Source organism: Gobio gobio (assembly GCF_949357685.1).
Source record: "Gobio gobio genome assembly, chromosome: 1".
In the NCBI taxonomy this organism is placed as follows: Eukaryota; Metazoa; Chordata; class Actinopteri; order Cypriniformes; family Gobionidae; genus Gobio; species Gobio gobio.
The window spans coordinates 78,336,650-78,400,214 of record NC_137097.1 but is presented as its reverse complement, the minus strand read 5'-3'; the positions used below and the strand labels follow the sequence as shown (position 1 = coordinate 78,400,214).

Genomic DNA, 63,565 nt, shown 5'->3' with positions numbered 1-63,565 from the left:
GGCCGGGGTCTCAGGATCACCTGAGAATCACCCGGCCCGAATTCCAGGCACGATTCGTCGACCGAAAATGCCTGCAGGTCCCCTACCCTCTTAACTGAGGCCAATGCAATCAGGAGTATTGTCTTTAGAGACAAGATCTTAAGCTCTACTGACTGTAAAGGCTCGAAGGGCGCCCTCTGAAGTGCGGTCAGCACCAGAGTCAAGTCCCAAGAGGGTATAGAGAAAGGGCGAGGAGGATTTAGTCTCCTCGCTCCCCTCAGGAACCTGACGATCAGATCATGCTTGCCTAAGGACTCACCATTAATGAGGTCATGGCTTGCGGCGATAGCGGCAACATATACCTTGAGGGTGGAGGGAGACAGCCCTCGCTCCAACCCGTCTTGAAGAAAAGATAGCACAGATCCGATCGAACACTTCCGGGGGTCTTCTCGGCGAGAAGAGCACCAGTCGACGAACAGGTTCCACTTCAACGCATATAGCCGTCTCGTAGAGGGGGCTCTGGCGGAAGCGATGGTGTCGACTACCGCTTGCGGTAGGTCACCTAGAACCTCCGCGTCCCGTCCAGGGACCAGACATGGAGTTTCCAGAGGTCTGGACGCGGGTGCCATAGGGTGCCCCGTCTCTGAGACAGAAGGTCCTGCCTCAGAGGAATGGGCCAAGGAGGTGCTGTCGCGAGGAGCACTAGTTCCGGGAACCAAGTCCTGTTGGGCCAGTACGGAGCTACCAAGAGGAGCTGCTCCTCGTCCTCCCTGACCTTGCACTGTGTCTGTGCAAGAAGGCTCACTGGGGGGAACGCATATTTGCGTAGGCCCCGGGGCCAGCTGTGTGCCAGGGCATCCGGGCCGAGGGTTCCCCCGGGCAGGGAATAGTACCACTGGCAGTGGGTCGTGTCGGGGCGGCAAACAGATCGATCTGTGCGGCCCCAAGCGACTCCAAATCAGCTGGACCACCTGGGGGTGGAGTCTCCACTCCCCGGGCAGCACGGGCAACCGTGACAGCTCGTCGGCCGCACGATTGAGCGGGCCCGGAATGTGGATGGCACGAAGGGATCTCAGATGCTTCGGACTCCACAGAAGGAGATGGCGGGCGAGTTGGGACATGCGGCGGGAGCGTAGACCACCCTGTTTGATGATGTACGCAACGGCCGCAGTGCTGTCCGTCCGGATCAGAACGTGCTTGTCTTTGAGCGACCCCTTGAGGTGGCTGAGAGCAAGACGAACCGCCAGCAACTCCAGGCAATTGATATGCCATTGCAGTTGGGGCCCCGTCCACAGACCCGATACTGCAAGCCCGTTGTATGTGGCACCCCAGCCCGTGGATGAGGCATCCGTGGAGACAACAGAATGCCTGGACACTTGTTCTAGAGGCACTCCTGCCCGTAGAAATGAAGGGTCCGACCACGGGCTGAAGGTTTGGCGGCATCTCGGCGTCACTTGGACACGGAGGGACCCGCTGTGCCACGCCCATCTCGGGACTCGGTCGTGTAGCCAGTGTTGAAGCGGTCTCATATGGAGCAGCCCTAGCGGCGTTACTGCGGCTGCTGCTGCCATATGCCCCAGGAGCCTCTGAAATGATTTCAGTGGAACCGCTGTACTGCGTTTGAACGTATTCAAGCAGCTCAACACCGACTGGACGCGCTCCTCGGTGAGGCGCGCTGTCATGGCGACCGAGTCGATCTCCATCCCGAGAAAAGAGATCCTCTGTACGGGACAGAGTTTGCTCTTCTCACAGTTGACCCGAAGACCCAACCGGCTGAGGTGCCGAAGCACCATGTCCCTGTGTTCGCACAACTGTTCCCGCGACTGGGCAAGAATCAGCCAGTCGGCGAGATAGTTGAGAAGACGAACACCACGCTCTCTCATGGGAGCAATGGCCGCCTCCGCGACTTTCGCGAAGTCACGGGGCGACAGGGACAGCCCGAAGGGCAGGACTTTGTACCGACATGCCCGTCCGTTGAAAGCAAAGCGTAGAAACGGTCTGTGTCGAGGGAGAATCGAGACATGAAAGTACACGTCCTTCAGGTCGATCGCTGCAAACGAATCCTGGGGACGGACGCACCTGAAGATGCGTTTCTGCGTTAACATTCTGAACGGCATCCTGTGGAGGGAACGGTTCAAGTAAGGCAGGTCCAAGATTGGCCGTAACCCGCCGCCTTTCTTGGGTACAATGAAGTACGGGCTGTAGAACCCGGACTTCATATCGGCTGGAGGGACCGGCTTTATCGCGTCCCTCGCCAGTAGGACAGCGATCTCCGCCTGAAGCACGGGGGCATCCACCCATGCAACAGACGTGAAGTGAACGCCCCCGAACTTGGGCGGACGCCGGGCGAACTGAATCGCAAGCCGAGTCTGATGGTACAGATGACCCAGCGAGACAGACTGGGGAGCGCTAGCCAGGCCCCCAGAGACCGAACAAGCGGGGCCATCGGTACCACAGACGTACCCGCAGCAGGGCAGCGAGGCGGAATGCAGGGACCCCAGGACAACATGGGAGTGGTCCGTGTAGGGGTCTGGGTCTGACACACGACCTGCATCCGCTGAGGGGGTGCGCGAGTGTGGGAAGGCCGCTTGAGTGCGTTCCCACAGCCGGCACCCCCTGCTGGCGATTTGGAGAGGCACCAGAGGCTGACAAGGCATGGGAGCGTTGTACACCGCCCAGCGCGCTCTCCAAATGAAGGAGGGGCTGAGCGTGGCAAGGCTTTGTGGCGTTGCACACGGTCTGCCTCACCTCCTTCCTCAGCGGGGAACAAGAGCGGCGAGGCATAGCGTCGCGCACTGTCGTCCACACACCGCTGAGAAGAGGGGAATGAGAGTGGCGAGGCTTGTAGCGTCACACACTGCCATTCTCGCCCTCTTGTGGGGAGGGGAATGAGGGCGGCGAGGCTTGTAGCGTCACACGCTGCCATTCCTGAACTCCCGAGACCCAGAGATATTGGAACTGTTCTTCTCTTTTTTTTTTTTTTTATATATATATATTTGGGTACCACTGGCTGTTTTTAACCCCAGTGGCGGAACAGAATTACTAATGGTTTCTACCCGGCCCTCCTCCGGGGGAAGAACAGTCCCGAACCAAATCCGGGTCAATGGTGTTTCTGGACATCGTCTAGCCAAGGGCCAGCGCTGTGCGCAGCTCAACCTCGGCTGAGAACTACCCTCATGCCCTAAGCAGGGCGGAGGTGGCCTGCCAGTGGCACTGCCACCCCACCGATGAGGGTAGTGAGAGAGAGGAAAACTTTATACAGATTATGGCCCTATTGGTGTTCCATATTTTGCCACCAATAGTTCCATAATGCAAAAGCCTTCCAACGCACATCCGGGAAAGGCAAGAGGCAGGCAAGGCGATTTATGCGTTGCACTATGCCTCAGCCACCCGGGAAAGCATGGTTGTCGAGCATGAATCGGATTCAGCACGAGCGCCCACTATTATAGTGGGAATCTCAGCATCATCTTCATTTTCAACACATAACAGCCCTCTCTCCGATGCAGCGATTGACATCTGTCCTCTGCTAGAGCCCCAAACGAAACGCTAGGTCCCCTTTTTTTTAAAATTATTTATTTATTTATTTTTTAGGACCAGCAATCCCATCTGTAAGCTACCGGCAGACATGTGAGACAGTGGGCGTGGCCGTGAGACGGCACACGGCGCGCTGAACACTCAAGCCCTTATGAAAAAAGGCAAGATGAACAGCGCGCCGACGTGGCCATGCTCTCATTAGAGAGCATAGACCACCCACAAACACAGTCTCAACATGCGTAGCCGCCGAGTGACGCGCGCTGAGCTGCCGTGGCAACCCGCGCTGTCACTCGGCAGCTAGACGGCACACGGCGCGCTGAACACTCAAACCCTCACGCGGAAGGCGAGATGACCAGCGCGTCGACGTGGTCCCGTTCCCCTGAGAGAACACGGATCACCCACAAACACAGTCTCAACATGCGTAGCCGCCGAGTGACGCGCGCTGAGCTGCCGTGGCAACCCGCGCTGTCACTCGGCAGCTAGACGGCACACGGCGCGCTGAACACTCAAACCCTCACGCGGAAGGCGAGATGACCAGCGCGTCGACGTGGTCCCGTTCCCCTGAGAGAACACAGATCACCCACGAACACAGTCTCAACATGTTTATGCGAGAGGGATCGTGGCCGTCAGGACAGGAAACAACCGCATCCAGAAACGCACGAGTGGAATGACGTCTTGAAAAAGACGCAGTGTCACACCCGTGTTGCTCTTTTTGTGAGGAAACGCTCTTTTAAGAGAGTGCTGAAGCACCCAGGGAAACCGCGGCAACACACAGGGGATAGTGCAGCCTGTGTTTGCACTCAAAGAATGGAACGCCCACCGATACCAACAGATTGCTGTGATAACAGCAGTTTGTTCCTTCTAGCAGCTTGAGTTCGCGGTCCCGCTGGAAAGCGCCGTCACACCAGCACACGATCCTCTTCTCTGTTCTGATGAATTCTCTTTCGCTGAAAAGACAGGAAAGCAGTCTCTGCAACTTCAAACGCCGGTTCGGCTCCGAAGTGAATGACGTCAGTGCGGTGCTCTCGCTTCCTGTTTATACCCGCGGCGCGGGGCGGAGCGCGAGATGCAAATCTCGCACGCCAATTGTTCATTGGCCTGTTCTTAAGTTCTCGAAGCTGATAGGGGCTCTCTGAAGTGATCCCAATTCGTCGGTTATTACCGACGTACGTCGTAGTGACCGACTGAAAGGGAACTAGAATTCCCATTATATTTAACAAAAATGCCTTATATGGTTTGATATAGTTTATGTTCAAAATTTCCCTTACATGCACAAGTTTTATTAACTGAATCACAAACACAACTAATCTAAACAAAATTGCATACACACAATCACACATACATGGGTAAAATAGAAAGTGACCGAATGAAACCGGAAACGGAAAGTAAGCTATGGAATTCTACGGAGTCATTAACCATGAAAAGAACCATCAGCTTGTTATTTTCAAAGCACTGCATTATGATGATTATATTGCTTATCCTAACCCTCTGATTAGTTACACATCCACATCCACCAGAAGAAAAAGCAGTAGAAGGAAGAGGAGAGAGGTGGAATTTGTGCGAGGACCTTTTAACCTCTGAGGATAGCCTCTCCTCCTAGGGATCAGTGAGCCAATCGTACTCTTTCGGAGGGAAAGTTCTACAATCCTTTGTCTCAAGCAGATCATTTGCATATGTAACTGGATTGGCAAATGAAATGCCTTAATTACTTAGAAAACCCAAGAAAACATTACTTGACCGCTTGAGTACCATTTTGGCAAAAAACAAACAAAAAAACAGGTAGGCAAATAGACTTTTCACTCATTTCCTCCGCCATTATTGTGATTAGTGTTCCCTTTGGTTGGGCATTTCGAACTTTATTGTAATTATCTTTCTTTTGATGCAGCGATGCAACAAGAAATCACAGTTATATGATTTCAAAGGAAGGGAAGTAATAGTGTGTGTGTGTGTGTGTGTGTGTGTGTGTGTGTGTGTGTGTGTGTGTGTGTGTGTGTGTGTGTGTGTGTGTGTGTGTGTGTGTGTGTGTGTGTGTGTGTATATATATATATACACATACACACACACACAATTTGTGAATTAATGATATAACATAACTATATATCATGTCAAATAATGATCTTTTAACTTTTATTTGCTAACACTTATGGCATAAACCTTTAATTGTGTTGATATAATCCCTCTATATTTGTGATAATATCTTGCAATTGACCATGCTTGAGTCACACACACGCACTTCAGCATTCAGCATCAAAACACAAAAATGGTAACAAGGTTTTTTTCTTATCATTTATTTTTATTTTTCTTATTAATAAGACCTTTAATATTTTATTTGCTGTCGTTATACTGACAAAAGACACATGGTAAAATAAAGCCAAAAATAGTAAAACAAAGCAATTCATTTATTCATGCCGCAATGCACTCTGGGAGTACACTTCCTCAGATCACAGAATTAAGTTGACACAACTTAAACGGTTTAAGTAATAACAACTTTAGGCAATGAGTTTGCACAATGGAAAGAAGTAAACTGAACAAATTTGTTTTTACGGTGTATATGTTTTGGAATTGAATTGAACTAAAACAGAAAATTGTATGAATGTACCTTTTATTTGCTTTTCTCCCTTAATTTTCTGGTTTAACAAATTAAAAAATAAATCAATTGATATAAACTTAACTTAGTACATTGTAGTTATTACACATAGTATATATAAGTTCAACATAATTGATATTACAAATTATTTTAAGTTAAATTAACTCAAATATTTAAGTTCACATTACTTTTATATATATATATATATCTCATTGGAGCAGAAACTCTCTCCGTTTACTGCCACCATAGTCAATCTTATCCAGAAGCTCAGAAACCTGTGTCTGATCTTCAGTCTCATTGTTATTGAACACATGGTATCTGTGTCCAAACTGCTGAACAAGGCTCTTTAAACTTTCGTCATCTTCAATGAAATCTTTAATTGTTGTTTCTCCAAGTTCATCCCCTCTGGTGAACAGCACTATGGTGTACATTCTGGATTTCTCTCCAAAAGTCTTTTTATGGGATCCCATATAAAATATACCTTTTTTTTCATAAACACAAACTGCCCTCCACCCAGTGCTGTTCTATCCAGAGTTACATTTGAACACACATTGTTTTTTGAATCTACACAACGTGTCAAAATACCATCAACACACTCTCTTTTTAGAATGTGTTTTGCAATACATTATGAACACAATAAGCACATTGTACTTATTTTTTTATGTAAGTACATAGTAGTTAAGGCCACCTAATATAAAGTGGGACCAGTTCATTTAAAAGGGAGATTTCAGTCCACAAAATGAATGCAAAATCCATGTCCAAAGGCATGCATGACAAAAGAGGGAAACCAAGTAGGCTAATAAAATCAATACTATATGTGTGTGGAAGTTTACCAAAGAGGAATCTCCAAAACTATTATGATAACTCACCCTTCAGTTTTATTCTGAGCTTGACTTTCCAAAGGTGATTTGATAATCCAAAGCACAATGTCTTCAACACAACCAACAAAAATTGCAGCAGCTGCTCCAAAAGATCCTCCACACTGCCTCCAGTCACGAGCTCGCTTTGCACTGTATGGTCGTTTTGTTTCAACTTTTTGTAAAGCTTCTCTTTTGTGTTTTTCTTCAGATTCTTTTAAAGCTTCTTCCATTTCTGTCTTGTGTTTTTCTTCAGCTTCTTCTAAAGCCTTAGCCACTTCTTTCTCAAGCTTATCAAGAAATTCACGCTCTGCTTGTTCTCTTGTTTCTTGCTGAATTTTCTCCTGCAGTTTTTGTTTTTCTTTCTCGTGCTTTTCCTCCAGGTACTGTATGAAGTTCTGTTGCTGTTCTCCTAAAGCCTTTTCTTTTATTTCATTCTCTTCTTCAAACTGTTTCTGCTTCTTCTCCAGTTGTCTCTGAAGCTCTTCTCGTAGATGCTAATCTGTTTCTTTCTTGATCTCTTCTTCTATTTTTCTCAGTTCATTCTGCATTTCTTGTCTTTCTCTCTCAATTGTTTCCTTCATTTGTTCTAGCTCTGCTTGATTTTTGGCTCTCAGCTCTTCTTCTTTCTCGTTCATTATTCTCTCTTGTCTCTCTTTGATGTTCTTCTCCACCAGCTGGAACATCTCATTGGTGTAGAAACTCCCTCCATTTGCTGTCACCATACAGTCAATCTTATCCAGCAGCTCAGAAACCTGCGTCTGATCTTTAGTCTTGTAATCATTATGAGGACAAAACACAGCCGTCAGACCTTACAAGGTTTTTTTATAAAAAAAATTGTAAAAATACCATTGTCGCCACATACCCCCAACGCCCTTCGCAGGCCGGGGGGCACTCCCGAGACTGCGCTCTACAACCCCCCCCCCCCCCCCCTTTCCGTCCCACCAACATTCATCCGCTCCAGCACCACCGCTTCGTCTTCTCTCATCCGCGCTGCCAACGAATTCCTCGGCACCGCGATCCCCCGCAGCAGCGAGGGCTCTTCGACAGCATGTCCCTCCTTCCTCCCGGGCTTCGGCACCACTGTAGTACAGTTTGTTTGTATGGGAAGAAGGAGGCAGGAACCGGCGAACATTCAACACACTTCAATAAAACAAATGAACACAAAATGAAAGTAAAAGCGGCAGCCCCTCACAGACGACTGCAGCGCACACACATAACAAAACGTAAATAAAACGCAAAATCCAGGCCTGGTCCTCTCTCGTCCTTCACTGTCGTCGCTCCTCCTTTATACTCCTGTCACTCCTCACTGAGCCACGAGACCGCTACAGCACGCAGCTGGCGCCCATCTCCCCTGATGAGCGTGGCCTCGTCCCGTTCTCATGGTCCCTCAGCCTCGCTGCCCGCCACAACCAAAAAATATGCATTAAATAAAAACTTGAGTGAAACTCATTTCATTTGAAAAAACCGACTTCCTTAAATTGGCCAACTGCCATTTAAATGTATAAACTAATATTATAACGTGCTAGTAATGTGAGCATAATATTAATAGTGTGCGGACTCATCCGCCAATATTTTCCTTACAAATTCGCTACGAAGGCATCATTTATGTCTTATATATAGAAATATGAAACTCACTGACAGAAGCTGCTTTCAACTTCAAATGCTCACGCGTGTTTGGTGAAGAGCGCTCGCACATGCGGCTGTGCACGAGTCCGACTCCGTGTAGTTTTTTAACGTACTCTAATCTCATAATGCTTTTATGACACGAAATTAATGTAAATAGTCAGTTGTGTCTTAAGGGATTAAACAGACAGAACAACCCACAGACTGCTCTACTCTTCATCACAATGGTGACACACAAAACTCAATTTTACGGTAAACTGCTGGCAACAGTGTTTTGAAAGTGAAAAAGTGAAGTGTTGTGTGGCCAAGTATGGTGACCCATACTTGGAATTTGTGCTCTGCATTTAACCCATCCAAGTGCAAACACACCCGGAGCAGTTGGCAGCCATATTGTTGCGGCAGCCGGGGAGCAGTTGGGGGTTTGGTGCCTTGCTCAAGGGTCTCACCTCAGTCGTGGTATTGAGGGTGGAGGAGAGCACTGGTTATTCACTCCCCCCATCAACAATTCCTGCCGCACCTGAGACTCAAACCCGCAACCTTCGGGTTACAAGTCCGACTCTCTAACCATTAGGCCACGACTGTTTTCATTATATAACTGTTTTTTAACTTAGAGTTTATTACTGTTAAGCTCAATACTCTGGCTCACTTTGTCAAGATGGGCTACACGTCTGCCCCCCAATTTCTTGCAAGACGTTATTGCCTCAAGCCTGGCACATTCCATCAAGGGCCCTGGGTGTCAGTCACATTCTTTTTCACCCACTTTCTGCCTGCTGTGTGTAACAAAATCATGTAAAATCACTGATAATCTGTTCTTTTGTTAAAAGTTTTTTAATTGTTTGTTCCTAATGTAATCTCTAATGTTCTGGGGGGTATTCCAGAAAGCAAAGTTAACTTATCGTCACATATACCTTGAGCTCTCGGTTGATTAACCCAAATCTTGCTTAATCAGACGAATCTCTGATTCACCATGGAAACAGACGTTACTTCCTCTTCTTGTTTTGTTTAACAGCGATTTACATAACCTACTTAGTGCACATCGCCACCTATTTGGTGGTTATGCAATCAATTTTTCAATGTCTTTATTTAATAAGTAATCTTTATTCACTGAAAATAAGAATTATATTGTTTGTTTGATGCTAATTAATTGAATGCAGATCCATGTGTGATGACAATAAAAAAATAATACATATATTTTAATTAACATTTAAACTTATTTTTAATTTAGAATGACTATATAATATTGTATATTATATAACTGAAACACATTTGGTTATATTAATAACTAAATTAATTATATAAAACACATCTGAATACCTCTTAAGCAAACTAACCCTGGATCATGAGCTGCTCTGGAGCAGGTTATGGTCAGAGAGTGAGTTGCCATGGTTACTTGCATATCCTGAAAGTTACAGTGAGGAAAATAAGTATTTGAACACCCTGCTATTTAAGACCCTGCTATTTTAGACACCCTGCATAAAGACACCTGTCAACCCCATAAAATCAGTAAGAATCCAACTACTAACATGGCCAAGACCAAAGAGCTGTCCAAAGACACTAGAGACAAAATTTACCTCCACAAGGCTGGAAAGGGCTACGGGGAAATTGCCAAGCAGCTTGGTGAAAAAAGGTCCACTGTTGGAGCAATCATTAGAAAATGGAAGAAGCTAAACATGACTGTCAATCTCCCTCGGACTGGGGCTCCATGCAAGATCTCACCTCGTGGTGTCTCAATGATCCTAAGAAAGGTGAGAAATCAGCCCAGGACTACACGGGAGGAGCTGGTCAATGACCTGAAAAGAGCTGGGACCACCGTTTCCAAGGTTACTGTTGGTAATACACTAAGACGTCATGGTTTGAAATCATGCATGGCGCGGAAGGTTCCCCTGCTTAAACCAGCACATGTCCAGACCCGTCTTAAGTTTGCCAATGACCATTTGGATGATCCAGAGGAGTCATGGGAGAAAGTCATGTGGTCAGATGAGACCAAAATAGAACTTTTTGATCATAATTCCTCTAAACATGTTTGGAAGAAGAATGATGAGTACCATCCCAAGAACACCATCCCTACTGTGAAGCATGAGGGTGGTAGCATCATGCTGTGGGGGTGTTTTTCTGCACATGGGACAGGGCGACTGCACTGAATTAAGGAGAGGATGACCGGGGCCATGTATTGCAAGATTTTGGGGAACAACCTCCTTCCCTCAGTTAGAGCATTGAAGATGGGTCGAGGCTGGGTCTTCCAACATGACAATGACCCGAAGCACACAGCCAGGATAACCAAGGAGTGGCTCTGTAAGAAGCATATCAAGGTTCTGGCGTGGCCTAGCCAGTCTCCAGACCTAAACCCAATAGAGAATCTTTGGAGGGAGCTCAAACTCCGTGTTTCTCAGCGACAGGCCAGGAACCTGACTGATCTAGAGAAGATCTGTGTGGAGGAGTGGGCCAAAATCCCTCCTGCAGTGCAAACCTGGTGAAAAACTACAGGAAACGTTTGACCTCTGTAATTGCAAACAAAGGCTACTGTACCAAATATTAACATTGATTTTCTCAGCTGTTCAAATACTTATTTGCAGCTGTATCATACAAATAAATAGTTAAAAAAACATACATTGTGATTTCTGGATTTTTTTTTTTTTAGATTATGTCTCTCACAGTGGACATGCACCTACAATGACAATTTCAGACCCCTCCATGATTTCTAAGTGGGCGAACTTGCAAAATAGCAGAGTGTTCAAATACTTATTTTCCTCTTTTGTGGAAACCGAAAGTTGAGGTTATCCGCTTACTTACTCTTAAACATACCCGGGTATGTCACATAACCTGCTTTCTGGAATCAGGACCAGTGTGTCTATCAATGTTTTGAATAGCCTGTTTTCTAATATTTTCTAAATGTTCCAGTTCTTTTTCCATACTCACAGTATTACAAGCAGGCCATTTGACTGTATTCCTCCAAACCAATAACTATGTACAAAGTTACCTTTACAAACCTAGACCAGTGTGCCTATCAATGTTTTTGAATGACCTCTTTCTGATGTTCTGACCAGTTCTGGTTCCTGTATACTAAGTTATAAAGTTATGAAGGACATCATCCATGTGTAATAAAATTGTACTTTATTCTTTATATAAATGGACATTTTATTCATTCGGAGGGAGATCCAGTAGCTTATACATACACATATCTCCCACACATAAAAAAAATATAATAAAATCAGTTATAGGTATATCAAAGAGCATGTGAAGTGATTACTAGGTCAGATTTGTTAAAAAAGTTTTGTATAAATTAACAAAAATGAACAATACCGATAATAACGGTTAAGGTGTTGTATTAATTTGTAAAGATGAACAATAATAACAGTGAGAGTTTTGTATAGATTCCTAAAAATGAACAATAATAGGGCCTAATGGTTAAGGTTTTGTACACATTCAGAAAAAGATAAGCATTTATTAAACAAGGTTCGAATATATTTGTGGAGATTAACATTACAGTTGTAGATATTTACATAACATTGGCACAGAAAGGATACCTGATGTTTTGTAATCTCCTTGTCAGATATGGAACCTGTATATAGTAAGTCACTTCACCTGAGGGCGCAATGACAATTAGACCCTTAAACATGAAAGGTTTGTCCTCTGTTGGATTTTTTCCAAAGAGCACTAGCTAAGACATTCGAGGTGAATAAGGCGAATTGGTAGCAATGGCTTATAATGCTAAATTCTAATTTTGCCAGCAAGAAATGAGAAAAAGAAAATCTTAAGGTAACTATAAAAAATAAAAAGGAAGCATTAATATTGCCTACAGTCATCTTTATTCTCTGAAAACAATCACTGAATGACACAGTCTGATCTATTTTTCACTTTTTCAAGTTCTTGTTTTAGCTCTTTTATTTCTTCATCTTTCTCGTCTTCAAGGTGCTTATAGAGTTTTTCCAATAATCTCTGCTGTTTTTGACGCTCTTTAAGCATCGCATCGAGCTCCAGAACATGCTGCAGTTTTCTTTTCTTCAACACTGCTTGTTCTCTGGCTTCATCTTCATGTTTCTTTTTCATATCTTTTATTTTCTCCTCATATTCCTTTTTTATTTCATCTCGCTCTTTTTCTTTTTCTTTCCTCTTCTTCTTCTCTTTTTCTCTTCTCCTAATCTCTTCTTCTTGATCTTGTTTCAGATCATCAATCATTTTCTTCCATCTCTTTCTCTCTTCTTCTCGTCTCTCATCATCTTCTCGTCTTCTTCTCTCCAACTCTTTTCTCTCTCGCTCCAGTCGTTCATAATGTTGTTCCATTTCAATTTTCTTGTCTTTATATTCTCTCTCCTTTTCTTCTCTTTCTCTTCTCTGTTTCTGTCTCTCCTCTTCTATCTTCTGTCTTTCTTCTTCTCTCTCTCTTTCAAATCTCTTTCTCATTTTCTCCAGTTCTTCTTGTTTTTCTCTCAGCTGTTCCTCGTGTTTCTCTTTTCTCTTCCTTTCATCTTCCTCTCGTTCTCTCATCTGTCGTTTCTTCTCTTCCTCCCATTCTTTCTGCTGTCGTTTAATTTCCTCTTGAGTGTCTTTTCTGTCATTTTCAGCCTCCTTTATTTTTCTTTTCCATCTCTTTCTCCCTTCCTCTTCTTCTTCATTCCTCTTTTTCTCCTCCAAATCTCTCTTCTTTATTTCCTCTTCTTCTTTAATTCGTAATTCTGCTATAATTTGTTCTTGTTCATTTTTCATCTTTTCTTGATCTAGTCTGTATTTCTCTTCTCTCTTTCTGTCTTCTTCTTCTCTTTCTTTTTGTTGTTTTTCATACTCCGATTTCTGATCTTCAATCTCTCTCTTCATCTCTTCTATTTTCTGATCATATTCAGCTCTTTGTTTTTCCTCTTCTGATCGTTTCTGGTTTTCAATCTCTCGTTTCTTCTGTTCTGTTTTGTTCTCTTTCTCTTCAAACTCTTTTCTGAGATTTTCCTCTTTTTCTCTGAATTGATTCTCCATTTTCATTCTCTTCTCCTCTGCTCTTTGTTTCTCATCTTCGAGTCTCTTCATCATGTCTTTCATTTCCATCTCATATTTAGTTTGTAATTCTTCTCTCTGTTCCTGCATTTCTCTCTCTCTCTCTTTCAGTATTTCCTCCATTTTCGTTTTAATGGACATCTCTGCCTCCTCAAACATGCTGTTAGTGAAGTATCTGCCCTGATTACTATTCTTCAGCTCTTCTATCATGTTAAACAGTTGAATCACTTGAGTTCTGTCTTGTTTTTCTCTGTTATTGAAAGCCAGGAATCTGTTTCCACAATCTCGGATCAGTTTCTTCAGTTCTGGGGAGTTATAATTGCTAACATAATTCTCTATAGTTTCATCAAGATCGTCTCCTCTAGTGAACAGAACGATGCTGAACTGAGCAGCTTCATGACCAAAGATCTTCTTTATCAGATCTACAGTGTCTGTTTCTTCCTTTGTGAATCTTCCCACACTCAACACAATGACAAACACATGAAGTCCAGGTGCTGACATTGAAACACATTTCACTATTTCTTCTATCACTTGTTCATTTGTCAGTGTCGTGTCAAAGATGCCTGGAGTATCAACAACAGCTACTGATCGACCATCAACTGAACTAACTGCCTTCTGACACACAGTCGTCACTGAATCTGGCCTTGCTTTGCTGTGAAACTCATTTCTTCCCAGAATAGTGTTTCCTGTTGCACTCTTTCCATTTCCTGTCTTTCCGATCAGCACAATCCTCAGACACTCCTGATCGTCTGCTTCACCTCCAGTACCTGTTGGTAAGAATGCACACACAAGTTGGTAAGAATCCATGTTAAGAAAGTAGAAAAAAAATGACAGGGCATATACTGACAATAAAGTCAGTTGAGTGCACATGCAATGCTGATAGCACATGGACACGCCTATGACTTGGCTTGCTCAGTTGGGGGACACACATTTTAAACTAATTATCCAAATAAATCTAATTAGTAAACAAAATTATCTATATAAACTAAATTACTTACTTACTAATTATCTATATAAACTAAATATGCCCACATTGTCACTGTTTGATAATTGAAATAAGCTGATGACATTGCCATTTTCTCCGGAGCGGCTGTACGGCCAAATCAAATTATGTTGCATTATTTTCCTGTCTAACACTGTGAAGCTGCTTTGAAACAACCTGCATTGTAAAAAGCGCTATATAAATAAAGTTGACTTGACTTGACGTTCACCCATTTCTCCATTTTCTCATCCATATCCATGTCCCGGTCCTTTCTAGGGATGGCTGAAGCGATACTGACGTTTCAGTGTTTTGTCGAGATCCCGAAGCGATGTTTCGAAACACTGCTCCGAGCTGTGATTTGAAACACCCATGTCATGTGACTATGGCTAAATGAAGCTTTCATGAAGCCTGTCGAAACTGTGTTGATTATAAGGGTTGGGAACAAACCACACAATCGCACATCTGTATGAACCTCATTCCCTACAGTTTAAAAGTGAAGTTATCCATCTTCCATCTTCACCTACTGGGTTTTTGTGAGAGGAGAGAGATTTTGTGATAGCAGTAATTTTCCCTCTTTGTATGTACTTAAATATTTGTGTACTTAAAAAAAATATTTGTGCATGGCAGCAACAAGTTTCCCTTGTGAGAGCATTTTTTCAAAGGCTGGAGAAATTATATACTTATAATTATATACTATTCATTATATACTTCCCCCATCCCTCCCCCTGATCCTCCACCATTCCACCTCCCTCCTGGACTCTTGTTTTGTTTTGTAGTTGTGTCTTGGAGCGTCTGGTAGCCGCTCCGTACGGGGGGAGAGGGGCGGGGGGGGGGTTATGTCACAGTGTCGGGTTTGTGTTTCCCCGGGTAACCACTAGAGGTCCTCCTTCCCCACGGTGTCATTCACTCCTATACTACATTTCCCATCATCCTGTCTGTCACTCATTGATCATTGCACACAGCTGTTTCCCGTCACCTTGTTAGTATCTGTGTGTGTGTGTGTGTATATATACCCTGTTTGGTTCAGTGTTGTCATGGAGTCCTTGCTATGTCACGTCACTGTCAAGGTCTGGTTCACTGGTTTCTTGTGTTTGGATTGACATTTTGGAGTTTTACCCTTGCCTGCACTGGTTGTGAGTACGGATTACCCTAATAAAGATACTGCAAATGGATCTTACAGTTTCCTGTGTGTAGTGATGGGCAGACCGAGGCTTCGTGAAACACTGAAGCAGTTGAAGCAAATGTGCCATATTGTTTCGAAGCTTCGAATCAATCCGACACCCGTCTCTACGGCGACATCTAGTGGTCACTTACATGTATTGATCTGAAATACCATGACAATGAGCCATTAAAAAAAAAAAAAAAAAAGTTTTTAACATCTGTCTGACAACTACATGATCTTGGTTGTGTAACTTGCAGCCTCCTCATTGTGATTAACTATAGTTTTTTTTTTGTGGTCATGAAAATTTAACATTAATAAAATAAATAAAGCCACAATGTGTCACATTTGTTACATAACATTTTTATTCAAAAATATAATTTGCTCTGCTGTTAATATATAATAAGGAGTTAGCTGACTTCTATTTTTACATATAATTTCTCCAGCCTTTAAAAAAATCCTCTCACATGGGACACTTGTTGTCCTCTGCACCCTCTAAAATGCAAGGATGAGTGCTCCTCAAATGGTGCATCAAGGCTAGCTGCCTATCAAAATACACACATCTCACAATTATTTGGTGTTTCCAAGTGGAAATGCTCCCACACCACAGATGTACGGCATCTCTTGTAATGGACAATAACAAAGATAACTTCCTGATTAACAACATCCTCATGCTGGGAAAATTTTATATACACAAATGCAAGTTCTTAAAGGTGAAACCACGATTTTATTAATTACATAATGAGTTTAACTCTTATACAAAAGCCCTCAAAGTTATGAAAATGCAATCAGTCTTTTTCCATTATAGAAGAAAATGATCTTCAAACCATAGCCCCTTTAATGTTTTTTGTTTCTTTTATTTTGATTTGCCTGATATATTTTTCTACTGTACTTTCAAGCACATGATCTGTATTTTGTAATACAAAAATGTTCTGTTATTGCCATGCTGTTTGTAAATGATTATCTGTTCAGCAATAAAAAAATGTACGGCATATCTTATGTGGAGCCTCCATTTGTATCTATTCTATTAATATATCTATCTATATATCACCTATGAATCTATATAATACTATATCTCTCACTTATGCTGTGCTATCTGTCACTATCTAACATATGAATGTGTCTCTATATCTATCCTATCTGTCACTGTATCAGTCAATATATCTCATTTAAATCTAGCCTAAATATAGCCTAACTAACCAAAGCGCACTATAAATCTCACTTATCACAAAATCACTGCTATCACAAAATCTCTCTCCTCTCACAAAAACCCACCAGGTGAAGATGGATTAACTTCACTTTTAAACTGTGGTGAATTAGGTTCATACAGATGTGTGACTGTGTGGTTTGTTCCCAACCCCTTTAATCAACGCAGTTTCGACAGGCGCCACCTGATGAAACACTTCGAAGCTTCATTTAGCCATAGTCACGTGACATGGGTGTTTCGAATCACAGTTCGGAGCAGTGTTTCGAAACATCTGCGCTTCGGGACCTCGGCAAAGCCCCGAAACGTCTGTTTCGCGTCAGCCATCCCTACCTGTGTGTGAGCCGTGACATATACATGGGCGTCGGAAGCAAAACAATTGTGGGTGGGTCCTCTCAGAAAAAAATTACTGGAGTAGATGCCATTTACGTTAAGTACAAATATTAAGACACATGACACAATGTTTTGAAGCAGATCGACCCACGGTTTGAATCCACCTTTTGCCGAACTCACTCTACTCCCTTTTCCCATCACATATCCCGTGCAAGTCTATGGGGTTGCTGTGTCTTTTACTGTCTATGGCCAAACGGAACGAGCAAGCGATTTTTTTTTTTCACTGTGGACGAACCTCTCTGACACAATAAATTCCACATTGCACAAAGTGCTTTTGCGAGTGCGCCATCATTTTTACATCCCTTTACGCACTCACAATTCTTCCCTGAAAGCGAGCCGGTGGGTTCGTCTTCATCACTGCTACTTTCTCAAAAATGAGAAAGATTACCCAGAATGAATTGTTTTCTACAGTATATTAGTGTTTTAATGGTAAATAGTATGTTACTGTCAGAATTTGGCCATTTTTTTACTGGAAGGTTTAACTGTATTTTTAATAGTAAATACACTCACCCTCTGACTGAATCTTCTGCTTTAAATCTTTGATTTCAATCTCCATTCTCTTCAGTTCTTCTTTATATTTCTCCTCTGTTTCACATCTGACTCTGTTCTCTTGAGCTTTCACATACATCTGTGGTGAATAGGGTTCAATCTTCATGCTCTCTATATAATCCAGTAGATCTGGGATCTGACTTGAGTCTTCAGGTTCATTTAACCCCATCACTCTGTACTGACCCCCAAAAAGGCCAATTAATCTCTGGGATTCTGCTCTGGATTTGATTAAATCTGTCACTGGTCCTTCAACAGAGAGACTTGTGGTGAAGACCAGAATGAAGTGCTCTCTAGAGTCAAATATTCTTATAATTTTCTCTATTTCTGCTTTGTCTTCATCAGTCAGTGGAGCAACAGGAACAATGAGGAGGAAAACATGAACTCCAGGATCACAGAGAGACACACAGCGGAGAGTCTGACGCATCACTTCCTCCTCTGAGAGCTGATTGAGAGCTGGAAGATCCACCAGACTGATCAGACGACCATGTATCATCTCCTCCATCACATACACAGTTCTGAACTCTTGCTTCGCTGATATGGCCATCTTTTCCCCCAGTAAAAGTTTTGATTTTGAGGCTTCATTACAGCCACATACCGCCAAGATCAGCTTTTGTTTTTCAGAACTGCTATATACAATTGGCACTGAAAAACAAAGTGTCAATAGACCATTCAAAGTGAATTTATCTGAGAATATTCTTAAATAAGGACATCTATTCAGTGATCACATCATCCAAATGTGGCACAGCAGTGTCTTGAATCAACTCTAAGACTGACACTTAAACGATTAGTTCACCCAAAAATGAAAATAATGTCATTTATTCCTCACCCTCATGCCGTTCGACACCCGTAAGACCTCCGTTCATCTTCGGAACACAAATAAAGACATTTGCATTGAAATCTGATGGCTCATTGACGCCTCCATAGGGAGCAAAGCAATTACACTCTCAAGATACACTTCGGAGTGTATTGAATCAGCGAGTCGATTCATGATTCGGATCGCGTGTCAAACCGCCAAACTGCTGAAATCACGTGACTTTGCCGATCCGAATCATGAATCGACTCGCTGATTCGATACGCTCCGAAGCTTCATGAAGCAGTGTTTTGAAATTGGTTATCACTATATAAGTCATTATTTCGTTTTTTTGTGGCACACCAAAAATATTCTCGTGGCTTTATAATATCAATATTGAACCACTTTACTCACACGGACTGATTTAAATATGTGTTTAGCACATTAATGGATCTTGAGAGTGTAAATTGCTTTGCTCTCTATGCAGGCCTCACTGAGCCCTCAGATTTCAACACAACACATCCGAAGAGGAACAGAGGTCTTACGGCTGTGGAACGGCATGAGGGTGAGGAATAAAGGACATTTTTTCATTTTTGGGGATGAACTAACCTTTAAGATTTAGTCTTACACATCACTTAAATTATGATTGAGATGCTTAATTGTCACGGTTCATGAATTCATCATCTCATTCTTGTGTGTGTGTGTGTATGTGTGTTTGTATGGGGCGGAGCCGCTGGTTGGCTGATGATCATTACACCTGTCGCAGCTGATCAGCGCTCCAGCTGCAGATCATCAGCGCACCCTATTTAGTCTCTCTGTGTTCTCTTTGTCTTTGTCAGAGCGTTTGTTTGGATGTCTCGTGTGTTCTCCCGCCTGTGCCCGTTGTGTTCCTGCGTTGCCTGTTTCCTGTGTTCCGTGTGCACCCTGGAGTTCCACCATCACCGTGTTCACCGTCGTCACCAAGCTGGGTTGTCTGCAGCGTCCCTGTGCTGCCCGGACCATCTGCCAACGCACCGCTCTGATCCTTGTGGCTTTCTGGTGTCTACCTGCGATCTTCTGCCATATCATCGAGTGATTCCAGTGGCCTTCTGGTTTCTACCTGCGATCTTCTGTCTCAATAAACGAGCTTTTACTTGCTATTGTATCCTGCCTTATTTATCCGTTACAGAACGCTCTGACCATTATGGATACAGCAAGTTCATCTGATCTCAACGAGTACCTAACTCACAGCAGTTCCAGAATGGACCAACAGGAGGAAAATCTGGCTGTCACAGGACGAGCGGTGCAGGTATTGGTAGCACAGGTGTCCGAGCTGACCCAACGAATACAACAACTCGTCAGTCCCGCTGTGCCCAGCCCACCGCCGATTCCCCCCACACCATCTACCATCAATCGCCAGCACGAACCACGATTACCCACTCCGGAGAGTTACGCTGGTGAGACAAACTATTGTAGAGCATTCCTAACCAAATGTTCCATGTTTTTTGCTCTCCAACCGCTTACGTTCAGCACAGAGGAGTCAAAGGTGGCTTTCGTTCTCACACTACTATCAGGACGAGCTGCGCTATGGGGAACGGCGGTGTGGGAGAACCAACATCGATGCTGCTCCTCGTTCCAGGCACTATCTGAGGAGATGAAGCGGGTGTTTGACCGGGCGGTGGCTGGCAAGGAAGCAGCTCGCCAACTCGCTGACCTTCGTCAGTGTAACCGCTCGGTCTCGGACTACTCCATCGAGTTCAGAACCCTAGCTGCCGAGTGCCACTGGAACGAGGAGGCACAGTGGGACATGTTCCTGCATGGGCTGGCTGACCGCATCCAAAGGGAGATCTTTTCATTAGATCTACCGGAGAGACTCGACGGACTTATTGATCTAGCACTACGGGTGGACGCACGCCTGAGTCGGCTGGAACGACAGTCCAAGACGTTTTTCCAGTCTGGAGGTGTCGAAGGTCCCCAGGCTAGCGGAGGTGATGCGGTCAGTCCCAACATCGATCCCGAGCCCATGCAGGTGGGTCGTGCTCGGCTTTCCCGGGAGGAGAGAGAGAGACGGAGATCCCTTGGTCTTTGCCTTTATTGTGGCAGAGGGGGCCACTTCCTGAACAACTGTCCAGTAAAAGACCAAGCCCGGCGGTAAAGGGAAGGCTACTGTCGGGCGGGATCTCCGTGGATAAGACCTCATCCTCAACTCTCCTTCCGGTAAGACTGCTGTGGACAGCCCGGTCTCACCCCTGTCAAGCACTTCTGGATTCGGGGGCGGAAGGTAATTTTATGGACTTGACTTTGGCTCACACACTGGGTATTCCCATCATCCCACTCAAGGACACATTATCCGTCAGTGCACTCAACGGTCAGGAATTACCACCCATCACGCTCACCACCAGACCACTGACACTCATCACTTCTGGCAACCACACTGAACAGATTTCCTTCCTGCTCCTGGACTCCCCTCTGGCTCCTGTTGTCCTCGGTCACCCCTGGCTGGTCCAACACAATCCTAGGGTCGACTGGGGACATCACACTGTTTCTTCGTGGAGTGAAAGATGTTATCAGTCTTGTCTTGTATCTGCCTGTTCGTCTGTGTCTCGTCCTGTTTTTCAGAAGGAGATGGTGAATTTGTCTAACGTGCCCTCTGAGTACCTCGACCTGAAGGAAGTGTTCAGTAAGTCCCGCGCTGCTTCTCTTCCTCCGCATCGTCCCTATGACTGTGCTATAGATTTACTCCCAGGTAAGTCTCCGCCTAGAGGCAAGCTTTACTCTCTTTCTGTTCCTGAGAGGGAGGTCATGGAGAAATATATTTCTGATTCTCTAGCTTCCAAATTCATCCGTCCTTCCTCTTCTCCAGCGGGGGCGGGGTTCTTTTTTGTGGGGAAGAAGGATGGTTCTCTGCGACCTTGCATTGATTACCGAGGGCTGAATAACATCACGGTCAAGAATACCTATCCTTTACCGTTGATGTCTTCAGCCTTTGAGAGGTTGCAGGGAGCATCCGTTTTCACAAAATTGGATTTACGTAACGCTTATCATTTGGTTCGCATCAGGGAGGGGGATGAATGGAAAACCGCATTTAATACCCCCAGGGGCCATTTTGAATATTTGGTGATGCCGTTCGGGCTATCCAACTCCCCAGCGGTTTTCCAAGCACTCGTCAATGATGTGTTGAGAGACATGGTGGACCAGTTCATATATGTTTACCTGGATGACATATTGATTTTTTCTTCGTCTCTCCAGGAACATGTTCAACACGTCAGACGAGTGCTTCAGAGGTTGCTAGAGAATGGGCTTTTTGTCAAGGCGGAGAAATGCGCGTTTCATGCACAGTCTGTTCCTTTCCTAGGATACATCGTTTCATCCGAGGGGATGCGTATGGATCCCGACAGGGTTAAGGCTGTGGTAGAGTGGCCAAGTCCAGATTCCCGTAAGGCCCTACAGAGGTTTCTGGGATTCGCCAACTTCTATCGGCGTTTTATTCGCAACTTCAGCCAGCTAGCCGCGCCTCTGACTACCTTGACCTCTCCCAGGGTGACGTTCAGGTGGTCCGATACAGCTGAGGCTGTATTCACCAACCTCAAAAGCCGCTTTGTTTCGGCTCCCATCTTAGTAGCCCCTGATCCAGCACGTCAGTTCGTGGTAGAGGTCGATGCGTCAGAGGTGGGGGTAGGTGCGGTCCTTTCCCAACGCTCTGCTTCGGATGATAAGATGCATCCTTGCGCGTTTTTGTCCCACCGTTTGACACCTGCCGAACGCAACTATGACATTGGTAACAGAGAATTGTTGGCAGTTAAGTTGGCCTTGGAGGAGTGGCGTCATTGGTTAGAAGGGTCGGGGGTACCCTTTATAGTATGGACGGACCATAAGAACCTCGAATATATTAGATCTGCCAAAAGACTTAACTCCAGGCAGGCTCGGTGGGCACTTTTTTTCGGACGTTTTGACTTTTCTCTCTCGTACCGCCCCGGGTCCAAAAACATCAAACCCGACTCCTTATCTCGAATTTTTGATCCTTCCGAACGCCCGGTTACTCCCGAGTGCATTTTGCCAGAGAAGATAGTTATCTCTACACTCACATGGGAGGTCGAATCGAAGGTCAAATTGGCCTTAGAAGGGGTAACGCCTCCGCCCGGATGCCCACCGAGTCGATTATTTGTACCGGAGAAGTTGAGGTCCGAAGTCATTAAATGGGGTCACTGTTCCAATATCGCTTGCCATCCAGGAGTAAACCGTACTTGCAGTTTAATAAAGCAACGATTCTGGTGGCCATGTATGGCTCGCGACATTCGCAGTTTCGTCCTGGCTTGCTCAATTTGTGCTGTTGGTAAGACGTCTAATCGACCTCCTGATGGGTTACTTCAGCCGCTGGCTATTCCTTCGAGACCATGGTCCCACATTGCGCTAGATTTTGTCACCGCCCTCCCGCCCTCTAATGGCATGACGGTTGTTTTAACCGTAGTGGACCGGTTCTCGAAGGCAGCACATTTTATTCCCTTGCCCAAATTACCTTCAGCCAAGGAGACAGCGGTGTCTGTTATAGACCACGTCTTTCGGTTACATGGCCTCCCGATGGACGTGGTCTCCGACAGAGGTTCCCAATTTGTGTCCAAATTTTGGAGAGAGTTTTGTAGATTACTAGGGGCGACGGTCAGTCTGTCTTCGGGTTACCACCCCCAGAGCAATGGTCAAACTGAGCGAGCCAATCAAGATCTGGAGAGAATGTTGCGATGTTTGGTATCCAAGAATCCTTCATCCTGGAGCCAACAACTCTCTATGGTGGAGTACGCTCACAACGCGTTACCAGTGTCATCCACGGGCCTTTCCCCTTTTGAGTGTAGTCTAGGTTACCAGCCACCTATTTTTCCGAGTCTGGATTCCGAAGTCGCGGTCCCCTCCGCTCACGCCTTTGTCCAGAGGTGCCACCGCACATGGACCAGAGCCCGTGAGACTCTGCTCCAGGTGGGGGCGCGTACCAAGGCTAAAGCCGATCGCCACCGGTCGAAGCCTCCCGTATACGTCGTGGGTCAAAAAGTGTGGCTTTCTACCAAGAACATTCCGCTCCGCTCCGTGTCTAATAAACTTGCTCCCAAATTTATCGGCCCGTTCACTGTCACCAAGATCATTAGTCCGGTGACAGTCCGCCTCAAACTTCCTCCAGCGTACAGGAGAATTCACCCCGCCTTTCATGTTTCCAAATTAAAGCCAGTTTTTCATTCCCGTCTTAATCCGCCAGTCCCGGTTCCCCCACCGCCGCGACTCGTAGATGGGGAACCAACGTATTCGGTTAATCGTATTCTGGACTCGAGACGGAGGGGACGCGGATTCCAGTATCTGGTGGACTGGGAAGGTTACGGTCCGGAGGAGAGAAGTTGGGTTCCTGCTAGGGACATTCTGGACCACTCCCTTATTGATGATTACAATCAGCAGGTAGGTTCTCCTGGGAGCGTCAGGAGGCGCTCCTAGGGGGAGGGGTACTGTCACGGTTCATGAATTCATCATCTCATTCTTGTGTGTGTGTGTGTATGTGTGTTTGTATGGGGCGGAGCCGCTGGTTGGCTGATGATCATTACACCTGTCGCAGCTGATCAGCGCTCCAGCTGCAGATCATCAGCGCACCCTATTTAGTCTCTCTGTGTTCTCTTTGTCTTTGTCAGAGCGTTTGTTTGGATGTCTCGTGTGTTCTCCCGCCTGTGCCCGTTGTGTTCCTGCGTTGCCTGTTTCCTGTGTTCCGTGTGCACCCTGGAGTTCCACCATCACCGTGTTCACCGTCGTCACCAAGCTGGGTTGTCTGCAGCGTCCCTGTGCTGCCCGGACCATCTGCCAACGCACCGCTCTGATCCTTGTGGCTTTCTGGTGTCTACCTGCGATCTTCTGCCATATCATCGAGTGATTCCAGTGGCCTTCTGGTTTCTACCTGCGATCTTCTGTCTCAATAAACGAGCTTTTACTTGCTATTGTATCCTGCCTTATTTATCCGTTACATTAATAACTAACTTTTAAGCACAGCTTTGAGTCAAGAATTTTTTTCTCAAGTCAATTCTTGGCATTGTTCTTATGAGTAATTCTCAGAGGCTTGATAAATACGCGCCCATATTTATAATGAAACCATCATATTTGAAAATATGATATTAATCATATAATATAATAAATTATCTTTTACATTCTGCCTGACTTCCTATTTTGTACTATTAGACAGTCTCTGTGGGTTAAAATACACCCTCGCCACCCCATACAATTATACGATTTTTAAACAAAATCAACCAATTTTTTTTTTACACAAAATCTGTTGCTCCATACATTTTCAATAGAATAAAAAAAAAAAAGATGTATGCAGTCATACACTATCGGAGTAATGAAAAGTACATTTTTCTTAAGTTGTGCCTTTAGCCTCTAACAACATAGATTGTTCTGCTGACACAAGATCATTCTGCAGGAAAAATTTTGTAGACAAAAACTCCATTAAAACAGTTTTGAAAATAGTGAGTGAGTTGTGATAATTGTGATCTAGAACTTTTATATATCAAAAGACTGTAAGCGTATCCCTCAAAGCGTTTTCATCCCCTTTAAATTCAATATGGCGTCTAACCTGGCTAATCTTCGATCAAGGCCAGGAACCTTTTTGAAAACCTAAATTTTTTTAGATAAAAACTTTTAAATTAGCAAAAGAATACTTAGTTTTACCCTTTAAAATCAGGACACATTTGGTTGTAAATGAATGTGATCACTGTAAATATTATTGACAACAGTTGGTATCAGCTGAAGAATACTTACTGTGCACTTGATGCAATGATGAGCTCTGTTGTGTCTCATATTTACTACAAGTGATTATTTCATCCACTTTCTTCAGTATTTGAGAGCATTGCATGTTTTTAAGTTGAAGGTATCCTCCTCCACATTCTTTAGATATTTCTCGAATAAATTCATTTCCAGGTTTCTGTTTAGCGCTGCATTTCTCATCATCTGTAGTCAGAACCATTGTGCGCTTCATTGCATGCTCACCAAAGCAGTTCAACACTGAAGGTAATCTGTCTCTTTTCCTCTCGCTAAAATCCTCATGCTGTAGCACCAGAATGATCACATGAGGTTCTGGAGGAGAAAACTCTGACATTTTATGTGTAATTTTTTGTAGCGATATTTTTGATTTGAGCAGGTTAGTTGTGTTAATAACTGTGATATTTCTTCCCTCCACTATTTCACTGAACGTCGCTACGTCAGGTTGTGATGTTTTCTTTCCAAACACTTGTTTATCTAAGATTAAGTTTCCCACTCTGTTGTTTTCTGATGCGTTCTTCCCCACCAGGACAATCCTCAGATCACTCACTGAACACACACACACACACACACACACACACACACACACACACACACACACACACACACACACACACACACACACACACACGTTGTGAAATGATAGATGTACAATATATATGTTGTATGTTTCTCATTTGAAAGCCCTGTTTCTAGCATCTGTAAAACTGCATTCTACCATCTTAAAAATATATCTAAATTACGGCACATGCTCTCAATGCAAAATGCTGAACAGTTAGTTCATGTGTTCATGACCTCAAGGCTAGATTATTGTAATGCTCTACTGGGTGGTTGCCCTGCTCGCTTAATAAACAAACTCCAGCTGGTCCAAAACGCAGCAGCTCGAGTACTTACTAGAACCAGGAAGTATGACCATATTAGCCCAGTTCTGTCAACACTGCACTGGCTGCCTATTAAACATCGCATACATTTTAAAATCTTGCTTATTACTTACAAAGCGCTAAATGGTTTAGGTCCCCAGTACTTGAGCGAGCTCTTAAAACATTATACTCCATCACGTCCAGTGGCGCAAAAAGTGGGTATGCGCTATATGCGGTGCATAGGGGCGCAGCACCTTGGGGGCGCCAAAGCGATGGTATAAAAATATATTTTCTATATGTAGCTGCTGTTGTGCTGTATTTCCTCAATATCATATAACATTTTAGAGGACTAACAGGCTAGAGTAGGCGCCCTCATAAGATTCCATAATAGAATTTTGGATAATAATGGAATATCGCGAGTGGGCGCACCTGTGGGGGTGCCGGCGCCGAGCCAAATGTTCAGATATATGGCAAGCCAAAGTGTTCATTTGCGCTTGGGCGGGCGTCTGATTGCGCATTGACACGTCAAAAGCGTGCGATTTGCCAGCATTTGACACATTTTTATATCAAAGCGCATGTCCTCGACGCGTGATTTGCTATTTAAAAAACGTGCATTTCCATTTTCCGTGACCCCAGAGCACACGTTAAGAACGCATGCTTATGGTAAATCACGCGTCGAGGATGTGCGCTATGAGTTGGACAAAACGGACGTTATTAATGTGTAGGCTAAACAGGTAAACCAAACAGGCAGTGCAAACTTGTGTTTAAAGTATCCAAACAGACGAAAAGAATGTGCTCTTTCCTTGGTGTTCTCAAAATTGCATGCTCACTTTTTAGGGCACACCTCTTATAAAGCAACGTTACATATTGTTGACCATCTTTTTAAGTAATTACACTTTACCACGATATGGCTGTTATAGAATTAAATGAATTAGTATCAACAAAATCCATCTTACCATTTATCAAAATCCACTTACACTGTAATGCATTTTGCACCACCATATCTTAATTGGATTATGCTCATTTGCACTGCCGACTGTATTTATAGTACCAATGTTTACATTTGCATTTTGCACCGTACTTCTAACTGTAATATGCAACCACTTTCCCTGCACTTTTACACTTTTTTTCGGATAGCTCTGTCCATAATTTATTGCACTACCTTAATCCACTGCTATATTCCTCATATTAGCCTAACATATTATTGTATACCTCTATCTGTAAAATTCTGTTTATAGTAATAGCCATCTGTATATTATATTCATAGGACATATTCACTTGTAAATTCTGTTTATAGTAACAGCCATCTGTATATTTATTCACAGTACATATTCATCTGTAAATTCAGTTCTGTTTATAGTAATAACCATCTCTCTATTTATACATATTTATATATATTCAGTACATATCCATGTCCTGCACTTACGCAACCATTGTATATCCTGCACTTGCTGCTATTGCACTTCTGGTCAGACCTAAACTGAATTTCGTTGCCTTGTACTTGTACTTGTGTAATGACAATAAAGTTGAATCTAATCTAATCTAATCTAATTACAATTGCCTAAATAATGTAATGAGATTTTTAGATTTATGTTCTAAATATAATATTTGAATTATAAAAATATGAAATGTTGGGAAATTTTAATTATTCCAGGCCTATGAAACTATAAACCTGCCAGTATAGTTGGCGGCATGAGTGGATTCTAGAATCATTCAACTAATTTGTTCCGACTGTTCAAAAACGGTGAATTATTCCAGAACGAAACCTATACTTTGTTTGAATCTATTTTTGTTGGGAAAAAAAGAGCAAAACTGTAAAAATTGACAACTTGTTGTTTATTGAACTGTTGTGTAAGGTGGAAAATAATCAAAGATATTTGAGATGGAACAAAATCATCTGCTTTGCTGTTAACTGCCATCGTCGTGATCAAGATATTGAAATTGACTCAACCCCCTCCCCCTTAACGCCATCAGAAGGGCCAGGTTGAGTTAGAAAGACAAAAGAATGACTGGCCGGCTGGCCAAATGGTTAACACCTTTGATACAATGGGGGAAGTTTTGTCTGATTGGTTACTTTCAAATGTCTCACGGCTTGGTCTGATTGGTACAAGAGTCAGATTTGAATTTGGTGACTTCAGGGAAGAGGATAAAAGAGAATTTCATGTGTAGCTCGCTCTTTTGGTTTCTCTGGCTTTCTCTGGAGAGAGCTGTTCTTTAGCTCTCTCCCTCTTTCTCTCTCTCTCTCTCTCTCTCTCTCTCTCTCTCTCTCTCTCTCTCTATCTCTCTATCTCACAGGTAACATTCTAGGCAGAGGCCTACAGAGCATAATTAATGGTTTATGTTTACATCTATTTGAAACTATTTAGAGTGTAACCATAACTAGAATTTGTGTTTCCTTTTAGAAGAGATTTATGTCTATGATGTAATTGACATTTTACGTTTACTTGATTGTTAATAAATTGTTACATTTTGATCCTTTCTGAATTAATCTGTAATTATTAACTATCTCCAATGTGGAACGGTATAATTGCAACAAAGGGTTAAAACGGAATGATTAAGTGTATGATTAACTATCAAATATAGATGACCAAACAATCGGTTGGGATTCTCTTCTAAATGCGATAACTATGATAAATGGAGTCAGATAAAGAATATTAAAATCAAATCCATTCTTCCAGCTGAGACACTGAACGCGTGCGGCCTTCACCGCGGTTCGCTACAGATCCTTGGAGCGAATTCATGCGGTCTTACAGTTGGTTTGTATAAAATTTATATTGCATTTTGCAATCGTGCTGATAGGCTACTCTGGAAAATAGCACTCTTGATCATATGATATTGCTTACCTCATAGTTTTCTCTTTAATTACTTTCAAACAAATGTTTAATTTTTTTGTTCGTTATTAGCCTATTTTTAATGAAAATACAACAACAATAAAATAGTACAATTAAAAAAAACTTGCGTAGGCCTATATTAAACTTTTGTTTAAAAAAAAACAAATAAGACGGATGACATAAAATTGCTATACCCGAATTATAAAAAATAAATAAAAGATTTATTTAAAAACGGGGAACCCTCAGTTTGTGGTTTGTGTTTTTTTTTTTTATTAACAAAAGTCATCTTGTGCTTGTGCCTCCGCTATTGTCCTGTCAATCATCTCGCTATGATTACAGTTACAGTAAAATTTAAATTCAGGTTCCCATCCTCAGCCGATTTGCATGACAGTTTTTGCAATTACCATCAATACTAGATAAATGGGCAAGTGAAAAGGCACATGTTACAATTTAGTAGGAATTAAATAGTGCTTTATGAATGTTTGGTAGCAACAGTATTGGGCATCGAGAACCGGTTCCTACTTGGAATCGTTATAAAAATTCAGATTCTTTTCTTTCTTTTCTTTATTGGAGTCCGATCATAATGTTAATGTTTGTCAATTTGTGACTGTTTTTTATTTGTTTACTTTGTTAATAATGTATGTACATACCTGTATAATATACTAGGCCTACATGTATAATTATGGTAGGCCTACAGTGGCTGATATACTTTAAAATAAACCTTTATTATTTACAGCCCATAGATAATGTCCGGCTCACTTATTTATTTATTTGGGGGTGCCAAAATTGTTGCTGCATACCGAATTGGCACTGGGTAGTTGCGCCCCATATCACGTCTACTGTGCTCTCAAAATTCTGGCCAATTGATAATACCGAGAATATCAAAATCAACTGCAGGCGGTCGATCCTTTTCCTATTTAGCACCTAAACTCTGGAACAGTCTTCCTAGCATTGTTCGGGAAGCAGACACAATCAGTCAGTTTAAATCTAGACTAAAAACACATCTCTTTACTGTGGCATACACATAAAACACTTTTTCAATTAAATGATTGTTAGGCTGCATTAACTAGGTCAGCCGGAACCGGGAACACTTCCCATAACACCTGATGTACTCGTTACATCATCGGAAGAATGGCATCTACGCTAATATTAGTCTCTCTGTTTATCCTGAGGTTTACTGCAGTCAGCCGTATCTGGGCCGTATCCAGATCAGATGGTGGACCTGCGCCCAGACATGACCAACGCATGACCCTGAAGTGTCCGCAGAGACCGTGTCAATTAGACTCCCCCTGAGATTGCCTGATCGACACGGCATCCTCAATAAACCCATCTCCGGCTCGACGACTCCGATCTTTCGAATATTACAATTTAATAATTGTTTAATCACTACAGCATCCTCAATAAAACCGTCTCGGGCCTGACGGCTCAGATCTTTCGATTATTCCTATTTAATAATTGTTTCATCGTCAGATCATCCTCAATAAACCCGTCTCCAGCGTGTTGCCTCTGATCTTTCGAATATTCCGATCTATTATGAGCATGACCGGTAAAGTTGCCAGAATAATAATCATACGCTGGTTGTTAATTGGCCAGAGGAGAACTGGCACCCCGACTGAGCCTGGTTTCTCCCAAGGTTTATTTTTCTCCATTAGGTCACCTAATGGGGTTTTGGTTTCCTTGCCACTGTTGCCTCTGGCTTGGCTTGCTCAGTTGGGGACACTAAATTTTTCAATATCCAAATAAATCTAATTATTAAACTAAATTAACCATATAAACTAAATTACTGATCTAATTACTGATCTAAAGCCCACATTGTCACTGTATGATAATTGAAATGAGCTGATGACATCACTGTTTTCTCCGGAATGGCTATACGGCTGAATACAATTCTGTTTCATTATTTTCCTGTTTAACACTGTAAAGCTGCTTTGAAACAATCTACATTGTTAAAAGCACTATATAAATAAAGTTGACTTGACTTGACTTAATATTTAAGTATTGAATCAAACTATCAACATCTTTTTTAGACAGTATAAAATCTATAATGAACATGCTAACAAATAGTCTGGTGATTTATGATGAATGTTTTATCCAGCTTTAAGTTCAGCAATACAAGTTCTATATTCATATAAATATGAAATATAATATATATATATATATTCATATAAATATGTTTCCACCAACATCTGAAGAAAAAAAAACACTTACTGTTGGGACGAATCTCAAATGGACTTTGGGCTCTCTTGCACTCTATGAGAGAAAAAGAAAGAAAACACAATCAACAATTATTATCTGCATTATGAAGCTGGAGGAAATTAATGAGCTAGAGGACAATGAACAAATTTGTACAAATTTCAAAATTACAGGTGCCATATTGAATAAATAAACAGTGTTGAGACAATAATGCAAACTACAGATTTTACAGGTTGGCATTTGTGAGTAATTTAAAACCTAATACATGAGTGTCATTCGCAAAAGAACAAATGTCAAAAATCATAATATATTGTTATCTTTATTACTTAACAAATTAAGTATAATATACAGATGTAATATACAGAGTTATGTTTAATATACAGATTTAACATATGTGTAAGTGAAATAGTGGTGCTTTGTTTTACCAAATAAAATTATTTCTAACTTTTGCTTCAAAACGTGGTTCTTGTTTCTTATTTCGTAATAAATAATCTTTAAGATAAAGTTGGGTGTATATACAGTGGGGAGAACAAGTATTTGATACACTGCCGATTTTGCAGGTTTTCCCACTTACAAAGCATGAAGAAGTCTGTGATTTTTATCATGGGTGCACTTCAACTGTGAGAGACAGTTGAAATGCTGAAAATCCTGAAAATCATTGTATGATTTTTAAGCAATTAATTTGCATTTTATTGCATGACATAACTATTTGATACATCAGAAAAGCAGAACTTAATATTTGGTAAAGAAACCTTTGTTTGCAATTACAGAGATCACAGGTTTCCTGTAGATCTTGACCAGGTTTGCACACACTGCAGCAGGGATTTTGGCCCACTCCTCCATACAGACCATCTCCAGATCTTTCAGGTTCCGGGGCTGTCGCTGGGCAATGCAGACTTTCAGCTCCTCCAAAGATTTTCTATTGGGTTCAGGTCTGGAGACTGGCTAGGCCACTCCAGGACCTTGAGATGCTTCTTAGTTGCGCTGGCTGTGTGTTTCGGGTCATGGTCATGCTGGATGACCCAGCCACGACCCATCTTCAATGCTCTAACAAGATCTGGCGATACATGGCCCCATCCATCCTCTCCTCAATACGGTGCAGTCGTCCTGTCCCCTTTGCAGAAATCATCCCCAAAAAAACGATGTTTCCACCTCCATGCTTCATGGTTGTGATGATGTTCTTGGGGTTGTACTCGTCCTTCTTCTCCCTCCAAAAACGGCGAGTGGAGTTTAGACCAAAAAGCTCTATTTTTGCCTCATCAGACCACATTACCTTCTCCCATTCCTCCACTGGATCATCCAGACATGCGCTGGCTTGAGCAGGGGGACCTTGTGTGTGCTGCAGGATTTTAATCCATGATGGCGTAGTGTGTTACTAATGGTTTTCTTTGAGACTGTGGTCCCAGCTCTCTTCAGGTCATTGACCAGGTCCTGCCGTGTAGTTCTGGGCTGATCCCTCACCTTCCTCATGATCATTGATGCCCCACGAGGTGAGATCTTGCATGGTGCCCCAGAGCGAGGGAGATTGACCGTCACCTTGAACTTCTTCCATTTTCTAACAATTGCGCAACAGTTGTTGTCTTCTCACCAAGCTGCTTGCCTATTGTCCTGTAGCCCATCCCAGCCTTGTGCAGGCCTACAATTTTATCCCTGATGTCCTTACACAGCTCTCTGGGCTTGGCCATTGTGGAGAGGTTGGAGTCTGTGTGATGGAGTGTGTGGACAGGTGTCTTTTATACAGGTAACGAGTTCAAACAGGTGCAGTTAATACAGGTAATGAGTGGAGAACAGGAGGGCTTCTTAAAGTCCCTGTAAAAGCCAATTCTGAGATTTGTTTCTAAACACATTATAAATGTTAGAAATGTATTGCTAAAACACATTACAAAGACTGTGAACTATGTAGTACTGAATTCAGAAGTTAGACCGTTAAACAGTTTTTCACCGTTGCTGTGTTCAGGATTTTCTGGGCGGGGCTACAACGGTGGCTCGATGACGCACTGGAGCCACCGCGCCTGGCTCCTCCCCTAACACGATCATAACTAGAGCACATTCGCATCAGTTTGCCCGCTTGATCGCGAGTTACTGTCAGTACTGTTAGTTACTATAGTCTACAACTTACAAAACAGCTTAAAAAACAAACACAATGATCAATAAGAGGTGGATTAATCTTGCTGCAGAACCGACGATCCCCCGCCCAAGCCTTCATCTTCCCGTGATGAGACTGTAAACACACTACATGTGTTAAAATCTACACAACATGTGTTGACCCTGAGCACACACACACTACATGTGTTACAATCTACACAACATGTGTCGTCCCTGAGCACACACACACTACATGTGTTAAAATCTACACAACATGTGTCGTCCCTGAGCACACACACACTACATGTGTTAAAATCTACACAACATGTGTCGTCCCTGAGCACACACACTGCATGTGTTAAAATCTACACAACATGTTTCGTCCCTGAGCACACACACACTACATGTGTTAAAATCTACACAACATGTGTTGTCCCTGAGCACACACACACACTACATGTGTTAAAATCTACACAACATGTGTTGTCCCTGAGCACACACACACACTACATGTGTTAAAATCTAGACAACATATGTCGTCCCTGAGCACATACACACACTACATGTGTTAAAATCTACACAACATGTGTTGTCCCTGAGCACACACACACACTACATGTGTTAAAATCTACACAACATGTGTCGTCCCTGAGCACACACACTACATGTGTAAAAATCTACACATGTGTTGTCTCTGAGCACACACACACTACAGGTGTTAAAATTTAACATTAACACATGTTAAAATCTACACAACATGTGTTCAGGAACAAGTAGATTTTAACACATGTAGTGTGTGTGTGTGCTCATGGACAACACCTGTTGTGTAGATTTTAACACGTATAGTGCGTGTGTGCTCCGTTACGAAACATGTTGTGTAGATTCTAACACATGTAGTGTGTGTGTGTGCTCAGGGACAACACATGTTGTGTAGATTTTAACACACGTAGTGTGTGTGCTCAGGGACGACACATGTTGTGTAGATTTTAACACATGTAGTGTGTGTGCTCAAGGACAACACATGTGTAGATTTTAACATCTGTAGTGTGTGTGCTCAGGGACGACACATGTTGTGTAGATTTTAACACATGTAGTGTGTGTGGTCAGAGACAACATATGTTGTGTAGATGTTAAGACATGTAGTGTGTGTGCTTAGGGACGACACATGTAGATTTGAACACGTGTAGTGTGTGTGCTCAAGGACAACACATGTTGTGTAGATTTTAACACATGTAGTGTGTGTGCTCAGGGACAACACGTGTTGTGTAGATTTTAACACATGTAGTGTGTGTGCTCAGGGACGACATATGTTGCGTTGATGTTAACACATGTAGTGTGTGTGTGCTCAGAGACAACACGTGTAGATTTTAACACATGTAGTGTGTGTGCTCAGAGACAACACGTGTAGATTTTAACACATGTAGTGTGTGTGTGCTCAGAGACAACACGTGTGTAGATTTTAACACCTGTAGTGTGTGTGTGCTCAGAGACAACACATGTGTAGATTTTTACACATGTAGTGTGTGTGCTCAGGGACGACACATGTTGTGTAGATTTTAACACATGTAGTGTGTGTGTGTGCTCAGGGACAACACATGTTGTGTAGATTTTAACACATGTAGTGTGTGTATGTGCTCAGGGACGACATATGTTGTCTAGATTTTAACACATGTAGTGTGTGTGTGTGCTCAGGGACAACACATGTTGTGTAGATTTTAACACATGTAGTGTGTGTGTGTGCTCAGGGACAACACATGTTGTGTAGATTTTAACACATGTTAAAATCTACACAACATGTTAAAATCTACACAACATGTGTTGACCCTGAGCACACACACACTACATGTGTTACAATCTACACAACATGTGTCGTCCCTGAGCACACACACACTACATGTGTTAAAATCTACACAACATGTGTCGTCCCTGAGCACACACACACTACATGTGTTAAAATCTACACAACATGTGTCGTCCCTGAGCACACACACACTACATGTGTTAAAATCTACACAACATGTTTCGTCCCTGAGCACACACACACACTACATGTGTTAAAATCTACACAACATGTGTCGTCCCTGAGCACACACACACTGCATGTGTTAAAATCTACACAACATGTTTCGTCCCTGAGCACACACACACACTACATGTGTTAAAATCTACACAACATGTGTCGTCCCTGAGCACACACACTGCATGTGTTAAAATCTACACAACATGTCGTCCCTGAGCACACACACTACATGTGTTAAAATCTACACATGTGTTGTCTCTGAGCACACACACTACATGTGTTAAAATCTACACAACATGTGTCGTCCATGAGCACACACACTACATGTGTTAAAATCTACACATGTGTTGTCCTTGAGCACACACACTACATGTGTTAAAATCTACACAACATGTGTCGTCCCTGAGCACACACACACTACATGTGTTAAAATCTACACAACATGTGTCGTCCCTGAACACACACACACTACGTGTGTTAAAATCTACACAACATGTGTTGTCCCTGAGCACACACACACTACATGTGTTAAAATCTACAGAACATGTGTTGTCCTTGAGCACACACACACTACATGTGTTAAAATCTACACAACATGTGTCGTCCCTGAGCACACACACACTGCATGTGTTAAAATCTACACAACATGTTTCGTCCCTGAGCACACACACACACTACATGTGTTAAAATCTACACAACATGTGTCGTCCCTGAGCACACATACACTGCATATGTTAAAATCTACACAACATGTTTCGTCCCTGAGCACACACACACACTACATGTGTTAAAATCTACACAACATGTGTCGTAACGGGGCACACACGCACTATATGTGTTAAAATCTACACAACATGTGTTGTCCATGAGCACACACACACACTACATGTGTTAAAATCTACACAACATGTGTTGTTCCTGAACACACACACTACGTGTGTTAAAATCTACACAACATGTGTTGTCCCTGAGCACACACACACTACATGTGTTAAAATCTACACAACATGTGTCGTCCCTGAGCACACACACACACTACATGTGTTAAAATCTACACAACATGTGCCGTCCCTGAACACACACACTACGTGTGTTAAAATCTACACAACATGTGTTGTCCCTGAGCACACACACACACTACATGTGTTAAAATCTACACAACATGTGTCGTAACGGGGCACACACGCACTATATGTGTTAAAATCTACACAACATGTGTTGTCCATGAGCACACACACACTGTCACGTACTGAAAAAGAGACTGAAAGATCCAATAGCGATAAACTCATTTAATGTCACTTCAACTGCTCAACATTCATATAGAGTCCGGGGACCATAGAGAAACAACAGAGAGTGATGCAGGGAAAAAGAGAGCGAACAGGAAGTCCAGACATCCAGGGAAACAGGTGAACAGAATCCTCCAGGCAGGATCGTGGCACAGGGAAGCAGCGGGCAAAACGAGCGCAGGAATCCAGGATCCGGAACAGAGATAAATCTCCCGGGAGACAAAGGAGCGGGCACCAGGAACCGCAGGACAGTCTGTAACGATCTGACAGAGAGGTATGTGAGTGACACGTATAAATAGGCAGAGATAATGAGTGCGGCAGGTGATAGTGATCAGAGCAGCAATCAATAACCACGCCTCCAACACAACCACACAAACACAGAGAAGACGAGACGATGGATTGATGAACCGTGACAGTACCCCTCCCCCTAGGAGCGCCTCCTGGAGCTCCCAGGAGGACCTACCTGTCGATTGTAATCATCAATAAGGGAGTGATCCAATATGTCCCTCGCAGGAACCCAACTTCTCTCCTCCGGACCGTAACCTTCCCAGTCCACCAAGTACTGGAATCCGCGTCCCCTCCGTCTTGAGTCCAGAATACGATTAACCGTATAAGTTGGTTCCCCATCTACGAGACGCGGCGGGGGGGGAACCGGGACTGGCGGGTTAATGTGAGAATGAAATACGGGCTTTAATTTAGAAACATGAAACACGGGGTGAATCCTCCCGTACGCAGGAGGTAGTTTGAGGCGGACTGCCACCGGACTAAGAATCTTGGTGACAGGAAATGGGCCAATAAATTTGGGAGCCAACTTATTACTTACGGAGCGGAGAGGAATGTTTCTGGATGAAAGCCACACTTTTTGACCCACGACGTAGACGGGAGGCTTAGACCGGTGGCGATCGGCTTGGGCCTTGGTGCGTCTACCCACCTGGAGCAGAGTCTCACGGGCTCTGCTCCATGTGTGACGACACCTCTGGACGAAAGCGTGAGCGGAGGGAACCGCGACTTCGGATTCCAGACTGGGAAACAGTGGTGGCTGGTAACCTAAGCTACACTCAAACGGCGAGAGGCCCGTAGCCGACACTGGTAACGAATTATGTGCGTACTCAATCCAAGAGATTTGCTGACTCCAGGACGAAGGATTCTTGGAGACCAAACATCGCAACCCTCTCTCAAGATCTTGGTTGGCGCGCTCGGTCTGGCCATTACTTTGGGGATGAAACCCCGACGACAGACTAACCGTCGCCCCCAGCAACTTACAAAATTCACGCCAAAATTTGGAAATAAATTGGGGCCCCCTGTCGGAAACCACGTCCATCGGAAGGCCATGTAAACGAAAGACGTGATCCACGACAGCTACCGCTGTCTCCTTAGCAGAAGGTAATTTGGGTAAGGGAATAAAATGAGCCATTTTCGAGAACCGGTCCACGACTGTCAAAACGACTGTCTTGCCCTGGGAGGGCGGGAGGGCGGTGATGAAATCTAGCGCAATGTGGGACCAGGGTCTCGAAGGAACAGACAGCGGTTGGAGTAACCCATCAGGGGAGCGATTAGACGTCTTACCCATGGCACAAACCGAACAGGCCAAAACAAAATCCCGGATGTCGCGAGCCATCCTCGGCCACCAGAATCGTTGCTTAACCAAAAACTTAGTTCTATTAACCCCTGGATGGCAAGCTACATTGGAGCAATGACCCCATCGTATCACGTCGGACCGAACTCCCTCCGGCACAAATAATCGACTCGGTGGTCCACCGGGCGGAGGCGTTACCCCTTCTAAGGCTGATTTAACCCTCGATTCGACCTCCCATATGAGTGTGGAAACAAAAAGTCTCTCAGGTAAAATACACTCGGGAGTAGCAGGGCGTTCGGAGCGGTCAAAAACGCGCGACAAAGCATCGGGTTTGATGTTTTTAGAACCCGGGCGGTACGATAGAGAAAAGTCAAAACGTCCGAAAAAAAGGGCCCACCGAGCCTGCCTAGAGTTGAGTCTTTTAGCAGATCTGATGTACTCTAGATTCTTATGATCGGTCCAGACAATGAAAGGTACCCCCGATCCCTCTAACCAATGACGCCACTCCTCCAATGCAAGTTTGACTGCCAGCAATTCTCTGTTACCAATGTCGTAATTGCGTTCGGCTGGTGATAGACGATGGGAAAAAAACGCGCAAGGATGCATCTTGTCGTCCGAGGAAGAGCGCTGAGAAAGAACTGCACCTACCCCCGTCTCTGATGCGTCAACCTCTACCACAAACTGGCTAGATGGATCAGGGGTAATGAGAATGGGAGCCGAAACGAAGCGACTCTTAAGTTTGGAAAATGCAGCCTCGGCTGCACCAGACCACCTGAAAGCCGTCTTGGGAGAGGTTAACGCGGTCAGAGGCGCAGCTAGTTGGCTGAAGTTGCGAATGAAACGCCGATAGAAATTAGCGAACCCCAGAAACCTCTGTAGGGCCTTACGGGAATCCGGGCTTGGCCAATCTATGACAGCCTTAACTTTGTCAGGATCCATGCGCATTCCCTCGGACGAGACGATATACCCTAGGAAAGAAACAGACTGTGCATGAAACGCGCATTTCTCCGCCTTGACAAAAAGCCCATTCTCTAGCAACCTCTGAAGCACTAGTCTGACGTGCTGGACATGCTCCTGGAGAGACGAAGAAAAAATCAATATGTCATCCAGGTAGACATACAGAAACTGATCAACCATGTCTCCCAGCACATCATTGACTAGTGCCTGGAAGACCGCAGGGGAGTTAGAAAGCCCGAAGGGCATAACTAAGTATTCAAAATGGCCCCTGGGGGTGTTAAATGCCGTCTTCCACTCATCCCCCTCCCTTATGCGCACCAAATGATAAGCATTGCGTAAATCCAATTTCGTGAATAAGGATGCTCCCTGTAACCTCTCGAAAGCTGAAGACATCAACGGCAAAGGATAAGTATTCTTTACCGTGATGTTATTCAACCCTCGGTAATCAATACAAGGTCGCAGAGAACCATCCTTCTTACCCACGAAAAAGAACCCCGCCCCCGCTGGAGAAGAGGAAGGGCGGATGAACTCGGAAGCTAGAGAATCAGAAATATATTTCTCCATGGCCTCCTTCTCAGGTAAAGAAAGAGAGTATAACTTGCCTTTGGGCGGAGACTTGCCTGGAAGTAAATCTATGGCACAGTCATAGGGACGATGAGGAGGAAGAGAAGCAGCCCGGGACTTACTGAACACCTCCTTCAGGTCGAGATACTCCTCGGGCACGTTAGATAAATCCACCGTCTCCTCCTGAAACACAAAACTAGACACAGACGAACGAGCAGAAACAAGACAAGAGGCATGGCACTGATTACTCCACCCAAAGACAGAGTTGTGTCCCCAGTCAATCCTGGGATTGTGTTTCAGCAACCAGGGATGACCGAGGACAATGGGAATGAGAGGGGAGTCCGTGATGAAAAACTTGATAGTCTCCGTGTGATTGCCCGATATAACCAGTGAAATATTGTCAGTGGTGTGGGTGATGGTAGGAAGAGTCTGCCCATTTAGGGCGTGCACCGCGATGGGGTTACAGAGGGGAGTGAGAGGAATCTGAAGCTGGAAGGCTAGTTTGCGATCCAAAAAACTACCCTCGGCTCCGGAGTCCACTAACGCCTGGCAGTTGTGGGATCCGTTTGCCCACTGCAATCTTCCCGGAAGGAGAGTCGCGGACGAGGATTTCCCCAACGCAGCTCCACCCGACAGTAACCCTCGTTCTACTGTCGGGCTCGATCTTTTAACGGACACTGGTTGAGGAAATGCCCCGCCGCGCCGCAATAAAGACAAAGTCCTCCAGTCCTCCGACGTTCTCTCTCCTCCCGGGAAAGCCGAGCTCTCCCCACCTGCATGGGCTCGTGATCGTAGGGTGGACTGACCGTGTCTCCGTCCAGAAACTCATGACACTCAGGGGTTCTCCTCGTACGAAAACGTTGATCGCGGTACTCCAGACGTGAATCCACCCGCAAAGCCAGTTCTATGAGTCCATTGAGACTAGTAGGTAACTCCAGTGTAAATATCCTCCGTTGGACACGGTCAGCCAGCCCATGCAGGAATCGATCCCACTGCGCCTCCTCGTTCCACTTGCACTCTGCGGCCAAAGTCCGGAACTCGATGATGTAATCAGAGACGGGTCGATTGCCTTGTTGTATTTCAGCGAGTCTCTGAGCCGCCTCGCGGCCCACAACAGCGCGGTCAAAAACCCGTCTCATCTCCTCCGAGAGTGCAAGGAACGAGGAACAGCAAGGATGTTTATTTTCCCAAACCGCCGTTCCCCACAGCGCCGCGCGTCCCGCCAGCAAATTCAACACCAGTGCCACTCTAGAAGTCTCTGTAGAAAACGTCACCGGCTGTAACGAGAAGAACAGTGAGCATCTGGTTAGAAAAGGTCTACACAAGTCGGGCTCGCCCGAATAACGCTCCGGTGTGGGGATACGCGGCTCATGCTGGCCACTGATGTTAACCGGGATGGGAGGAACGGACGGCGGGGTGGGCGCAGTGGGCGATCTCAGTTGTTGAATCTGGTTCGAGAGCTCGGACACCTGTGCCACGAGTGTCTGCACTGCTTGAGTGGCGGCGGTTACCTGTTCATCCTGGCGATCCATTCTCTGATTACTTGTTGTGAGATACTCTTGCAGTTCTGCGACTCTCGCTGGATCCATTTCACGGTCAGATCGTTCTGTCACGTACTGAAAAAGAGACTGAAAGATCCAATAGCGATAAACTCATTTAATGTCACTTCAACTGCTCAACATTCATATAGAGTCCGGGGACCATAGAGAAACAACAGAGAGTGATGCAGGGAAAAAGAGAGCGAACAGGAAGTCCAGACATCCAGGGAAACAGGTGAACAGAATCCTCCAGGCAGGATCGTGGCACAGGGAAGCAGCGGGCAAAACGAGCGCAGGAATCCAGGATCCGGAACAGAGATAAATCTCCCGGGAGACAAAGGAGCGGGCACCAGGAACCGCAGGACAGTCTGTAACGATCTGACAGAGAGGTATGTGAGTGACACGTATAAATAGGCAGAGATAATGAGTGCGGCAGGTGATAGTGATCAGAGCAGCAATCAATAACCACGCCTCCAACACAACCACACAAACACAGAGAAGACGAGACGATGGATTGATGAACCGTGACACACACACTACATGTGTTAAAATCTACACAACATGTGTTGTTCCTGAGCACATGTTGTGTAGATTTTAACATGTGTAGTGTGTGTGCTCAGGGACAACACATGTGGTGTAGATTTTGACGTGTAGTGTGTGTTCAGGGACAACACATGTTGTGTGTGTGTGTGTGCTCAGGGACTACACATGTTGTGTAGATTTTAACACATGTAGTGTGTGTGCTCAGGAACAACACATGTTGTGTAGATTTTAACACATGTTGTGTGTGTGCTCAGGGACGACACATGTTGTGTAGATGTTAACATGTGTAGTGTGTGTTCAGGGACGACACATGTTGTGTAGATTTTAAGACATGTAGTGTGTGTGCTCAGGGACAACACATGTTGTGTAGATTCTAACACATGTAGTGTGTGTGTGTTCAGGGACAACACATGTTGTGTAGATTCTAACACATGTAGTGTGTGTGCTCAGGGTCAACACATGTTGTGTAGATTTTAACACATGTAGTGTGTGTGTGCTCAGGGACGACACATGTTGTGTAGATTCTAACACATGTAGTGTGTGTGTGTGTGCTCAGGGACAACACTGAAGTGTCCGCAGAGACCGTGTCAATTAGACTCCCCCTGCAACTGCCTCATCGACACGGCATCCTCAATAAACCCGTCTCCAGCGTGATGACTCCAATCCTTCGAATATTGCACTTTAATAATTATTTAATCAACATCATCAGCAATAAACCCGTCTCTGCCGTGTTGCTTCTGGTCCTTCGAATATTCCGATCTTTTATGACCTCTGACCTGTAAAGTTGTCAGAATAATAATAATACGCTGTTTGTTAATTGGCCAGAGGAGAACTGGCACAACATGTGTTGTCTCTAAGCACACACACACTACATGTGTTAAAATCTACACAACATGTGTCGTCCCTGAACATACACACACTACATGTGTTAAAATCTACACAACATGTGTTGACCCTGAGCACACACACTACATGTGTTAGAATCTACACAACATGTGTTGTCCCTGAACACACACACACTACATGTGTCATCTTTAACATCTCTTTTTAGAGTGCTGTTGCGTTTCAACAAATACTTTTTTTTGCTGACATACATTAATTATGTTTTTGAATGAATATAAATATTAATAATATGCCTAGATAACGTTGTAATATGATGGCTAGTTTTATTTACAATTCTAACTGTTTTCATTCAGTATTAAATAATCATTATAATATATTTTGTGTTAACCCTGGTAAATCTAAATAAACTTGCAAACTAAATTGATATTTGTTTAATATGTAAGCTTTTCATATGTACCAGGCACTTAATAAAATAATTATAATGATGATGATGATGATGATGATAATAATAATAATCTAGTCAACCTAGTCTTTAACCCATTTAATCCCACCACAAAAAATGTTTCATTTCTAAGGCTATAAAAATGTTACTGAATGATCTATCAATGCATTTCCAGCAGATATTGAAATAATAAAGGGTCTCAATGAAATATGTGCAGTGTCGCATGTTTACTTCCTGTTTGTGCCAAGAGAAGAGGATGGCAGCAGGAAAGCTCCCAAAGAAAAGCGTGGTAAAGTATGTTAACATAAAGATAGGACATAGATTTTTGGTTCACATCATGTTTAAGGTGTCTAGTATTGATATATGCATTTGCAATTACTCAACTTTGTTTAATGTGGTCATAGAACTCACAAACATGTCATCGGCAACAATAGTGACCGGTGGGATAACCCATTGTATCTACATACTAATACACAAAGGCTAACTGTTCTACCTTACTTTCTACCTAATTTTACACAGACACACACACACACACACACACACACACACACACACACACACACACACACACACATGTAGTGTTTTCATCTTTTATGGGGACTTTCCATAGGCGTAATGGTTTTTATACCGTACATACCGTATATTCTATCCCCTTACACTGCCCCTGCCCCTAAACCTAACCCTCACAGGAGACATTCTGCAATTTTACATTTTCAAAAAACATCACTTAGTCTGATTTATAAGATGTTTTCCTCATGGGGACCTAAAAATGTCCCCACAAGGATGAGGATTTCGGATATTGCTATCTTTGTGGGGACATTTTGTCCCCATAACGTGATGATTACCAGTCCACACACACACACACACACACACACACACACACACACACACACACACACACACACACAGGGGTGTTTTTGTGAAATGTGGGGCCAGAGGCGTAATGGTTTTTATACTGTACAAACCGTATTTTCTATCCCCTTACACTGCCCCTGCCCCTAAACCTACCTATCACACACACACACACACACACACACACACACACACTGCCCCTGCCCCTAAACTTAACCCTCACAGGAGACAGTGCAGTTTACTTTCTGTGAAAAAAACCTCATTCTGTGTGAAATATAAGCATTTTGAAAAGTGAGGACATGGGGAACGTCCTCATATTTCACCCTCTTTTTGTAATACCTATGTCATTATACACATTTGTGTCCTGATATTTCACAAAAACACGCCCACACACACCCACACACAGACAGACACAGACAGACAGAAACTCACACACACACACACTCATGGTCACTTCTCCTCTGATGTCTGATCTCCACACACACACACACACACACACACACACACACAGACAGACAGAAACTCACACACACACACACTCATGGTCACTTCTCCTCTGATGTCTGATCTCCACACACACACACACACACACACACACACACACACACACACACACACGGTCACGTCTTCTCTGATGTCTGATCTCCACACACACACACATACACACAGAAACACACACACACACACACACACACACACACACACACACACACACATGGTCACGTCTCCTCTGATGTCTGATCTCCACACACACACACACCCACACACACGAAAAAAAAACATACACACGCACAAAAACACACACAAACACACTGCACAGGTCAAATAGACCTATATTAAATCAATACAATGGTTGATACAACACAGTATCCCACCGGTCACAATTGTGACCGATCATAAAACACACTTTTTCACACACTTTTCCATGAAAATTTCAAAAAACGATGATTGATTGTTTCAAAGGGATATTAATGACACATGATTTGGATATTTTTGTGTCTGGGAAAAATTTGGGATTAAAATGGGTTAATTTACAAAAGGTATAGAGTCTTTTAGATAAAAAAAAAAAAATACAGTATTACAGATCTATGGCTATGTCTACGTTTTACCAAAACAAAAACATTGATCTTCGTGCAATATTACGAATTTTGATAGGTTTATAAAGTAAATCTTGCATTGTGTTTAGGGTTACAATACGCTAGGTTTACGTTAACGCATTCTTGTTTACGGATCTTTCTAGGTCATAGACTTTGGAGGATTAGAAATTAGACGTATTATATTATTACTGAATTTTCTTTATACAGTTCGGTTTGGTTATAGTCTTTGCAGAAACAATTAACATGGTAAAACAGTTTTATCTAATGTGATCTGATGTGATACTTACTCTTACTGCAAGCCATCTCTACCTCCAAGAATCAAAACGAAAGAAAACATTTGACGGAGGGGAAAGCGGAGAGAACTTCATGCGCTCAGCAGAGGCAAAAAGTGTGTCTAATAGAACAGTCGATCCCGATCTACACATTCTCCAGTTCACAAATAAAGATTTAAATGAAATAAATAAAAAAAAACACTTAGAGTTTATTAATACTGCAAAAGATAATGACAAACAGCAAAAAAACAGCTTAATGGCATGCTATACTTTTTAACTAAATGCATTCTTCTCCATTGAAAAGGTTTGTGTTTTGTGACTGTAAAGCTCAAAGGAGCTATAGACATTTAAAACATTGACGTATAATCTCACATTAATATCACATAATCTAGAACATTGCTACGTAAACTCATGGAAATCACATGAATAATAATTTAAAAAAGAGTAGTTTTGATATAGCTTCATTTCTTGATCAAACCACATTTATTAGGTGACCTAAATTAGACAAATGTGGCTTAAATTCCCTAACCCAGACTTGATAAATTCTTCAATTACATACGATAAATTATTATTATTATATAACTAGTATAACTCTAAATCAACGGTTTAAATCACATAGGCTAGCTAACCCAAAAGCCCAAGCCGCCAAAAAGACGGAAAGTTGCATAACCAACATTTCCTGTAGTGAAGACAAACATAAGTGTCAGAATAACAACTCTTTTTTTTTTTTTTTTTTTTTTTTTTTTACAAAAAATGTATTATGTTTCAAATAAAAGAAGGAATATGTCTCTTTTACTGTGGTCTTTCATTAAACAATACAGTTTACATTAATTACACATTTAATGTAAGAACATCTTTGTGCCGATTTGTGAAGCTCTTGTGGTTATAACTTGCATGTGTGCCCTGTCTATCAGCAAACCTTCTGTAATAACAGCTCCAGATGGGTAGGTGCTGTTTGCATTAGGTGTGCAGCAAAATCGTTATAGAGAAAGACAGGATGTGGTACACTTTGCATTTGCCACTAACTAAAGACTACATGTGTGCATGCAGTGGTTGCCTAGTCCCTGCTATACTGAAGTCATGATGTTTATGTGTGTCACAGTGAAAACTGTTCACTGATCGGCAACAATTTTAAAACCACCTTCCTAATATCAGGTGCCCCTTCTGCTGTCAAAACAACTCTGATGCATCAAAGCACTGTAATGGAAATTTCGAACATAACAAACTACACCAATCAGGCATAACATAATGACCACCTTCCTAATATTGTGTTGGTCCCACTTTTGCTGACCCGTCGAGGCATGGACTCCACTACACCCCTGAAGGTGCGCTGTGGTATCTGGCACCAACATGTTAGCAGCAAATCCTTTAAGTCCTGTAAGTTGCGAAGTAGGGCCTCCATGGATCGGACTTGTTTGTTCGGCACATCCCACAGATGCTCGATTGGATTGGCCAAGTCAACGCCTCAAACTCGTTGTTGTGCTCCTCAAACCATTCCTGAAGCATTTGTGCTTTGTGGCGGCGCATTATCTGCTGAAAGAGCCACAGCCACCAGGGAATACCGTTTCCATGAAAGGCTGGACATGGGCTCAACAATGCTTAGGTAGGTGGGACGTGTCAAAGTAACATCCACATGGATGGAGGACCCAAGGATTCCCAGCAGAACATTGCCCAAAGCATCACTGCCTCCGCCGCCACGCCTTCTTCCCATAGTGCACCTGGTGCCATGTGTTCCCCAGGTAAGCCACGCCTTCTTCCCATAGTGCACCTGGTGCCATGTGTTCCCCAGGTAAGCCACGCCTTCTTCCCATAGTGCACCTGGTGCCATGTGTTCCCCAGGTAAGCCACGCCTTCTTCCCATAGTGCACCTGGTGCCATGTGTTCCCCAGGTAAGAGACGCACACACACCGGCCATCCACGTGATGTAGAAGAACACGTGATCATCAGACCAGGCCACCTTCTTCCATTGCTCCGTGGTCCAGTTCTGATGCTCACGTGCCACTGTTGGTGCTTTGGGCGGTGGACAGGGGTCAGCATGGGCACTGGTCAGCGGCTGTGCAGCCCCATACGCAACAAACTGAGATGATCTGTGTATTCTGACACCTTTTGGCCAGAGGAGAACTGGCACCCCGACTGAGCCTGGTTTCTCCCAAGGTTTATTTTTCTGCATTTTGTCACCTGATGGGGTTTTGGTTTCCTTGCCACTGTTGCCTCTGGCTTGGCTTGCTCAGTTGGGCACACTACATTTTCCAACTAAATATCCAAATAAATCTAATTACTAAACTAAATTAACTTTATAAACTAAATTATTGATCTAAAGCCCACATTGTCCCTGAATGATAATTGAAATGAGCTGATGACATCACCGTTTTCTCCAGAATGGCTATACGGCTGAATAAAATTATGCTGCATTATTTTCCTGCTTAACACTGTGAAGCTGCTTTGTAAAAAGCGCTAAATAAATAAATTTGACTTGAAAAAATTTAACTTGAAAAAGCGCTAAATGAAATAAATTTGACCTTTCTATCAGAACCAGCATTAACTTATTTGGGTTTGATGGGACCACACGGGCCAGCCTTTGCTCCACACGTGCATCAATGAGCCTCGGCCGCCCATGACCCTGTGGCCGGTTCTCCACTGGTTCTTCTGTAAGAGTGGACTCCTGTAGATGGTTCAATCTGCAGAGTTGCCAGAAGACTAAAGAAACGTTATCAGAAAGATGGAAGAAAACTGTACATTTCTCGTCTATTTCCACCCACTGCAACTTATACCAACGACGGAAATAAGTGCAGTTCCAATAGCAAAATATGTGGGAGAGCGTTGCTATAATATGACTATATTGTATTGCAATAGGGAGCACTTCAAAGTCAATACCAAATCAAAACTAGTTAGCACAGTATTCGTAATAGAAAGGATTTAATGACACAATCTGGTTATGGTTACACTTAAAATAGCTTCAAAAAGGATGTATGAGATGATAAACTTATACCCTTCATCGTACACAGCATGAATAAAATGTTACCTGAGGGATAGAGAGCGAGAGAGAGAGAGTGAGAGAGAGTGAGAGAGTGAGAGAGAGAGAGAGAGTGAGAGAGTGAGAGAGAGAGAGAGAGAGAGAGTGAGAGAGAGAAGAAGAGAGCAAAGAAGAGAAGCCCCACTGACCTCAAGAGACAGAGAAAAAGAGAGAAAAGCAACAGTTCCAATCTTCTTTTATCTACTTCTTGACCATGTGACTGAAACCAAATGTGAAACTGACCAATAAGACCAAACTTCCCCCACTGTAAAGGTGTGACCCCATGTGGCCTACAGGCCTCTCTGTTGTCTTCCAGCTGGCCCTTCTGATAAGGAAATGGTGGGTGACAACAGTAAAGCAAATTTCTTTGTTGGATTTCAAATATTTTTGATTATTTTCAATTCCTTCACTTCCTTGGAGCACTTTTGATAGAGACTGACCACTGCAGACCGGGAACACCCCACAAGAGCTGCAGTTTTGGAGATGCTCTGACCCAGTCGTCTAGCCGTCACAGTCTGGCCCTTGTCAAACTCGCTCAAATCCTTACGCTTGCCTTTTTTTCCTGCTTCTAACACATCAACTCTAAGGACAAAATGTTGTTGCCTAATATATCCCACCCACTAACAGGTGATGAAGAGATCATCAGTGTTATTCGGTTACAATGTTATGCCTGATCGATGTGTATATATACAATAGTGGCCAAAAGTCCGGCCTACCCTTTAACCAAATACTAATAAAATGTGACAAAGCTGTAATAATGCTATGAATCATGCCAAATTGTTTGATATAATTTTTGGCTGTCATACAAAGAAATTATGAACACTAAATATTAATAACTGATTGCAAATGTTTGCTTTTTTCCTCTGAGCTTTTTGTTTTTCTATGCATTTTTTTGCATATAAAAAAAACCTGCAGCTGTACTGTGCCTCTTTTTCAGATAAATACTTAACCAAGTTTAGTGTTATGTTCGTCCCTCATATTTACAATATTTATCAAATATTGTCCTCATATTCTAGATTTGATGGTTCTGTAAGTCAATGGGTTGAAGTTGGAATTGATTTCGTCTGCGTTGACTGAAAAAAATATAGGATGAACTTTTATGGGTAGTTGACTCCGTCATGGTGAAGGAAGTTGCACATGGCTTGAGGTGTTGGCCGCAACTGTGTGGCCGTACCCGATTCCTGGTCCCACACATGCACAACAACCAGAAAAGCAGAAGCAGGAAGAAGGGCTGATGGTTTCTCAGTTCAGTGACGCTGAAGATGCAACTTCCTTCCGAGTTGGAATGAGGAAAATTTCAGTCTGACTCTGTTGGAAGAGTCCTCTCTCCTGGGTGGAGAGTAAAGACATAACAGGCTGCGGTCAAGGCTTGCCGGTGCCCATGGGCCCTGGTGGGGTCCCACACGCACATCCACCAGAAGAAACAGCAGTAGAAGGAAGAAGAGAGAGGTGGGATCTTTGCGAGGACCTTTTAACCTCTGAGGATAGCTTCTCCTCCTAGGGATCACTGAGCCAATCGTACTTAGGCTCTCGGAGGGAAAGTTTTACAATCCTTTGTCTCAAGCAGATCATTTGCATTTGAAACTGGATTGGCAAATTGAAATGCCTTGATTTCTTAGAAAACCCAAGTAAACATTACTTGACTGGTTTGAGTACCATTTAGAGTAGCAAAGAAAAAAGAAAAAATTTTGAGGTGGAGCAACTCCACTCATCATTATGGTGATCAGTGTTCCCTTTGGTTGGGCACTTGGAACAAAACACAACAATGGTAACAAGGTTTTTTCTTATTTATTTTTCTTATTAATAAGACCTTTTTTTCTCTTTTTTTTACAATTTGCTGTCGTTTACTGACAAAAGACAAAAGGTAAAATAAAGCAATTAATTTATTCATGCTGCAATGCACTCTGGGAATACACTTCCTCAGATCACAGATAGATTTAAGTTGACAAAACTTAAATGGTTTAAGTAAGAACAACTTGAGGCAACGAGTTTGCACAAATGAATGAAGTAAACTGAACAAACATGTTTTGGAATTTAATTGAACTAAAAACAGAAAATTGTATGAATATACCTTTTATTTGCTTTTGTCCCTTAATTTTCTAGTTTAACCAATAAAAAAAAAAATGTTTTTACATAAACTTAACTTAGAACTTTGAACTTAAATATACTATTTGTAATAACTACAAAGTCATTTATATTACAAATTATTTTAAGTTAAATGAACTCAAATTTTTAAGTTCACATTGCTTAATTTTTTATGGCAACCAGTTTCTCGTTGGAGAAACTGCCTTCGTTTATTGCCATCATACAGTCAATCTTCTCCAGCATCTGATCTTCAGTCTCAATGTTTTTGAACAAATGGTATCTGTGTCCAAAAAGGCTCTTTAAACTGTCATCATCTTCATTGGAATCTTCTCCAAGTCCATCTCCTCTGGTGAATTCTGGATTTCTCTCCAAAAGTCTTTTTATGGGATACCATATAAAATATACCTATATATTTTTTCATAAACACAGACTACCCTCCACCCAGTGCTGTTCTATCCAGAGTTACATTTGAACACACATTGTGTGTTAAATCTACACAACGTATCAAAATACAATCAACACACTCTCTATTTAGAATGTGTTTTGCAATAAAATATGAACTCAATAAGCACATTGTACTTATTTTTTTTATGTAAGTACATAGTAGTTAAGGCCACCTAATATAAAGTGGGACCAGATCATTTAAAAGGGAGATTTCAGTCCACAAAATGAATGCAAAATCCATGTCCAAAGGCATGCATGACAAAAGAGGGAAACCAAGTAGGCTAATAAAATCAATACTATATGTGAGTGGAAGTTTACCAAAGAGGAATCTCCAAAACTATTATGATAACTCACCCTTCAGTTTTATTTTGAGCTTGACTTTCCAAAGGTGATTTGATAATCCAAAGCACAATGTCTTCAACACAACCAACAAAAATTGCAGCAGCTGCTCCAAAAGATCCTCCACACTGCCTCCAGTCACGAGCTCGCTTTGCACTGTATGGTCGTTTTGCTTCAACTTTTTGTAAAGCTTCTCTTTTGTGTTTTTCTTCAGATTCTTTTAAAGCTTCTTCCATTTCTGTCTTGTGTTTTTCTTCAGCTTCTTCTAAAGCCTTAGCCACTTCTTTCTCAAGCTTATCACGAAATTCACGCTCTGCTTGTTCTCTTGTTTCTTGCTGAATTTTCTCCTGCAGTTTTTGTTTTTCTTTCTCGTGCTTTTCCTCCAGGTATTTTATGAAGTTCTGTTGCTGTTCTCCTAAAGCCTTTTCTTTTCTTTCATTCTCTTCGTCAAACTGTTTCTGCCTCTTCTCCAGTTTTCGCCGAAGCTCTTCTCGTAGATGCTCATCAGTTTCTTTCTTGATCTTTTCTTCTTTCTTTTTAAACTCCTCTTCTCTTTTTCTCAGTTTATTCTGCATCTCTTGTCTTTCTCTCTCATTTGTTTCCTTCATTTGTTCTAGCTCTGCTTCATTTTTGGTTCTCAGCTCTTCTTCTTTTCTCTTGCTCTCTTCTTTTTTCTCTTTCATTATTCTCTCTTGTTCCTCTTTGATGTTCTTCTCCACCAGCTGGAACATCTCATTGTCGTAGAAACTCCCTCTGTTTGCTGTCACCATACAGTCAATCTTATCCAGCAGCTCAGAAACCTGCGTCTGATCTTTAGTCTCATTGTTATTGAACACATGGTATCTGTGTCCAAACACCTGGACGAGGTTCTTCACACTTTCATTATCTTCAATGAAATCTTGAATTGTTGTTTCTCCAAGTCCATCTCCTCTGGTGAACAGCACTATGGTGTACATTCTGAATTTCTCTCCAAAAGTCTCCTGGATCATCTTCACTGTGTCTTTCTCCTCTTGAGTGAATCGTCCCAGTTGAATCACCAGCAGAAACACATGTGGTCCAGGTGCCGCCATTGAGACGCACTTCACAATCTCCTTCCTGGTCTCAACATTATCAACTCCAGTATCAAACAGGCCTGGGGTGTCGATCACAGTGATCTGTCTTCTGTTGAACTCAGTCGTTTTTTTCTGACACTCTCTGGTCACAGATTGTGAAGTCAGTTTTGACGTAAAAGCTTGTCTTCTCAGGATGGTGTTTCCTGTTGCACTCTTCCCATCACCTGTCCTTCCCAGCAGCACAATCCTCACATTATCATGTGTTACACCTGCTAACAGCAAGAGCAGACCCATTATTACAGTGAAATTATTCAGAGAGACATAAAACAAACATATTTTTTATCTAGATGGACTTTTATCCTTGTGCTGACTATTGTGGAGTTCCCACTTATGTGGCCAAATGTGGACTGTGCCAAAATCTGAGGGGGATCTGCTTAATGTCTCACTTACGTTTACGTTTACGTTACTCATTATGAGGACAAAACACAGCAGTCAGACCTTACAAGGTTTTTTTACAGTAAAATATTGGCAACACTGTTCCCAGTAATTTACTGTTAATTGTAGTTATTTACTGTAATCTACTTTACAGTAGGTTACTGTAAAAATACCATAAATATGCATTCAATTAAAACTTGAGTGAAACTCATTTCATTTGCAAAAACCGACTGCCTTGAATTGGCCAACTGCCATTTAAATGTATAAACTAATATTATAACGTGCTAGTAATGTCAGCATAATATTAATAGTGTGCGGACTCATCTGCCGATATTTTCCTTACAAATGCGCTACGAAGGCATCATTTATGTCTTATATATAGAAATATAAAACTCACTGACAGAAGCTGCTTTCAACTTCAAATGCTCACGTGTGTTTGGAGAAGAGCGCTCGCACATGCGGCTGTGCACGAGTCCGACTCCGTGTAGTGTTTTAACGCATCGCAAAATGCTTTTATGACGCGAAATTAATGTAAATAGTCAGTTGTGTCTTGAGGGATTAAACAGACAGAACAACCCACAGACTGATCTACTCTTCATCACAATGGTGACACACAAAACTCAATTTTACGGTAATTTGCTGGCAACAGTGTTGCCATTATATAATAACTTACAGTTTTTACAATGATTCTCAGTGCCGCCGCTCCCACCACGCGCTGCGCGTAGGGCACCAAGTGCTGAGGGGGCACCACAATAGGACTATATTAGTGAACTAATGTTAATAGTGAATGAAGGTATAGGGTGTGATTGAGAACACAGCCTCTGAGTGTTGACTTTGAGCGCTGTTAACTCAAAGTATATTCCTGTAGGCTATTTTCTTGAAAATGACAACTATTACCCAGAATGCATTGTTTCTATGGGGAATTACTGTTTTCATGGAAAATAGTGTTACTGTCAGAATTGGGCTGTTTTTTACAGCAAGGTTTAACAGTGGAGACTTCATATATGCTTTCTTTTGACTGATCTAAATCTAATTTCATTTTCATAATTCACATTTGAAATTTACTATGTAACATTACAACGACTAAATGTATTTATTGAAATATAATAATAAGAAACTTCAACGCACTAACTAGTACCTGATGGAGTTTTCATCAAAGCCTGTCTCAGTTCCTCTATTTCAGCTCTGTGTTTGCTTCTCTCCAGTTCTACTTGAGCCTGAAGGCACATGAGAGTCGTGTAGCATCTTCCATTGTTCTGTTTTACTATATTTTCCACATCCTGCAGTAGAGCTGGAACCTGTGAGCTGTTCTCCAGAACAAAACATCGACCTCCAAATGCCTGAATAAACGTCTCAGTATCTGAAGGAGAAACCGTGTTCATTTGACTAGCCATATTCTTCTCTTGGGTTATGAGGACCAATGCATGTTCGTTTATTCTTGAACTGAATCTCTTCTGGACCTTCTCTATTCCTGCTTTGTCTTCATCAGTCAGAGGACCAAAAGGAATAATGAGGAGGAAAACATGAACTCCAGGATCACAGAGAGACACACAGCGGAGAGTCTGACGCATCACTTCCTCCTCTGAGAGCTGATTGAGAGCTGGAAGGTCCACCAGACTGATCAGACGTCCATGTACTTTCAAATCTCTCCTCACACACTCTTTCTCTTTCTGATGTAAGGAGGGAAGATACTTCTTTTTTCCTCTTATACGTTTTGATATGGATTTCTTCAGTGTTTCATCGCTTCCACACAACACCAGGTTAAGCTTCTGTTTACTTGTGACTCTTACACCTTAAACAGCAATGACAAAATGTGTTACTTTTTAGATATAACTTTTTTCCCTGTTGAATTAAACAAAAGTCTGTCTTCAATCAGTCTGTAAACATACCCTCTGGATGATCATACTCTGGAACTTGCTCTGTATTACTCACTGTTAAAAAAAGTGTGAATTAATAACAAGTCTCAAATTCATGCATATGTTAGTTTTTATTTTATATCAAATTCACTCATTCACGGTACGGATTCACTTGTCGGTGCGATATTTCTGTCGCGCCGCACTCCACTTTATTCCTATGCGTGACGTAACGCGCCCGCAAAGCATTCCGGGAAGCGGCGCTGCATTTGAAAAAATGCTGCGCGTCAAAAAAGTTGTCCGAAGCCCATCTTTATACAAATGAATCTGTTGAACGGGACACGACTATCGACTAGAAGTAGAGCACATGGAGACTGGGGGAAGGGTCTCGTGGGTATAAAACACAACATTCCCCTCTGGCTCAAAAGCACGGCCATAGCGGTAAACTTGAGGAACGCTCAACAACATACAATTGAGGGGAAGCGTCACAACACCACGCTTCAGTCGTGCCACAAAAGTGGATCTGTACCGTCACACCGTGTCCTAACTACACGCCATGCTATGCCGCGACACGCGATAAAAGGTATCGGACCCACTTTATATTAGGGGGCATTAACTACTATGTACTAATGTTTTAATTAATCATTTGATACAATACACTTATTGTGTACATACATGTTTTTCTATTGTACTTACATTTTGAAAAATACCTGCATGTAATTACACCTGTAATTAATTTCTGTAGTTACATTTGTAATTACACAGTTGACGCTTCCCTTACACCAAACCCTACCCTTAAACTTACCCATACCATCACACCTGTCCCTAACCCTACCCATATCCCACCTCAATATCAGCAAAGGTGTTTTGCATTACAATTTGAACACAGTAAGTACATTGTACATATTTTTTTATGTAAGTACATAGTAGTTAAGGCCACCTAATATAAAGTGGGGCCAAGGTATCTTTTCCATGTTAATTAGAGCTTTTGGACAACTGGAATCTGCTAGAGACTGGAAAATGCTCGCAGATGTTGGTCAACGGTTTATTTTTCCACCCGAGATTGCCACCTCTAACCTTCAACCAGATATTGTCTTGTGGTCTGGATTGGCACGCCTTGTTCACCTGATAGAGTTAACAGTGCCATGGGAGTATGCTGTAGATGAGGCGTATGAGAGGAAGAAACTGCGGTATGCTGATCTAGCCACTGAAGCGGAACAGCGAGGATGGAGAGTCCAGGTTTACCCAGTGGAAGTGGGTTGTCGAGGATTTGTGGCACATTCTACAACCCAGTTTCTCAGAGATGTCGGATTCAGTGGCCAAGAGTTGCGTCGCACAGTGAAGAACTTATCTCAAGCAGCAGAGAGGAGCAGCAACTGGCTGTGGTTGAGATGGAAAGATTCTGCCTGGGGATCTCAAGCACAATAGAAAGAAACGCTGATGTACAGATAATTAAGCTGGGCTGAGTTGAGTGGGGGACGGAGGGGGGTGATGCTGGGACGCAAGAATCACCGTCGAGCCTTCTTGAGGTGTCGTGGGCTAGTCGACGAAACACTGAGGATGGAAGGTGCCCACTTGAAGACCCCAGAAATGTACCCTATTTAGCTCAATCCAGACGGTTGTCATGCTGATGCGCTGGGGAGCCCGCACTATCGTTGATCCCCAGAGCCAGCATCGCAGCCGTTGTGTGTGCTGATGCGCCAGGGAGGAAAATAAGCTGATCGCTGGAGCCAGCATTACACTTCAACCATTAACACCAGACAGAAGGATATCTACATCATCATATGGAAGGAAATGTAAATGGTTGGAGACACATATGGATTACATTAGTTTACTGTAAAGCTACGTCTTAGTTGGTGCTTATCTTGGCGAGAGCCGGGTTCAAATCAGCATGAAGTTTTAACATCTACTCTCGTTTAATGGAAATCATGAAGATCTGGATACGTCCAGTGACTGCTGTGAATAGTACAGCTGGCAACAAGGGAAAGACCTTGTGACAGCCTGGAGAGACAGCTGACAGGAGGAAAGAGACCCCATTGGGGCTGGTAAGGGTTAGCTACCCTTGTCGGCAGTATCCAGCTCTGTGTTTACAGGATGCTGGAGACACCCGCCCAAGGTTTCTAAGAAATTAAAAAGAAGAATACCCCTAGAGTCTGCGAGAGCGGGGGCGAAAGATGACTCAACGTTGGACAACACGGTTAACGACTTAGGAACGGAAATGGATATGAGTATGGAGAGTACTTCACAAAAGACTAGTTCAAGATCTGCAGTTAGCAAAGACATGGAACTCCAGGTTTGTGGCTGCGGCTGGAGCAAGGCAACAACGGGCAGGGGGTTGAAGATTCATCAAGGGAGAATTAAATGCTTGAGGGAGAAGGGACAAGGGCCTCGCATTGATCAGTACTTCTTACGAAGTCAGTCAAGTCAGTCGAATGAAATCCAGCGACAGGAAGCAAACCACAGTTCGCAGGATATCAGCACCCCTGTCATAGACGTGAGGAGGACTTGCATGGACACAGTTAGTGATGAACATAATGATCCTTGTGAACTCGGTCAGACAAACCAGCATAAGAGAGAAAAGAACCTCAACGGGCACAGGCCTGGAGTTAAATGGCCAAGAGCTTGTGAGAAAACTGCATGGGACACAGTAAACACAGATCTCTGCTTTGCATTGGAAAGATTAAGTGGAACAGTTGAAAGGAAGCTGGATAAATTTGGGGACATCATCTACGCATATGGAAGTGAGAGGTTTGGAGTTGAAAAAAGGAAGGAAAAAGTACAAACTATTCCTGGAAAGTCCAGACGGCAGCAGGAGATTGAACGCTTAGTTAGAGAAAGGAGATAGCTGAGGAAGCAATGGAGAAGAGCAGAACAAAGTCAGAAGGAGGGACTCAATCTCTTACAAAGGGTCATAAAAGATAAGCTTGCAACATTGCACAGAGCTGAGCGCCTACGGAAACGCTACAAAAAGAAGGAGCGTGCGAGTGCAAAAGTAAAGACCCATTCAAATTTGTAAAGAAGTTATTCACCAGTGAGAAGAATGGCACACTAAAAGCATCCAAGGTTGAGCTGGAGAGATATTTGGAGGAAACACAAACAGATTTAAAAAGGCAGGAGCCTATGTCAATTCCGTCAGACATCCCACCTATCAATCCACCTGAATACCAAATGGAGGACTGTGCACCTAGTTGGAAAGAAGTAGAGCAAACTGTGAAAAAAACAAGGGCTTCATCATCTCCAGGGCCTAATGGAATTCCGTACAGAGTGTACAAGAGTGCTTCAGGAGTTCTACGAATTCTGTGGAAATTGATGAAAGTGGCATGGGCAAAACAGGTTGTACCAAGAGCATGGCGCCGAGCAGGTGGAGTCTTTATACCTAAAGAAAAAGATTCTACAAGCATCAATCAGTTTCATCCTATTTCCCTATTAAATGTAGAAGGCAAGGTTTTCTTCAGCATTATTGCTCAGAGATTGTCAACTTACCTATTAAAGAACGGCTTCACTGACACGTCAATTCAAAAAGCGGGCATTCCAGGTTTCCCAGGATTCCATGTGACATTCCTGGATTTGGCTAATGCATATGGATCAGTGCCACATGAACTTTTTTGGGCAGCATTTGATTTTTTCAGTGTACCGACGACAATAATACATTTAGTGAAAGCCTACTTTGGAGATTTGCAATTTAGTTTTTCAACTTCAGAATTCAGCACTACATGGCAATGCCTAGAGGTTGGAATAATGGCAGGATGCACCATTTCTCCACTGGCTTTTACCATGGCAATGGAAGTAATCATTAGGGCATCAAAATGGGTAGTAGGAGGAGAGCGCTTGGCTTCTGGAATGCGACTACCACTAATTCGAGCATACATGGATGACATGACAACCATGACTACAACAGTAGCCTGCACTAATCGATTATTGGGCAAATTAACCAATAACATCGAATGGGCACGAATGCAATTCAAGCCCACTAATGTCAGGGTGCCGGTCTGATCTGCTTTAGGCTTGTTTGTGTTTGTCTGGTCCACTTGGTTATTTGTGTTGCCATGCCATGTGCTCTGTCTATTGTTACTCCGCCCCTCTTGTTACCTTGTTATCTCATTATAGCTCACACCTGTTTTTGTTCGTTTGCCACCCTTTATATTCCCCTCTTGTTTTCTGTCCTGTGCCAGATCGAATCTCTGCTCTGCTGAGTTAACTGGCTCTTGTCTATGGTCTCTGAGACTTAGCACTTCTGCAATAGTTTTTGTCTTGAGTCTTAGTCTAGTCTTGAGTTCCTGTCTACTTTATTCAGTGTTGGTTATTTCTTTATTTTCTTTTTCCCTGTTTTCCTAAACTAGTTTGAGCTCCCGTCTGGCTAGTTTTTGTTTTTGTTTTTCCCCTCTCCTTTTCTTTTGCTCCCAGCTCCCCTGTCTGCTTTGGCTGCCAGATCCAGGCCTCCCTCCTTTTTGGATCTTCCCTGCCTGCCTACCACTAAGGATTTCAGCATCCACAGCCAGGACCCAACCTCCACCCTTCAGGTTTTCTCATCTCTCTCTCTTCCCCCTGCCATTGTGACGTTACGTCACCTGCTGATCATCTGTGAACTCGCCTACTTCATTGTCTTTGGATTGCACTCATTCTACCTCCACTCTCCAGTGTTGCAGCTTGGGCCTGCTCTGCCATTCCCTCTGAGAATCCTTTCTCCAACGCCCCCTGTTGGGTCGACATAGTACTCCCTTGTACCTGGCTGGCATCATCCCTGTTTGCTCTTCTGACCGTGGACTCTCTTTTCTCTGTGTTCCTGATTTTGTCTGCTTTTGTCATTTAATAAACAGTTATTCCCGCAACTGGTTCCTCTTTTACCACCCTGACAGTTCGATCTGGCCAGCATGGAATCAGCGGGTTCTGCCCAGATCCGGGCAGCCGTCGTCCAGCAGGGAGTGCTGCTGGGTCAGCATGCCACACAGCTCACAGATACTTCCAGAGAGGTAGAGGCCATGACCTCTCAAGTTGTTGAACTCACCACCCAGGTCAGGGAATTGATGAGAGACCAGGACAGTATTCGCTCAGCTGCAGCTGCAGCTGCCTCTGTTTCTGTTCCAGTTGTTGCCCCAGCGGCTCCTGAACCCAGAGTGCCAACACCACCTACGTATGACGGGGATCCTAAGTCATGTCGCCCATTCCTCTCCCAGTGTGCCATCACGTTCGCTCTGCAACCCATCACTTTTGCCACAGACGCTGCTAAGGTGGCATTCGTCATTACCCTACTCACCGGGAAGGCCCGTGAGTGGGGAACTACTGTTTGGGAGAAGAAAGCACCATACTGTGCCACATTTGAGCTGTTTCGTCAGGAGATGACCAAGGTGTTTGACCGCTCAGTCGCTGGGAAGGAGGCGGCCAGCCAGCTTGTGAGACTAAGGCAGGGGGAGTCATCAGTCACTGACTTTTCCATTCAGTTCCGGACACTGGCAGCCCTCTGCAGCTGGAATGAAGTGGCTTTATGGGATGTTTTCAGGGAGGGGCTCAACCCTGAGATTCAAGACGAGATTGCCATCCATGACCTGCCGGCTTCTTTTGATGACTTGGTGGAGCTGGCACTTCGTGTAGAGACACGCATCAGCCTACGCCGTCAACGCGTTATGGCCCACACTTCTTGGCTGAATCCACCTCATCCTGTTTCCGAAGCAGTGGCTGTGCGTCCTGAGCCTCTCCCTGAGGTGGAGCCTATGCAGGTGGGGAGGACTCGATTGGCGGCAGAGGAGAAGCAGCGACGGCTTAATCAACGACTCTGCTTCTATTGTGGCAAATCTGGGCATTTCGCTGTGGCCTGTCCTTTAAAAGCCAGAGCTCGCCAGTAGACGGGGAAGTACTGGTGAGCGTCACCCCTTTTTCTGATTCCCCTGTGCTCCGTACCCAACTACCCGCCTTTATCAGGTGGGGGCCTTTCTCAAGGCCTTGTTCGGCTCTGGTGGATTCCGGGGCCGAAGGAAATTTCATTGATGCATCCCTTGTGTCTCGGTGGGGCGTCCCTATCATCCCTCTCAAGAAGAAGCTCATTGCCAGGGCTCTCAACGGCACCATCCTTACTCAAGTTACCCATGTTACTTCCCCTGTAAGTTTAGTTATTTCGGGCAACCACAGTGAGGAGATTGCATTTTTCCTCCTTGAGTCTCCTGGCACACCTATTGTGCTGGGGCACCCATGGTTGGTGAAGCACGAACCTCACGTGGGTTGGGCCGAGAATTCTGTGTTGGCGTGGAGCTCTTATTGTCACAAGTTTTGTCTTGGTGTTGCTTCGTCTGCTGGTTCTTCTTCTTCTGTGTTTCAGGTGGAGGAGTCTACGGATCTGACCGGTGTCCCTGCCGAGTACCTCGACCTTCGGGGGGTCTTCAGCAAGTCCCGAGCGGCCTCACTTCCTCCCCACAGACCCTATGACTGTTCCATCGACCTCCTCCCAGGCACTTCTCCGCCTCGTGGTCGCCTTTACTCTCTCTCAGCGCCGGAGAGAGAGGCCATGGATAAGTACATCCAAGAGTCTTTGGCGGCTGGCCTCATCCGCTCTTCCTCTTCTCCTGCAGGTGCGGGGTTCTTCTTTGTGGAGAAGAAAGATGGTTCTTTGCGCCCCTGCATCGATTATCGTGGGCTTAATGACATCACCATAAAGAATCGGTACCCCCTGCCGTTGATGTCTTCTGCTCCCGAACTGCTGCAGGGAGCGCAAATCTTCACTAAGCTGGACCTCCGCAATGCCTACCACTTGGTTCGGATAAGGGAAGGTGATGAGTGGAAGACCGCCTTTAACACCCCTACTGGGCACTTTGAATATCGGGTTATGCCCTTCGGGCTTACTAATGCCCCAGCGGTCTTCCAGGCCCTGATTAATGATGTGCTTAGAGACATGATCAATCGATTTGTCTTTGTGTACCTTGATGACATTTTGATTTTTTCCCCATCTTTGCAGGTACACACTCAGCATGTCCGTCAGGTGCTGCAGAGGTTACTTGAGAACCAACTTTATGTCAAGGCGGAGAAGTGCACATTCCACGCTGACTCAGTTCCGTTCCTGGGACAAATTATCTCGGCGGAAGGGGTTAAGGTAGATCCTGCTAAGGTAAGGGCCGTCTCAGAATGGCCAGTCCCCGACTCTCGTAGAGCATTGCAGCGGTTCCTGGGGTTCGCCAATTTTTATCGGCGCTTCATCAGGAACTATAGTCAGACAGCTGCCCCCTTAACTGCTCTAACCTCCACTCGGGTCCCTTTCAGGTGGTCGGAGCAGGCACAGGGAGCTTTTACGAAACTTAAATCATGTTTTACATCTGCACCTGTCTTGTCTGTTCCAGACCCTGATCTGCAGTTCATTGTGGAGGTTGATGCTTCTGAGGTCGGGGTTGGGGCGGTCCTCTCTCAACGATCCCCTCAGGATGGGAAGGTGCACCCTTGTGCATACTTCTCTCACCGTCTGAGCCCAGCTGAACGGAATTATGATGTCGGTAACCGGGAGCTGTTGGCGGTTAGGCTGGCTTTGGGTGAGTGGCGACACTGGCTGGAGGGGGCGGCGGAGCCCTTCTTGGTCTGGACGGATCATAAGAATCTTGAATACATCCGTTCGGCCAAGAGGTTGAACTCTCGACAGGCCAGGTGGGCCCTCTTCTTTGGTCGGTTCCGTTTTGCCCTTTCATACAGGCCTGGGTCCAAGAATATTAAGCCGGACGCCCTGTCACGTCTCTTTGCCAGTCCGGGGAACGAGGCGTTGCCCGACACCATATTACCCCGGGGTGTTGTGGTGGCGGCCGTTTCCTGGGGTGTTGAGAGGCGTGTCAGGGAGGCCTTGCGAGGGGTGGCGGTCCCGAGAGGTTGCCCTAATGGTCTGTTATTTGTTCCGGAGCCGTTGCGTCCTTCGGTTCTTGAGTGGAGTCACTCTTCTAGGCTGACCTGCCATCCAGGTGTGCGGAGAACGCTGGCTTCTGCCCGCCAGCGCTTTTGGTGGCCATCGCTATCCCAAGATGCCAGACAGTTCGTGGCAGCTTGCTCGGTTTGCGCCCAGAATAAAACTTCTAACAAGCCTCCCGTTGGTCTGCTGCGGCCTCTGCCCATCCCCACCCGACCCTGGTCCCATATTGCCTTGGACTTTGTCACTGGCCTCCCTTCCTCCAATGGCAATACTGTGATTTTGACAGTTGTGGACCGTTTTTCCAAGGCGGCTCATTTCATTCCCCTTTCCAAATTGCCCTCTGCTAAGGAAACTGCACTGGTGGTAGTCGATCACATCTTCAGGATTCATGGTCTTCCCAAAGATGTGGTCTCTGACAGGGGGCCCCAGTTTGTTTCCCATTTTTGGAAGGAGTTCTGTCGTCAAATCGGTGCTTCTGCGAGTCTGACTTCAGGATTCCATCCGCAGACCAACGGGCAGTCCGAGCGAGCTAACCAAGATTTGGAGCGGATGCTCCGCTGTCTGGCATCCCACAATCCTGCCTCCTGGAGCCAGCAGCTTACCTGGGCAGAGTACGCCCACAATACACTCCCTGTGGCAGCCACTGGTATGTCTCCTTTCCAAAGTTCTGTTGGTTATCAGCCTCCTCTTTTTGCTTCACAGGAACCTGATGCCGCTGTCCCCTCCGCCCAGGCCTTTGTCCAACGATGCAGACGCACTTGGGAAAGAGCCAGGAAGGCGCTCATCCGGGCGGGGAGACGTGCCAAGGTGGCAGCAGATCGCCGTCGGACTCCTGCACCCAAGTATGTCTGTGGGCAGAGGGTTTGGCTTTCCACTAAGGACCTGCCCCTTAAAGTGCCAGCACGCAAGTTGGCACCCAGGTTCTTAGGGCCATACCGCATTACCAAAGTATTAAGTCCGGCGGCAGTGCGGCTCAGGCTCCCTTCTGTCTTTGCTCGTGTCCACCCGGTCTTTCATGTGTCTCGAGTCAAGCCTGTCATTTCTTCCCCTTTGAACCCTGGTATGTCTTGTCCTTGCCCCCCTCCCCCCCGTCTTGTTGACGGTTCTCCT

General features: G+C 43.9%; 2 protein-coding genes across 2 annotated transcripts; both read right to left on the bottom strand.

The window, feature by feature from the left end:
* Positions 1 to 7,454: 7,454 nt before the first annotated feature.
* On the bottom strand, positions 7,455 to 31,337 carry LOC307123267 (uncharacterized protein; the record flags this gene model as incomplete). The annotated part of the gene is made up of 6 exons (XM_079811752.1): positions 31,302 to 31,337; positions 25,403 to 25,951; positions 17,815 to 18,495; positions 13,364 to 14,333; positions 12,439 to 13,303; positions 7,455 to 7,730 (listed from the first exon to the last, which is right to left on the bottom strand). Coding segments are annotated over exons 1-6 (3,342 nt in total). The 5' UTR covers positions 31,303 to 31,337.
* A 19,284-nt stretch (positions 31,338 to 50,621) lies between these two features.
* Positions 50,622 to 55,140, bottom strand: LOC307123258 (GTPase IMAP family member 8-like; the record flags this gene model as incomplete). The annotated part of the gene is made up of 5 exons (XM_079811735.1): positions 50,622 to 50,835; positions 51,258 to 52,563; positions 53,868 to 54,521; positions 54,619 to 54,660; positions 55,131 to 55,140. The coding sequence occupies 5 exons, from the start codon at positions 55,138 to 55,140 to the stop codon at positions 50,622 to 50,624; spliced, it is 2,226 nt and encodes a 741-aa protein (XP_079667861.1).
* Between the last annotated feature and the right edge of the window lie 8,425 nt (positions 55,141 to 63,565).